Below are 72089 nucleotides of genomic sequence, written 5' to 3' on the forward strand. Positions count from 1 at the left end.
AATAGAATAGTGTCTTCTCTTGATAGGCAAAAGCAGATAGTTCATCCTGGGTGAGAAATAAAAGTTAAAAGAGTAAATAGCAAGACAATTTTGGAAAAGAATAAAGTTGCTTTGTGCTGGCCCCCTGTGTTGTCAGTATATTCAATACACTGATCTGTATACATGGGCCAGGAAGGCCACACAGAGTGTCACAGTCTGTGTTCCAAGCAGAAGGTTACCAGCATGCTTAATGGAGTTCTTTTAACTCTCCCAGGATGGAATTTCCATTGGGAATCAACCAGTTATTTGAAAATCCTTTGTTTCCTGCTACTTAAAACATTTGTTTTAAAATAGACTTTCAAAACATTTATATTCCTCATAATTGAACTTAGCATGAAATACGTGAAAAATGAGCTTTTCACATGAACTATAATTATATTTGATGTTCTCTGGTCAGTTAGTTCTGGGTGTAATGAGTAAAATAATTAGTTATTGAGAGAATTTTGTTGATACTTTCTATTGAAAACATATAAAGTATATTACTAGTCCTTCTAGGTTTTACTCTACTGAATTATTTTAAAATAGAACAGCAATCTTGTATCACTTTTTCCCTGAGTGTCCACACGTATCTTGGATCATTAAGGATGTAATTGTCTACTTTGCAGATGCCGCTGCCCTGGAGACACCTGTGACCAGCCAGGGTGAACCCCACCATGTTCTTCGACATCTCCATCCACGGTGAGCCCTTGGGCCGTGTCTTCTTCGAGCTGTTTGTAGACAAAGTTCCAAAGACAGCAAAAAAACTTACGTGTTCTGAGCACTGGGGAGAAAGGATTTGGTTATAAAGAAGGTTCCTGCTTTCACAGAATTATTCTGGATTTATGTACCAGGGTGGTGACTTCTGGAGCCATAATGGCACAGGAGGCAAGTTCATCTATGGGGAGAAATTTGAGGATGAGAACTTCATCCTGAAACATACAAGTCCTAGCATCTTGTCCAGGGCAAATGCTGGACCTAACACAAATGGTGCCCAGTTTTTCATCTGCACTGCCAAGCCTGAGTGGTTGGATGGCAAGCATGTGGTCTTCGCCAGGTGAAAGAAGGCATGGATATTGTGACAGCCATGGAGCGCTTTGGGCCCAGGAATGGCAAGACCAGCAAGAAGATCACCATTGCTGACTGTGAAGAACTCTAACAAATTTGACTTGGGTTTTATCTTAACCACCAGACCATTCCTGTTGTAGCTCAGGAGAGCATCCCTTCACCCCCTGCTTGGAATGTTCTATAAACTTTGTGCTCTCACCACAGTTCATTGGGTTCCATAATTTCCTTACCCCATCCCAGTCTAGCAGGATTGCGGAGTTAAGTTTATGATTATGAAATGCAAACTAAACAGTTAAAAAAAAGAATGTAGTTGATCTTCAAATGTCCTAAAATCACATTCAGAACCTGCAAAAGGTACTTCTGAGGCAAACTGCTGCATCAGCTTATTTATGAGACCCTGTATGTCACCTCACTAGTTAGTGACCATTTCTACCATTTCTGAAAAATCTCAGATACCTTGGAGAAAGCTCACATCCACAACAGAAATGCTTGTTTTTGCTAATATTATTGTTATTTCTAATATTGCTATTTTTACTTATTTCTTGGGTATTGTATTCACTACTAATGTAGCTCTGAATGTTTCCCATGATATAGACAATACAATTTTATAAATAACTGGGTAATAACAAAATGTTAGAATTTCATAGCAACTTCTGCTGTGGTTATAGCCACCACGTAAAAGAGCTGGCCATGTTCTCCTTAGATGGACTTTTCACATGATGTACAGATATTGTGAATGTGACACATTGGCCATCAGGGTTAGACACTGAGTCCAAATGTTACAAAACAATATATGATTTTTTCTACTGACTGATTTTCTAATCCTCACCTGAGGATATGTTTCTTCTTATTATTATTATTACTGATTTTAGAGAGAGAAGGGAGAGGGAGAGAGAAAGAAACTTCCACCAATTGCCTCCCATACATGCCTGGACCAGGGATGGGGATCAAACCTGCAATCTGAAATCATGCTTTTAGAAATATTGCTTTATTACCTGTCTGATGCTGTATATAATAAACTTGCATTAGTATTTAAAATACAGAGGTGTAGTATATGTAGACTGACAGATTAAAGAAAAATAATAAACACTACTAAGAATAGATGTGGAAAACATGCAGAATACAAAATAAAACTGAATTATAGTACCTGTAAGAGAAAAAAATACAAAAACTATAAGAAATCTTACATTAAAAGATTTGAGTTTTTCTTGTTAACAATGTTGCACAGTGACTTAGACTAACAAGGAAAAACAAAGCAGCTCTACAACAAAGTGGATGTCATTTCTGAATCCCATGTGTAAAGGGGAAATTTTACAACATGTATACATAGATAGTGGTATCTACAAAATAAAGATTATCATTCTCACATAGAATTACATCTTTAAAATGTAAAAATTAGAACTTAATGTCACAACATTTTTGTTTTTATTTCCAAATAATTACTAACAGAGAAATTTTGCAATAATTGTACAAATAATGTTTTTTCCTCAACAATCTATATATATATATATATATATATATATATATATATATATATATATATATAAAGCCAGGGTTCGTAACGTCCACAACAACCAAAAGCTAGACCAAACACCTGCAGTCCTGCAGTTAGTGCTGGGTTACCATGGTGACCCAGCACTGACTGCCACTGGTGCGGCACAGCAACCCAGAACTGACTGCCAAGGGGGCTGTGGATCAGGCCCAGAGAGAGGCCCAGAGAGAGAGACAGGGTCTGATCTGCAGTCTCCATGGCAGCTGTTGATCAGCTGTTACCTCTCTCTTTCTCTTGGGGCCTGGCCAGCAGCTGCACCTCACTTTCTCTAGGGCCTCCACTGGGGCTGCTCATCAGCCCTGCCTCTCTGATCAGGCCCAGAGATAGGCCCGGAAATGCTGCCTGGCATAGAAACCTACCAATCAGAACCAAATCTGGGTGAAGTATGAGGAGCCACTAGCCATAGGAGGCAGAGATTTGATGCTGCCTGGCATAGAAACCAACAAATCAGAACCTACTCTGGGTGAACTGCGAATGTAGAACCTAAGGTGGGGGCTGAGGAGGGGTTTTAAGGGCAACAGCTCTTTGGTGTAAGGTGTAAGAAAGTTGTTCAATTTTTTTAGTGAGCGGTTTGGCAGTATAGTGCATATCGCTGACTATCAGTCCAGATATAGGGATTATGTATTTTTGTCTGCCAAGAGCATCTCCTCTGATGAAAAAGCCCCTCCCCCCCCATTTAAGCAATCCTATCCTATATAATCTATCTATACTACTAAAAGGGTAATATGCTAATTAGACTGGGTCAACTGGCCATCTTCCAGACATCCAACTTCCTTCCAGACAAAGCCATGGTGGTGGGGGCCAAGGCAGAGACAGTTAGAGGTGATCAGGCCAGCAGGGGAGGGCAGTTGGGGGCAATTAGGCAGGCAGATAGGTGAAGGGTTAGAAGCCAGTAGTCCCAGATTGCGAGAGGGATGTCTGACCACTGGTTTAGGCCTGTACCCTGTGAGATCAGCCCTAAACCGGTGGTCAGACATCCCCCAACGGGTTTCTGATTGGAGAGGGTGCAGGCTGGGTGCATCCCCGGCCCGCCCCCCCCTGCCCGCCCCAGTTCCGTGCATGAATTTTATGTACTGGACCACTAGTTTAAAAATAAGCCACTGACATTAAGCCTTATAACCTCCTATCTCTTTAGTGCTTATTTTCTACAAACAAAAGGGACTTTATAACATTACAATATATTAAAATGAGGAATTTAGATTTATCCATTCTGCATTCTTATCATGGACCTCATTGAAGTTTTGGCAATTGTTTCACTGATCTCTTTTATAGAAAGAGGATTGAAAGGGAATAAGGCAGGAAAAGAGGAACAAAGGGACAAAGTCAGGGATGGAATGTAATAATGTTAAATTCCTTTGATATAAAAACATATATGATAAAAATATATATATTCAGCCAAGGTATTATTTACCTTCCAAAGCAGAGATAAGGCATTTCCATTGATGCAAGTAGTATCAAATAGCTGCATTTACCTGCTAATTATAACCAAATAAAGATCACGTAAAAGTAAAAAATAATAATAAGTAAGTTAATGATAAAATACATAAAACAGAGCTTACATTTCTATTATTAGCTAGATTAAATTTATAAAATAAAAAATATAACTATGAGAGTATACATTGCAATATAAATGTTAAGGGAAAATGGTGTCATAAGGGAAATCATAATAGCATTAAAAATTCTTTCTATGGGATAAGAAAATAGATGAGAGTTGGGTTGTCCAGGAAGAAACACATTCTAACTATTTCATCTTAAGAACAAGGGATATACTGTAATATCATACTAGAATTTTGAAACATTTCAATTGGGATACATACTTATTATTTAATATTAGATTTTCCATATAGAAATATCAATTGAACTATGTCTGTTCAAGAAGGAAGATAGCAATACAGGATTGAATAGGCATGGGTAATGGTAAAATGTGGAAAATAGAGAAATACAAATACATTACTCTAGAATGACATAGATGATGATTGGAAAAAAAACCAGCAGAATAAAATGCCAATACACCAAATGAGGAGAAAAAAGAAAACACTGAAAATTAAGAGCTATGAAATAACTAATATTTATTCATTGGCATCACTATGTGTACTCTGTGGTTCTCATGAAACCCTCAAAATACTCTGTTTTATGAGTGAATAGGGTCTTTCAGCCACAACCACTCCCATTTTTTGAAACCTTCCATTCATTCCATTTTCCCATGGCATTCATCAGGTACAACATCAAAGAGTTGTCACTTTAGTTAACAAATACTTGCCCCAAATTTTCTAATACATCCTCTCTCCTCACGTTTGAATTTGAAAATAAGGAAGGTTCTATGGTTTATCGCTCTGGGTGCTCAAACAGTAATAGAAAAACACTGGCTGATTTTGGGTGCCTGACATCCACTGTGAAGCGTTCTTACAATGTTTCAAGTATCTGATTCCAGTTCTTCCTTTGGTCCACGGACATTACTATGAGTTCAATGCTTTCTCCACAGCCTGTTAATAACCAATGTCTCCCACTGACTAGAATGCCTATACATTTTGACATGCAAAGAAAAAATCTTAGAAATCATTATATTTTTTGTAATGCATGTCTTATTATTTTTAATATATTTTTAAATATATATTCTTTATTATTGAAAATATTACATATGTTCCTTTGAACAAAAATAGACCCAGAGATATAGAAACATTGAACAGACTGTCAAATCTCAGAGGGAAGACAGGGGAGGGTGGAGATGGGAAAGAGATCAACCAATAGAAATCATTCTTCATGCTGTTTTTGGTTCACCCCAATGCTCTTCAAAAATTAATACTTGAGGGTGTATGCATTCTTTCTGATTGGTGTTTTGGGTTTCTTAGGATATATTCCTAGAAATGGGATCACTGGGTGGAGGCCTGGGGCAGGGCAGGGTTAGGCTAGAAGAGGTCAATGGGAGAAAAAAGAGGATATATATGATACTTTCAACAATAAAATTTTTTTAAAAATTTAATACTTAACAAAATCCCATTGATTTTATCTCCTCAATAGTAATGACTTCATAAATTATCTCCCTTTCTTCATCATCCTCTATGCATTGTCTATTGTAGAGAATGGTAAAATGTAGATTCTTAAATACTGACTGAAAAACTGTATGAGTAAATTCAGAAATTTACAATAGCAACTTTCAATTTTCCTTTTTAATTAAGTTATTTCAAGTTCATTTTGCATGATTTGAAAATAAAATCAACCTAATAGAGTACTCAAATTATTTTATGAAATTTTTAATAATATTTTTTTTATTCTGGCTAGTATGGTTCTTGAAGTTAGAAATTTTTTAGTGCCACTTTACATGTATGATAGTCAGCTGATTTTTCAAAGAGAGTTGCTTGAGTTAGTGAGTGAATGCTTATATGACTACAGAGTAAGTTTATATACAGAGATTCATGATTACATAAGGATAAGATGGATGTAGAAATATGGCAGTCTACTTTTTCAATTTCATTTGTCATTAAAATCTTAATGGAGAATAAATGTTGAAGTGGTCTACTGAGCAGCATAATTTTAAATCTTAGAACATTTTACTTTTAATTGTTTTGTTGTCTTATTTGATAAATGTTTATATATTATTACTCATGAAAGTTTTTTGAAACCCAAATATAGTGCATATTGAGTGTGCATAAATAAATATAAATGTGAACAAGTTACTTTCTTCTGCTTTTAAAGAACTAAGAGTAAAAGCACTTTACATTTAAATGGGTCTTTCATCTAATGTATTTAGAAATGTCAGCCCATGACTTGTTCAATCAACTGAAACAAAAATGTCCTAAATGGCATCAAATTATCTTACATGTTTCTTAATATATAAGAAGAAATTTCTTGAATATGTTCTTATGTTTAATATTGCTAATTAATTTTGAATATATAAAATATTTAATTTTATAAGAAGAAAAAATATACAATAAGACAGAAATTTTAATAAATGATACTAATTAAATTACATATATAAAACATAATTCCTTCTATTAGAAATACAAATCTTTAACTAAAATTATTGACTATATTGTAAAGTTTCTACCATGCTGCCCTTTAATTATACAAGAAAACTATATGTACCACCTCCAATCAAATTACACACACATTCACCCTCTCCCCTATCTGTACAACATTCCCTCCTAATTCAAATCTACAAAACAAGGTGTGTTGACTGAGTTAGGTCCTAGGATTTCACTCTGTAGGTAGTGTAACAACGGGGCTATTATACGCATTTGTAAATAGTTTTGTGATATGTAGTTATATGTACTGGATAAAGCAATGACTCTCCAAAACAAACAATCCACCAGGAGAATAAAAGAAAGAATGAGACTTGTAATCCAGGAAGACATCCATAGGAGAAAATGTAATGACCTTATTGCTGTCATCTGGGCAGGAGAATGATTAATATTGATGGGTGTTATTTTACACTACCCACTATAATTGCCTATTAGATACTTAACATTTTATTTATGAATTAACACAACTTTCCATTAACATATAGAAATATATCACTTTCTGATTAGAGACCATGTCCTACATTTTGGAACTTGGAACATTCTACAGTAAAATTGTGTTGATTTTTCTGTTATTTATAAAGACATTTTATATATAATCTTATATAATTCCTATAACAAATTAATGAGGTAAGTTTTCACAAAAGAGAAACTTCTAGTTTATTAGGAGATTTTTCCCCCCCAAATCACAGAGAATTTTTATTGTAACTGAGTTTAATCCCTTAGGCAGGGAGACTTAGTACACAGTTATAGCAGCATGAGTACATACATTGTTTAGCGGTAGAAACACCATATTCAGACATGGTACATACAGATTGTAAAGGAGAAAACAATACCGAGCGTGGGTTTCAATTTCCCCCGTCTCTGTTCATGACTCACCCTGGGCTTCTATTCAATTCTGGGCGTCAAGATGCAGAACTGTCTGAATTTTCCTGTGCGGAGCTACTCAGAGGGGTTCTTTTCTGCTCTTCATGAATAAATATGAGCAAACCAGTTCTATTTACTTATGGAACAGTTCAACCTAAGCATCAACATGTAAAACAAACATGATGAAACAGAGCACACATTTTAAAAACTATTTCATTTTTCTGTCACTTTTTGTTTTATTTATTTTAAATACATCTGGAGTCATTTGCTCTCTGTTAATACAAAGACTCTCTAAAGAACACAATTACTTTTCATGTCTGGATGATGGCTGTTAATACAACAGCAGTGCTTCACCAGTGAATCAAATGACTCAAAGAGAATTCCAGGCCACCTGCTGAAATGGCACCTTGTAATGAATAAACTTGATTTCTGAGTTTTGATCCTCAGAATCTTCCCATAAATTGAAAGTATTAAGTCTACTGCTTTCTCAAAAATAGTTTGACATTTCTAAATTATATTGAATTATCAGCCATGTCTAGAAAAAAATTCAACTAAGGTTTTATTTGACTGAAATTTGACAGAAATTTGACTGTTGTTGTTTTTTTGCTTGAAAAGAGCTCAATTTGGAAGAAAAAAAAATCACCCCATTTCCTTAAAAAGACACACCAGATTTGAAATAGTTTAAAGCATACATTTTTTACTTTTCTTTATTTCATGCAAATGTAGAGAGATTATATTTCTATGGATAATGTATATAATGATAATGATGAGATGAAGAATTATGAGATTGATTGTTTCAGGGAGTAAATGAAAATTTACAATACTGAATTTGGGGCACATTTCAGGTTTTGCTAATTTATTTAGCTCAACTGAAAGTAATATTTTCCTTGATGTTAGTATACTAACCTCATAATAGATTTTACATAGTTGTTATTAATATGGTCTCTGGATGTACCTAGTTGAGTACAAATTCCAACTTCCCAATGACATGAATGTTGTGACATTGATTAAGACAAAAATGATGAAGATACATTTTTCTCATCTGAAAATAGGCATGAATGGAAACTAAAGTGAAGACTAAAAGAGCAATGCACATAAGCAACACAGAAGTCTATTTGCTATATTTCATTTATTATCGTGCTGAAGTGATTGTTACATAGGTAGTGAGATATAATTCACATATCAAAGAATCCAACCATTTAAAGTATACTATTTCAGTGTTTGTTTGTTTTTTATATTCAGAGCTGTGCAAATATCACAACAATCAGAATACTTATATCAGCTCCCACAGAGGTAGGCGAACACTAACCTGCGTTCTGTCTCTATATATTTGCCTCATCTGGACATGTCCTATAAGTAGAGTCATATACTATGTTGTTTATAGTAAATGGCTTCTTTCAGTTACCATAATGTCCTCAAGTTTTATCCATAGTATAGCATTTGCCAATATATCATTCCTTTTTGTAATTTGAGGGACCTTTGGTCCTACTAGTAAGCATGGAAAACTAGAGGATAGCAGCTGAATGGAGAGGGCTCTCTAATTCATGGGTAGAGGACAGAAGAAGCAGTATATATGTCATAATAAGGAAAACTACATTCAATCAAAACTGACTTAGAACTGACATAAGTGGCAAAATTAGTAGATAAGGGGAATTAAAAGCTATAACGACAGTCCAAGTGTCCCAGTAGAAATAGGAAATCATAAGTAGATATGGAAAATATTAAAAAGCCCACTGCCTTGACTCCCCATAAAAAAAAAAAAAAAAAAAAAAAAAAAAAAAAAAAAAAAAACGCCTCTGGAAGTAAAACTACAATGTTTGAGATAAAGACATTCACCATATGCTAAAAGCATATGAAAAGTGATAAAACGAAAAAAAAATGAAATGAAACCTTAAGCAAACATAATCATTTGAGAGGGCATATGGGAAGAGCTAGGGCTTATGGAAGTTCTCACACTTTACAAAATCCCAAGAACCCTACAAGAAGAACTCTGTGTTAATAATAAATGCTATGGTTCCAACTTCGTTTTCCCTTCTATTAATGCCTCTTCATCTTGGCATGGAGGCTAGAGTGTGCACATACGATCATGTGATTTTTGTCCTTGATTTTGTTTATGTGATGTATCACATTTATTGATTTGCCAGACTTGCATCTCCAGTGAGGAAGAAGGGAAGGAATGAGAGACATTTGTAATACTATCAACAATAAAAAGAAATATTTTTTAAGAAGAAAAATAAAAGACATTCACTATATAGAATTAACAGCAGATTATATTACAGCAGAGAAGATAAGAGAGCTTGAAGATCTATCAAAGGAAATTCTATGATGAAATAATAGTGAAAAAAACAAACTGAAAAAGATACATAGAGCATCCATGAGCTGTGATATAATTTCAAGCAATCAAATATGTGTTTAATTGAGATCCCTAAGTAAGAATAGGTGGAATATAAAAAGAGTGAAACCATAAATTCCAAGGAAAGAAAAATGAAAACAAGTAAACAAGCTATGGTAAAAGACAGCATCACCATCATAATGCTTAAAACCACTGATATAAAGTCTTGAAATTAGTCAAAGGATAAAGAGAAGATACAGTATAAATATAAAAATAAAACTAAGAAACTTTTACGGAAAACAATGCAATCTTGGAAACAGTGAATCAACATATTCAAAATAAAATAAATTGTAATATAGTCTCAATACCTAGCAAATAGAATCCAACGCAAACAAAATAAAAAAAACAATTAAAATAAGAACACAAAAAGTAGAATAGAATATTTTTAATCTAATAGAGAAAAATCATTAAATTAAAAGGCTGGTTCTTGAAATTTGATAAACTTCATATATTCTAGCCACATTATGAAGAAAAAAGAGAGAAGACACACCTTATCCATACCAACATCTTTACTGTTTAAAGTATAACAGATGACCCCTTTTTTCCCTCATTGACCCCCTCCACCCTATACCCACCCATTCCCCACAAAAAGAGAGAGAATGTAAAACATCTCCTTATAACCTTTATATTGACTGTAAGTTAAAATAACATTTTGGATATATTGGGTTAAATAATGTTATTAAAAGTAAAAAAAGAAAGACTGAGTGCGGGAACACCACTATAAATCCTGCAGTCATTAAAGTATTATTAATATAACATTAGCAAGTGTATTCAAAAAAAATTCAACAACTGAGGTAAAATGAACAAATCTCTTGAAGGACACAAGAAACCCCAGTTCCACCAAAAAGTCACAGGTCATCTGAATAGCCCTAACGTTTTTAAGAAATTGAATTTACTGAAAGTTTTATCAGTAAACCATCAAGGCCAGATGACTTTACTGATGAATTCCAGCAAATATTTAAAATGGGAATAATGTCAGTGGTCTAGTTTCATTTTTTTGCATGTATCTGTCCAATTTTCCCAACACCAATTATTGAAGAGACTGTCTTGACTCCATTGTATGTTCTTGCCTCCTTTGTCAAATATTAATTGAGCATAGTGGTTTGGGTCGATTTCTGGGTTCTCTATTCTATTCCATTGGTCTATATGTCTGTTCTTATGCCAGTACCAGGCAGTTTTGAGAACAGTGGCTTTGTAATACATCTTAATATCTGGAATTGAGATCCCTTCTACTTTGTTCTTCTTTCTCAGGATTGCTGCAGCTGTTTGCAGTCTTTTTGTATTCCAGAATAATTTTGGGAGAGTTCATTCTAGGTCTGTGAAATATGCCATTGGTATTTTAATGGGAAGTGCATTGAATCTATAGATTGTTTTGGGTAGTATGGACATTAACTTACACCATACACAAAAATAAACTCAAAGTGGATAAAGGACTTAAACATAAGATTGGAAACCATAAAAATATTAGAGGAATCCACATGCAGGAAAATCTCAGACATAAGCTGAAGCAATATCTTCACCAATACAGCTCGTAGGGCAACAGAAACTAAGGAGAAAATAAACAAATGGGACTACATCAAAATAAAAAGCTTTTGCACAGCAAAATAAACCATCAACAAAACAAGAAGAAAGCCCACTGCATGGGAGAACATATTTGCCAATATTATCTCCAATAAGGGTTTAATCGCCAACATTTACAGGGAACTCATACAATTTAACAAAAGGAAAATAAACAACCCAAAAAATGGGCAATTGACCTAAATAGATACTTTTCGAAAGAGGACATTGGAAGGCCAAGAGACATATGAAAACATGCTCAAAGTCACTAATCATCCTAGAGATGAAAATCAAAACGACAATGCGGTACCTTCTCACACCTGTCAGAATGGCTTTCATCAACAAATCAACAAATGACAAGTGCTGGTGAGGATGCAGGGGAGGGGGGGGGGAAGGAACCCTCATGCACTGCTGGTGGGAATGCAGACTGGTGCAGCCACTGTGGAAAACAGTATGGAGTTTCCTCAGAAAACTAAAAATGAAACTCCCATTTGACCCAGTGATCCCACTTCTAGGAATATATCCCTAGAAATCAGAAACACCAATCAGAAAGGACATATGCACCCCTATGTTCATAGCAGCACAATTTACAATAGCTAAGATTTGGAAATAGCCTAAGTGCCCATCAGCAGATGAATGGATTAGAAAACTGTGGTACATCTACACAGTGGAATACTATGCTGTGGTAAAAAAGAAGGAATTCTTACCATTTGCAACAGCATGGATGGAAATGGAGAGCATTAGGTTAAGTGAGATAAGCCAGTCAGAGAAAGATAAATATCACATGATCTCACTCATTTGTGGAATATAATGACCAACATAAACTGATGAACAAAAACAGATCCAGAGACAGAGACGCTTTGATCAGGCTGTCAAACCTCAGAGGGAAGGTAGGGAGGGTGGGGGTAAGTGGAAGACATCAACCAAAGGACTTGTATGCATGTGAAGCAGGAATTTTGTGGGAAAATAGGCAGGCTTAGGGATTTTTTAGAATTGGGGTCCATGGAAAACCGCAGGGCTGCAGACTGGGAGAAGGTACATTTCCATAACACAAGGAAGTCAGGTGCAGTTACATCTCCATAAGACTAGGGAGCAGCAACAGTTGCATTTACATAAGACAAGGGGACTGGAAGTAGCCAAGAAAGGTTTATATTTACAAAATAAAGAGAAGGAAGCCCTTAAAAGAAATCCCAAAGGGAATAGGAAAACAATAAGGAAGGAGTGGGAGAGAACCTCACATGTTCCATATGAGGTTCTACCTTTGAGCCCAGGAATTACTATAGTAACCAACTCGAAGGGGAATATTGGCCAATCAGAGGAGATATCAGGACACAGGAGCTGCAGCCTTTATAAGCCATGGGGAAAAAGAACTCAGTGGGACCCTTTCCTCCTCCCTACCTTTGAGTTCATTCTGTGGGACTCTTCCCTCTCCCCACGTGGGAGTCCGTATCTATTCTTCAATAAATGTCCACCTTTGCTATACCATTTTCTGTCCATGGATTCATTCTTCAATTCCAGTGAACAAAGAATCCAGGTTCCAGTCCAAAAATTCAGTATCACATGCATATAAGCCTAATCAATGGACACAGACACCAGGGGGGGGTGATGGCATGAGTGGGGGTATGTGGGGCAATGGGGGGGATAAGGACACATATGTAATACCTTAATCAATAAAGAAAAAACTAAAAATAATAATAAAATAAATAAATGAATGAAAACTAAAAGGAAAAAGAAAGGGATGATTCTGCTCTCAGAAGAATTGAAAATTGTTAGCCAGAGTCAACAGAGAAATTCCACAAAGAATAAAAGCTGGGGAAATATAATCAACATATGTTTCTTCCAAAATAAAATGCTTTAGATCTAGGAAAATTGCTCTCCTAATGCAATATATTACCAAGCATTTTGGTATTTTGCACATGCACATATTTAGAGCACTGATTCCATTATTGTCTCTAAGTGCCTTGGCAGCACAAAGGATTTTATACTTGATGTGGAAGGTGGATGCAATGAACTTGGATGTAATTCATAAATACACTAGAAAAAGTGTCATATTACAAAAAGATTGACAATAAAACACTTTATCTTACAGAAGCATATTTGTCCTTTGCTGTACCAGTATTGTAATAATACATTCAGAGAGGAAATGTTTTGTTCCAAAATCTTCCTCTGACATATATATGTCAAGAAGAGGTTTTGCATTTTCTCTTCGTGGAATTGAGACTTGGTGAAAAACTATCCCACTTATCTATAATTGTACTTTATGAAAACTTTCAAAATTTCAAGAGAGAATCTTTTTTATAACGCCACCATTAGTAAGATTGAATGACCCCAGTGAATTATGTTTTGATCAGGTTTATTTTGTAAACTGCTCTGTTTGCAACAAAATGCTCAGTAAAGATCATTATCTCTTTTCATTAAAATACCTATCTTTAAAAAACTAATTTTCTCCACTCACTGTTCCTTAATTTTTCCTTTAGGCTGCTGGTAACAGCTTACATGTGGGATAAACTGTGACACCAAAAATATGCCGAAGTGTTGCTCTGTTTATTTTTATAAAATAGAAAATTATGCTCTTTTTATAATCACTGAGTTCCCATGCACTGTGGCTTTTACAAAGTCAAGTATCAATCGCGTATATAGAATATTAAATAAATTTCATACAAAATTCAATTTCTAAGTAGCTTATAGAGAGTTGATTATACAGTGGGGCCTTGACTTACGAGTTTAATTTGTTCTGTGACGGAGCTCGTAACTCAAATTACTCGTATGTCAAATCAGTTGTGAACAAGTGAGACACGTGATGTTGGGCTGATGTTGTGGCATTCACTGTGACGTTCACTGCGCCAACTAGCAGTGGGGTATCTGAAGCTGGCTCATAACCCAAATTTTAGCTCTCAACTCAAAGCAAAAAATCGGCCGAGAGACGGCTCATATCTCGAAAAACTTGTTAGTTGGGACACTCATAAGTCAAAGCCCCACTGTACTTTACAGAAATGTTGTGTTAAATAACATTAAATACTGTGTGTGTGTGTATAAAGCATCTAAAAAAGCATCTAAAAAGGTATTCAAGATAGCCTTAAAATAAAACTGCACTAATAAAAGAGAAAGATACAAATTAACTATACCATCATGACACCTACCAGCCAATCAGGAGTGAGTATGCAAATTAACCCAACAAAGATGGTGGGTTAATTTGCATATGCAGGCACCGAGCGGCCAGGGGCAGGATGCTGGAGCCAGGGTGATGACGCCAGCGTCCCGCGCCCAGGCCTTGGGGGAAGGCCTGGCTGCAGGCACAACTGGGGGCTGCTGAGCTGGGGGCGTGCTCCTGTGCCCCAAGCCCAGTGGACACAATGCAGGGCTGCTGGGCTGGGGCGTGCCCCCGTGGTGTCTTCCTTCACGTGGCAGTGGTGACGAAGCCCCCTTGCCCAGCAGACAGAGAGCGGACAGCTGGGCGTGGTGGCTCCGTTCGTGGGGTGGTGGCGGCAAAGCCCCCAGGCCTGGCAGAAAGAGACAGAGAGCAGACAGCAGGACATGGGGGCTTCATCGCCACGACAGCGGTGAAGCCCCCATGCCTGGCAGACAGTGAGCGAACAACTGCGCATGGCGGCTTCATTCTCGCGGTGGTGGCAGCAAAGCCCCCAGGCCCCACAGACAGAGGACAGCAGGGCGAAGCAGCTAGGCCCCACAGAGAGCAAAGAACCATGGAGAGTGGGCCTAAAGCGTCAGTAGGACGTCCCCTGATGGCTCCTGGATTCGAGATGACACAGGTTGGGCTGAGAGACTGCCCCCCCCATGCACGAATTTTATGCACCAGGCTTCTAGTAAATATATAACTGTAGAAAGGAAATACAGCTGATTACACCTTTACATTTACCATAAATTTACTACTTCAGAAAAATAATTTTCAACATATGATAATTAGATTAACATAAATACACATATGTTGTAAGATACTACCAGATATGCAAAAATTTCAGTGTGATTTTTGGTTCTTTTACATGACATTATAACTTTTGTCACATGTATTTATATCATTTTTGACAATGATAGTGAGTTGAATTGTGAATCATTGACAAACCAAAGAACACTAAAGATTGTTAGCAACAAATAAAAGCCTAAAAGGGGCAAAAACACATTTGTACCATAGAGCCTTCAGAGGATGCATGACCCCGCTAACAATTTGATTTCTGAATTCTTGCCTCCAGAAATGTGAGACAATAAATTTCTGCTATTTTAAGGCACCATGTTGGTTATAATTTGTATGGCAGTCCCTGTAAACTAATAGCCATCACTATGAAGCTTGAAAATAAACATAAATAAATAATTACTTTCTGGAGAAAAATATCACATGTCATGTTAACCAATGATAATTTTACTTTGATAATAATTGAAATACAGAGGAAATTGTATAAATGTTGTCACTAAAAGAGTATGTTCATATATATGCTGTGGACACATAAGTTTGTACATTACAAAAAAGAGCTGATGAGTGAAATAATTCATGAACTTCAGCTTTTTTGGATAATTTTGTTTGACTTGCAAAATAAATTAAAAAAGAAGTATCTAGGCATACACATTAAAACATTTAACTATAACTTGCTATTTAAATATATTGATATGTTCAGGCCAGTTCTTAAAATTTTCGGCTTTGACTTCTCAATCCATAGCCATAAAGAACTTATGCCTTCCCTAACCGGTTTGGCTCAGTGGATAGAGCGTCGACCTGCGGACTAAAGGGTCCCAGGTTCGATTCTGGCTGGGGGCGTGTACCTTGGTTGTGGGCACATCCCCAGTGGGAGGTGTGCAGGAGGCAGCTGATTGATGTTTCTCTCTCATCAATGTTCCCAACTCTCTATCCCTCTCCCTTCCTCTCTGTGAAAAAATCAATAAAATATATTAAAAAAAAAAAAAGAACTTATGCCTGTTGCAAGACTAGGTCCTAATAAATATCTTTGGGTAATAAGTAAATGTTTTGAGTATTCAAATGAAATCTATATATAAAAGCCTAAGCAACTGAACAACTGGTCCACCAGTCGCTATGATGCGCACTGATCACCAGGGGGCAGATGCTCAATGCAGGAGCTGCCCCCTGGTGGTCAGTGTGCTCCCACAGCCAACCTCTCAAGGCCTGCCAACCTCCCACGGTCCCTCCTCCCAGCCAGGCAGCTGGCCCCTGTTGGCCCTGATCACCAGCCAGGCCAAGGGACCCCACCCATGCACGAATTCATGCACTGGGCCTTAGTAATATAATAAAGGCAGTTATATAAAATCCCTCTGGTACAAATTTTATTATTTTTTAAAATCCTAACCTAATTATATGTTTTACTGATTTTAGAAAGAGGTGTAGGAAGAAAAGAAGAGAAAGAGACACAGAGAGAAAGAGAGATGTGTGAGAGAAACATCAGTTGCCTCCATATGATATCAAACTCGAAACCTAGGTATATGCCCTGACCAGGAATTAAACCAGCAATCATTTGGTGCATGGGACAATGCTCCAACCAACCGAGCCACATGGGCCAGAGCTTTTTTGCACATTTTTTAAAAACAAAGCTACTTCACCAAAGCTCAAGTAAATCTAAGTTCATTAAGCTGTCTCTTCATTTTCTCCATCTAGGAATATAATTTCTCTTTCCTCTACCTTGCAATATCACAATTACACTTATATAAATGGGAATTATTCTTGTTCATTGTTATTTACACATAACATATTCAACAACTTAGACTATATCTGCCACTGGAATTTAACATTGTAAAAACAATTCATATTTTCACCGTATTAAATTCACACAAGCATCCTATATAATAAAGAGGTAATATGCAAATTGACCATCACACCCTCAGACAAGATGGCTGCCCTCATGTGGTCAAAGATGGCCACCCCATGTGGTCACATGATGGCCACCACAAGATGGCCAGCAGGGGAGAGCAGTTGGGGGTGATCAGGCTGGCAGAGGAGGGCAATTTGGGGTGACCAGGCCTGCAGGGGAGGGCAGTTGGGGACAATCGGGCCAGCAGGGGTGCAGTTAGGAGTCGATCAGGTTGGCAGGGGAGTGGTTAGGGGGTGATCAGGCTGGTAGGCAGAAGTGGTTAGGGGCAATCAGACAGGCAGACAGGTGAGTGGTTGGGAGCCAGCAGTCCCAGATTGTGAGAGGGATGTCTGCCTAAACCGGCAGTCAGACATCCCCCGAGGGGTCCAAGATTGGAGAGGGTGCAGGCTGGGCTGAAGGACACCACACCTCAGTGCACAAATTTCATGCACCAGACCTCTAGCATTCTATATAGTTTGTGCTAATTGTATGTTGTAAATTGAGTAAATAATATTTATCCCTGGCCTCTAGAATCAGTACATATTCTGGATATTTCTTGTGACCAATGCCCTATATACTTCATAACTGAACAAAATAATGATTAATAATGTGCAATGGGCATTATAGAGATTGTTTTAGCATTATTTCTAAGTTTAGTTAAAACAAACATGTGAATGACTGTATCACAATATTCATTTAGACTTTCATATTGTGTTACTGATTAGAATTGGGGCATGTTTAAAAAGTTACATTTTCTTTCAATCCCTATGTTTCCTTTTTCAAATTAATAATTATGAAGACTACTTGATTATGTAGCATCATACATAATGTTATATACAATATATTTTGTTATTTATAAAAAAAATCCCCTGTGTAATCATTACTTGCTATTTGCTACCTCATAAACTAGCTGACTCTTTCTAATCTCATGTATTTCAGAGGGCTGCAATTTGAGTATTTTTAGTCTTTTAAGCAGTATTCAAACAATATAGTTAACATAAATATCAGCCAGCAACATGGCTTTGTGTTTAAAAAACAAACTAAACCCCACAATGCCAAAAACACAGTAGAATTTAAAAAATAAAAATAAAGGACGCTGATTTCACTTTTTATAGGATCCCTGGAACTGATGTGAAATAACATTTATATTTATATTTCAGAATTCTGAACCTACAGATGCCAAACATGAATTATAAGTACATTTAATATTCCAAATAATGTTAATGAACTTGGAATTGCAAGAATTATTTGTCAAGAGAAACCAAGATGGCGGCATAGGTAAACACCGGAGTTTGCTGCCTCGAACAACCACTTAAAAAATACAACTAAAAGATGGAACGGACATCATCCTGAACCACAGGAAGGCTGGCTGAGTGGAAATTCTACAACTAGAAGGAAAGAGAAAAGCATACCGAGACTCAGAGGAGGCACAGTGCGGAAGTAAAATACTAAGGTACAGAGGTGCACGCGGAGCGGGCTGACGGCTGAGGGCGCGGTTGTCGTTTTAAATTGGGAGGGAGTCTCAGGCTCTGAGCTCCAGTTCCAGGAGAGTCTCTGGGGACCCAGACTCATACAGGAGAAGCGAGATTGTCTGGCATCGGTCAGAACTCGAGGGCAGCTTTCTCTCAGAGGGGCTAGCAGCGATTGCCAAGACAATGAGAAGTGGAGCCTCTGAGAGCAGCCATAACTGCTAGCCTTGCCCTGTTGATCTTGTGGGACCCGCCCCGCCCAAGCCCTGCAGGGAGGCTTTTGCTGGATAGCCTAAGGCAGAGGCTAGATTAGCACCTCCCTAGAGATCCAGGAGACAGTGTACCCAGAGGTCAGAGTGGGACCATCCAGTTTACAGCTCTATGGAACCATAAAGGACACACTGAGGGAGCAGACTCAGTGAGCACCAAATCCCCATTGAAGCAAGTCTTGCCCCAGAGGGGTGTATCCAGCACAGAAGTTCTCCCACTGCAGACACACCTGATTCTCACAGCCATTGGCCTGGAGGTCAATTCCTCCCAGTGATACCTACAACAATCAAGGCTTAACAACAACAAGACTGTGCACAAAGCCCACAAGGGGGTGCACCAAGAGTGTCCTCCTCAGGTAATTGGGGAGGCAAAACCACTGGGCCCTAGAGGACACTTATCACAGAAAACTACTTTATCAACACAGGGAAGCATAAAAAATGCGGAGACAAAGAAAAAGGACACAAATGACAGAAATGGTGGAAAGCAAACTACTGGATATAGAGTTGAAAACCACACTTTTAAGGTTTTTCAAGAATTTGCTAGAAACTGCCGATAAACTTAATGAGACCTACAAGAAATCTAATGAGACCCTCGAGGTTGTGATAAAGGACCAACTAGAAATTAAACATACACTGACTGAAATAAAGAATATTATACAGAATCCTAACAGCAGATTAGAGGATCACAAGAATCAAGTCAACGATTTGAAATATGAAGAAGCAAAAAACACCCAACCAGAAAAGCAAAATGGAAAAAGAATCCAAAAATACAAAGATAGTGTAAGGAGCCTCTGGGACAGCTTCAAGCATACCAACATCTGAATTATAGGGGTGTCAGAAGAAGAGAGAGAGAAAGATATTGAAAACCTATTTGAAGAAATAATGACAGAAAACTTCCCCTATCTGGTCAAAGAAATAGACTCACAAGTCCAGGAAGTGCAGAGAACCCCAAACAAAAGGAATCCAAAGAGGACCACACCAAGACACTGTTGTGCCCAGATTTCAAGATTCCCAAGAACCCACAGGGAGCCAGCGAGTCCGATGCAAAAGCAAAGAGTCCTTCATTTCGAACTAGTTCGGCTCCCCAACCACACTCACCGATGCAACGGGAGGCCCAGTGGCCGAGAGAGAAAACTCTGTGTGGAGAGAGGATTTATAGGGGGTTGGGGTAAGGGGAGGAGAAAGGACTGTGGGCCCTGCCGATTGGCCAGGCGCAAGTCGGTGTCTTGTTACACAGGATGTGGTCATATCTATGGCAACTTCCCTTGATTGTCATTGGTTAGTTTAAAGAAGTCCTGGGTGTGGCTAGCAGAGGCTTGGCTTCCGGGAAGAAGCCTTGCCGAGCACATGGCCAAAGTAAGATGGAGGGCATAGCCCTTACCCTGGGGCAAGGTGGAGGGCATAGCCCTTACCCTAGGGCAAGGTGGAGGGCATAGTCCTTGCCCTTTCAGACACATCATAATTAAAATGCCAAGAGCAAAAGACAAAGAGAGAATCTTAAAAGCAGCAAGAGAAAGAAAGTCAGTTCCCTACAAGGGAGTACCCATACGACTGTCAGCTGATTTCTCAACAGAAACTTTTCAAGCCAGAAGGGAGTGGTAAGAAATATTCAAAGTGATGAATGCCAAGAACCTACAACCAAGATTACTTTATCCAGCAAAGCTATCATTCAGAATTGAAGGTCAGATAAAGAGCTTCACAGATAAGGAAAAGCTAAAGGAGTTCATCACCACCAAACCAGTATTATATGAAATGCTGAAAGGTATCCTTTAAGAAGAGGAAGAAGAAAAAGGTAAAGATACAAATTATGAACAACAAATACACATCTATCAACAAGTGAATCTGAAAATCAAGTGAATAATCTGATGAACAGGATGAACTGGTGACTATAATAGAATCAGGGACATAGAAAGGAAGTGGACTGACTATTCTTGTGGGGGGAAGGGGTGAGGGGGATGAGGGAAGAGACTGGATAAAAATCATGAACCTGTGGATGAGGACAGTGGGTGGGGAGTGAGGGAGGAGGGTGGGGTGGGAACTGGGTGGAGGTTAGCTATGGGGGAAAAAAAGAGGAACAACTGTAATAATCTGAACAATAAAGATTTAATTAATCAAAAAATAATAATTATTTGTCTCTACTTCGTCTTGCCTTTTGCTATGTGCATTGTAATGTTAATGGGAATTTCGTAGAATGGGAACATAATGGAAGATATTATAATAGAAAGATATAAGTGTCTTTTTATAAGTTTTTGTTTTTCCATCTAGTTTGGACCAGAACATTCCTTCACTCTAATAGCATTGTGAAAGAAGTTTGGCTAACAAATGCCACCAAAAAAAAGTTCAATATTTGTACATTTTATCTTGAGAAAATATGAGCAAAAATGAGGAAGGAAAGATATGGTGGGATGATTCTAATACCAGTAACACATAATAAATTTATTGAATTGATTAAATAAGGATAAATTATATGTTAAATAAATGTTAAAGAAAATTATATTAATAAGCATCATACAGATCAAGACATTTATCTTCACAAGAATTTAGAAATTTGATGGAAAAGCAACCAAGATTATTTATTCTAATTCATAATTCATGCCTTCCTTTATAACATTGTAATATTTTACTATTATTAAATGTAATTGGCATACAAAGCTTTAGAATGAGCTATTTATTGGAAAGTAAAATGAGATGGGCTTTCTCCTATTGGTTTGGATATACTTTCATTAATCAAAATTGGTACTGTTGTATGTAATCATCTTTATATTAATGTAATCCAATTACTGTGAATAGAAAATTTGAATCAAGTAGTTTTTCAAGTCAATATGCACAAACATATTGAAACATATTTTGCATATATGATTGTTAAACTCCTACCCAAGGAATTATTAATACATCCTGAGCAGCTGCTATTTCTTTTTTGAGGGAAGTGTGAGAATATAATTTGACATGTTGCAAGGCACATGATCCAATTCAATAAGGTTGATTAATGAAAATGAGTCACTAATACCCAAATTAGTATATTATTAAAAGATATATGAATATGTATGTTGAATGCTAAATATATTTTCAAGATTCAAAGACTTAAAATATCCTGAAAGCTGTCAATAACAAAATCTTACAGTATTAAAAAATCACTTAAGAAAATATTTTGTAATTTTGACAATTTTATTTCCGCTAAGCTTTTCACTGTGATTTCAAAAATATGATGTTACAACATTATTCAAACACTATAAAAAAAGCACTAAAACAGTTGACTTTTATTATTTTAAATTGAATTTTTAAAACTTAAGAATACATAAAAATTTACCTGTTTTATTTCTAATGTTTATATATTTGATTTGAGGTTATGTTATTCTTTAATTATTAGTGAAATATTTTGTTATTTACAATTTTCTTTTCAAATTGAGTATTAGAAATATATAAGGCATGCATTATTTGTGATTTTAGGCATAACATGTGTACATCACCTGAATTTTTAAAAATGTGGAGCAATTCATTTAACTTAAAAATATCAAAGCATTTGCATTGTATAATTTTAAAAATATCTAGCTTTATTTTCAACTCATAATTATTTTATATACTTCAAATATTTTGATTCATGTACTCTTCAGTTGCCTATTACACTGAGTAACAAAATTACGACTTTCACTGAAAAATGTTAGTATATTAGCCATTTTAAATTTTTCTTTTGAAACCTTTTTTCTTAGTATTTTTCCTTTCACATGAAGAGTATATCTTAACTTCTGTTTTCTTTTGTCCCTGGTTACTGATTATTACTAAAGAAAATCACATATATTTGCTGACAGATTTCACTCTTAATTAGTTTCCTAATCTCAGGCACCCTTCACAGATTGTTCTGGTATCTAATGTCATGTAACAAACTGCCAAAGAACATGTTGTTGCTCCTAATATTAGCAGTCATCAGTCTAAATTTTGTACTTAGGATCTCAGACTTTTCTATCTCTGTATAGTTTGTTTTGTGTTTTATTTTCCTTTGCTTTTTGTGTTTGGGGTCTCTCCATGACAAATCTATGTATAGATATTTTTAATTATTATTTCTTAAAATTCTTTGTGAAATTTGATATTGTGATATTTATATATAAATTCTGCCTAACATATTTACTAATATCTCTTATAATTTGATTTTAACATTCATTTAGAGCTTTTTTATATCACACACTAGAGCAGTGATGGCGAACCTTTTGAGCTCGGCATGTCAGCATTTTGAAAAATCCTAACTTAACTCTGGTGCCATGTCACATATAGAAATTTTTTTGATATTTGCAACCAGTGTAAAACAAAGACTTATAATTTTGATATTTATTTTATATATTTAAATGACATTTAACAAAGATAAATCAACCAAAAAAATGAGTTCGCATGTCACCTCTGATACGTGTGTCATAGGTTCGCCATCACTGCACTAGAGGCTCCGTGCATAAAATTAGTGCACAGGTAGGGTCCCTAGGCCAGGCCGGTGATCAGGGCTAATCTGTGGGGTGACTGGCAGGGCAATCAGAGGGCCCCCCCTGGCACCCACCTTGGCTGGCCTGGCACTGCCTGCTTGTCAGCCCAACCTCCACTGCTGATGCCGGTCGCCTGCCTCTGCAGGGCAACCAGTGGGATGATTGGGGGTCCCCACTGGAACCCACCTTGGCTGGCCTGGGGTCTGCCAGCTGGGGGCAGCTCCTGCGTCAGCGGTTGCCAACAGGTGGTCCACTGACCACTGGTGGTTCGAGAGGTCCGAAAGGTTGACAACCGCTATCCTGCATTGAGTGTCTCCCCCTGGTGATTAGCACACGTCATAGTGACCTGTTGTTCTGCTGTTTGGTCAATTTGTATATTAGGCTTTTATTATATAGGATTATATCACACAATTCAAAAACTTTTATCTTCAATTATTTCAACTTCCATTTAGCCATGTTTGTCCAATATTTATTCATCATGCATTATTAATATTGAATATAACTTTTAATTGAACAAAATAATTCATTTTATTTACTTTTTTTAAAATATATTTTATTGATTTTTTACAGAGAGAAGGGAGAGAGATAGAGAGTTAGAAACATTGATGAGAGAGAAACATCGATCAGCTGCCTCCTGCACATGCCCCACTGGGGAAGTGCCCGCAACCCAGGTACATGCCCTTGACCAGAATCAAACCCGGGACCCCTCAGTCTGCAGGCCGACGCTCTATCCACTGAGCCAAACCGGTTTCGGCCATTTTATTTACTTTTACTAAAGTAGACTTTTTACATATTCGGAAACACCTTTTAAAAATCTGAGTCAATAGTTTTACTACTAAATTCTTTTATGCTAAATTTAAAATTAAATACACGCGGTAAGAAAATTGAAGAAGATACCATAGGCCAATGTTAAGGAGCTTTTTCTCTATAATTTATTCTAATATTTTAATGGTTTTAAATTTTACATTTAAGTTTTTAATCTATTTTGAGTTGTTTCTTGTGTGTGGTGAGAGAACAGAGTCTAATGTTATTCCTTTGCCTCTGGCCACTCAATTTTCCCAGTACCACTTACTAAAGAGTCTGTCCTTTCCCAATTGTGTATTCTAGGCACCCTTGTTGAAGATCAGTTGATATGCATGGGTTTATTTCTGGGATTTTAATTTTGTTTAATTGTTTAATATGTCTGTTGATTATGAAAGTTATTGAATTTAGTCAAATGTTTTTGCTGTATCTATTGAGATTCTTAATTCTATTAATGTAGTGTATAACATTATTTGATTTGCATATATTGAACCATTATTGTACCCCACGGATGACATGGTATATGATCCTTTTTATGTGCTTTGAATTAATTTTTCTAATATTTTGTTAACAATTTTCAATCTATGTTCATCAGGCATATAGCCTTGTAGTTTCATTTTCTTCTGGTATCTTAGTTTGGTTTTTATATCAGGGTGATGCTGCTTTCATAAAGTAAGTTCTGACATGTTCCTTTTTGTATTTTATAGAAGAGTATAAGAAGGATTGTTATTATATATATACTAGAGGCCCGGTGCACAAAAATTTGTGCACTTGGGGGCGAAGGGGGGGTCCCTCAGCCTGGCCTGTGCCCTCTCGCAATCTGGGACCCCTCAGGAGATAACGCCCTTCTGGCTTAGGCCTGCTCCTGGGTGGCAGAGGGCAGGCCCAATCCCTAGGTGCAGCCCCTGGTCGGGCTCAGAGCAGGGCCGATTGGGGAGTTGGGGTACCGCCCCTGTCATGCACAGAGCAGGGTGGATCAGGAGGTTGTGATGCCACCCTCAGTCACGCTCAGGGTAGGGCCGATTGGGGGGTTGGGGCACCGCCCCCTGTCACACTCAAGGCAGGGTCGATGAGGAGGTTGCGGCGCCACCCCCTGTCACGCACCGAGCAGGGCCAATCAGGGGGGTTGGGGATCTGTACCCTGTCATGCACAGAGCAGGGCCAATCAGGGGGTTGGGGAGCTCCCCCCTGTCACACACAGAGCAGGGCCCATCAGGGGGGTTGAGGCTCCATACCCTGTCACACACAGAGCAGGGCCGATCAGTGGGTTGAGGAGCTCCCCCCTGTCATGCACAGAGCAGGGCCAATAGGGGAGTTGGGGCACCGCCCCCTGTCACACTCAGGGCAGGGCCGATCAGGGGGTGGGGGCATCGCCCTCTATCACCCACAGAGCAGGGCTGATCAGGGGGTAGGGGCGCCGCCACTCACACTCAGGGCAGGGCCAATGGAGAGGTTATGGCTCTACCCCATCACACACAGAGCAGGGCCCGTGGGGGGGTTGGGGGGGTTGGGGTGCCGCACCCTGTCACACACAGAGCCGCAGGGTGATCAGGGGGTTTGGGTGCTGCCCTCTGTCACGGTGATCCCGGTGCCGGGAGTCCTCTCGGCTCTGCTGATCCCTGTGCTGGGAGGCATATTACCCTTTTACTATATAGGGTAGAGGCCTGGTGTATGGGTGGGGGCTGGCTGGTTTGCCCTGAAGGGTGTCCTGGATCAGGGTGGGGGTCCCCACTGGGGTGCCTGGCCAGCTTGGGCGAGGGGATGATGGCTGTTTGCAGCTGGTCACACACCCTTCAGGGTGGGGGTCCCCACTGGGGTGCCTGGCCAGCCTGGGTGAGGGGATGATGGCTGTTTGCAGCTGGTCACACACCCTTCAGGGTGGGGGTCCCCACTGGGGTGCCTGGGCAGTCTGGGTGAGGGGCTGAAGGCTGTTTTCAGGCTGGCGGGTGGCTGAAGCTCCCAACTGCTCCTTTTTTTCTTTTTCTTTTTTATTCTGGGCCAGCTTTAGCTCTGAGGCTTGGCTCCAGCTCTTAGGCCTCACTGCTGAATGCAGGTATCTGGTTTGTTTGGATTCTACAATCGAAACACAGTATCAACTCCAACTCTGAGATCCCAGCTGAAAGCTGGTTTCTAGGGTTTTGTTTAGCTTCTATATTTGTTACAATGTTTCAAACTGCAAGCTCAGAGGCTAGCAAGGCTGGCGGGGAACACTGGAGTCCTCCGTCACTGAAGCAAGCAAGCCTCATGCTAGTTTCCAGCTGCCTGGCTGCCGGCCGCCATCTTGTCTGGCAGTTAATTTGCATATCGCCCTGATTAACCAATGGGAAGGGTAGCGGTCGTATGCTAATTACCATGTTTCTCTTTTATTAGATAGGACTAGAGGCATGAAAATTTATGCCCTTGGGGGGCGGGGGGACGGGGCGGAGGTGTGAGTCCCTCAGCCTGGCCTGCACCCTTTCACAATCTAGAATCCCTTGGGTAGGGTCCCTAGGCCTGGCCTGAGATCAGGGCCTATCAGGGCTTTCCTTCCCCCAGCTGCTGGCAGCTGGCCCTTCCCCTGCCTCTGTCACTGCTTGCCATCTGTGCAGAGCTGCTCCCCTCCTCCCCTGCCACCAGTTGCCTCCCTCTGCAGGCAACAGGTGTGGCCTGTGATCACTTGGCTGGCCTGGGCCTTCCTCTGCGGGGCGGTCGCTGGCCGGCCCCACACACCCACCACAGCATTGCTGGCCAGTGACCTGTGCCTCCCTCTGTGGGGTGATCAATGGCAGGGCCCTCAGATCGATCACCCCGCAGAGGGAGGCCCTGCCCACTCGCTGCAGCCCCATCAGCCGGGTAGCCTGGGCCTCCCTCTTTATTTTTTTCTTTTCTTTTTAAGTAAGAGTAATGTTTACTGAGTGATACAGAACTGGGTACTATGAAGGGTTTACCAGGGTGGACATGCACCGCACCCCTGCCCCTGCCACCCCCAATACCCAAAGACTACAGTATTTAGAATTTACATGCAACGACCATAACTGCTGAATATCTGTTCATAACAAACAAACTATAGCATATTTATACTGTATCATATCGAGTGATTATAGAAATCCATTTATATATTGCTTTGTATAAAATCTTTTTTTTGTAAAAAATATTTTTAAAAAAGAAAGTATAAAAAACATGTGCAGTTGAAAGCCCTGCCAGGACAGCCAGTCTGTAAACATTCAGTGACTATGTGCTTTGGAAGGGCGCCGTACCTCGTGCCCACAGCAACTCCAGCAGGGCCGGTGCGGGTGCGCCCCGGCTGCCACTCCGGGCAGGACTGAGCTGGACCATGGTGGGTGGGTACAGCAGGGCCTGGCACTGTGCCCTTCTCCAGCCTTGCATCAGGGTCAGGGTCAGGGTCAGGGTCAGGGTCAGGGCTGGGGACAGGCAGATTGCAGTTTCACTCTGAGTTCAACCTCAGCCTAATTTTGGTTGCAACTCATGGCTTTTCCTGGCTGCTTGGAGGTCCTTTGGGTGGGTGCCCTGGCGGAGAGGCTGAGGAAGTGCCCACAGCTGCCTGGTTGGACATCTCTCCGGCCCAGAGCCTCTGTCCTGCTTCCTGCAAGCCTGGCCTCAGGCAGAACAGCCCCCCTCAGGACTAGTTTGGTCTCAGCACTTGGTCCTGGGTTTCACCAACCTGGGTTTCTTCCCCTGGTGTGGCTGATCTGTGTTCCGCAAAAAAGCCCGGCCGATGCTGGCTGTGCTGAGCCTCACTGAAGAGTTTTTCATGCAGCAAAGAAGAGCCCTCTGCGACCCTCCTCCTCCCACTTCTCCTCATCTCCTCTGCCTCATCTTCCTCCTCCCAGCCCATGGTCACTTCTTCTCCAGCTGCTCCAACAGTGGGTTGGCTTCCGAGTCGGGGTCTTAACACTGTCAGTCCTGACGATGCAGGTGGGGCGATGCCGGTTGAGCATCAGGATGAGCTGCTGCCACTCCTGCTTCAGCTCCTCCACCTGGATCTTCAGCTCCGCATTCATGAGCTCCAGCCACTCAGATTCCCGCTGCAGACACTCCGTCCCGTCTGCTCCTTCTTCTTGTTCTGGCAGCGGGCTGCCACCACTTTGTTCTTTTCCCAGAGCCGTTTCCTCCGCTCCTCTTCCTCGTCTAGCTCACTTTTCACAGGTTGAGGCCTTTTGCCCAGTTTCACCTCCAGGAAGTGCAAAGGGGCGATCATGGTCCCAACTTTGTGGATGTCAGTGTATTTCAGCTCCTCTGCAGTCAGGACCCAGCTGAAGAGTCCAATCAGGGGGCCGAGCGCTGGCAGAGAGCCCACAGTCATGGAAGGGCCCGGGATCTGTCCAGGCATCATAGCAGGAGGAATGGCAACCCAGCCCTGCAGAAGCCACTGCAGAGGCTGGGACCCCAGGGTCTGGGCCAGGCTGCAGGCACCATGCCTGCTCAGGAGCCGCAGTGGCAGCAGCCCCACCCTGCAGCCTCCACTACTGCCAGCGCCTCCAGTTGCAGCCACCCGGGCATCCCTCTGGCAGGCTGTGGCAGGCAACCTAGGTCTCCCTCTTTGAGACGATGGATCCCGGGGCTCTGCCTGCCTGCCTCATCGCTCCTAACCACTCGCCTGCCTACCTGATCACCCCTAACTGCTGTCCTGCCTGCCTGATCACCCCTAACTGCTTGCTGGGGGGACCGTGTTGGTTCTGGCCACTGGTCATTCAGGTTGTCTGCCATTTTGGTGGCTGGGCTTTTATTATATAGGATATTTTTTAATGTTTAGTAGAATTGACTTGTAAAGCCATCTGATCCAGGCCTTTTCTTTTTTGGGAGGTGTTCGATTACCAATTCAATTTCCTTACCTGTTATTGGTCTGTCCTGGCCTTCTATTTCTTCTTGAATCAGTATTGGTAGATTGACTGTTTCTAGGAATTTAGCTATGTATTCTAGATTGTCCAATTTGTGTATAATTTTTATAATAGCTTTTTTATATATTTTTTAAATTTTCCATGGAATTATTTGTAATATCTTTCTTTTTATTTATGATTTATTTTTATTTTTTTAGTTTTCTCTTTGTTTATCTTAAGTAGTTAAGGGTTTATCAATTTTGTTTATATGTTTAAATGACCAATTTTTTTATAATGCACCTTGGTCTAGGTTTCATTTGATTTATTGATTTATCATTAATCTGGTCTATTTCCTTCTCCTGAGTTATGAAGTAATTGGTCATTTTTTAAAATAAGTTTTCCACCTCTTTTTCTTTCTCGTTTTATTTGACACTCCCATTATGAATATATTGGTGCATTTGATGGTTACCCATAATTTCTGTAGACTTTCTTCACCCTTTTTCATTTTTTTATCTTTTTCTTCCTCAGACTAGATAATTTCAGATAACCTGTCTTTGAATTTGCTGATTTTTCTTCTTTATCAAGTCTGCTTTTGAAGCTCTCTATTGATTTTTTCAGATCAGTTATTGCATTAAGCTGTAGAATTTCTATTCGTTCTTTTTGTTGAATTCCTCATTTTATCCATGTATTGTTTTTCTGGTTATGTTTACATGTCTAAATTTGTTCTCTTGTACCTCACTGAGTTCCTTTAATATGATAATTTTGAATTATTTCCAAGGAAGTCCACTTATCTCCATTTCTTTAGGATCAGTTACTAGATGTTAGTTTTGTTCCTTTGCTGGTTTATTTCCCTGATTCTTCATGATCCTTTTAATCTTGCATCAATGTCTGCTCATTTAAGAAGGAGTTAGCTCTTTTGATTTTTAAATTGGCTTCAGCAGGCTAAGTCTTTCATCAGCTTGGCTAGAGAGTCTGGGCAGGCTTGTTTCTTGAGCCTGCTGGCAGGGAAGCTAATGCTAAGGTCTGGAGGCAAGAGGGCTTTGTGTTGAGTTTCATGGCCCACTGCTGAAGTTGTTATTAGAGTTTCTAATTATAGTTCTTACTTAGAGTAATGGGTTATCTAAAATTTTCCTTTGGAAATTTATTAAAGGTTATATTTAAATACAGCCTAATAAAGATTTAGATACAAAGATTGCAGGGACTTTAATTGTATAGATATTTTGTTTTCCATAAATCAGTATATATTTTCTATGATTCTATAAAATTTTCAAATTTACTTACAAAATATCTCTTGATTTAAAAAGAAAAGCATGGATATAAACATTACATCTATTTAAAGATATATTCCAATGAATCTAAGAAAAAAATATGTCAATTTATTAAAAAAAAATCTGCCCTTTAAGTTTGCTGGCTTACATACTAAGTTTAAACAAAATGCAATTCTACATGTTGCATTGCTATGATAATTTAATTATAATTAAATAATTAAATATAATAAGAAATGTATATTTTTAAAATTCATACAACTTTAAATGGTTCTTAAAGAAAAAAATTAAAAACAAATTTCAAGCTAAGTGATTTATTTTCACATGAATTATTACATTTCAGATATTCAGAGGTGATAATTATCTCTTATTATTGTGTTATAGCATACTAGAGGCCCAGTGCATGAATTCATACACAGGTGGGGTCCAGCCACCCCACCCCAATGGGGGCCAGTCAGGTCGAGCCTGTGGGGAGGAGGGGACTTGGGAGATTTGCCAGTGGGCCCAGCCCTCAATCAGGGGTGGGTGGGAGGGGGATGGTGGGCAATCGGGGGTGGGGCCGGCCAGGGGAAGGAGCCGAAAGTGGTTGTGGCTACAGTATGCTTCATAATGACCTGTCATTCCAGTTGTTCCAGTCATTCCGTTGTTCTGGTTGTTTGGCTTTTATATAGATAGATTGTTGATTGATTTCATGGGTTTTTATGTACTAATTATTTGCTTTAATATTTGGTTGGAAACACTAAGTAATAATAAAGTGATCCTAATGAAATAAATAAAATAAAGTGATCTTATATGAAATGTAGTTATTTTATAATTGAAAGAAAATTTTAGTATGACAATGTGATTAAAAACAGATAGAAATTAAAAATTGTAGCAGTTAGTTCTTTTAACAGTGAAGAGGTCATTCTTGGAGAGCAAATAAAAAGGCACGGCAGGAGATAACTACAAAGACATAATATCTTGAAATCAGATTGATGTAAGTAACTCTTGATCACCCACAGGCACCCCAATTATCTAGAATTATTATATCAATTAAGCACCTGTCTGTACAGTTGAGTGTTATTATGCTTGATTTGATAAGATGGGAAAGTCCCAATTAAGAGAATGCCCTAATTAAACATGGTTTGTGTAGAAGTCTGATTACTCCAAAAATATCATTTTTGTGTACTACTTCTATATAATTTTGATCCATTACTTATCATATTTTCAGTTATGTGATATTTTATTATAGATATTTTGTAACAGTAAAGAAAAAATAACACTTGCAGAAATAGTCCATGTATAGCTAATCCATTTCTATTACTACTGAACTACAGCAGTTTTTATAAGATTACATTTTCTGATCATTTTTGTTTTATTCGTTTTTTTTTACTTTTCATACACTTTAATACATTTATATTTTAAATTTCTTAAAAATCATAGATAGCCATTATATCTGTGTAACTTCTGTGAAGTTGATGCAAGTTTGTTCACTTAGTACAGATTGCAGTCCTGTCATATTTTACAAGTTAATTAAAACTGGTTAGATAAATTGGTTAAAATTGAGATTTTCAAATGGAAATCAAAAGGGTTTTAATTATTTGGAAGAAGAGCATGCATTGTTAACTGAGAGAGATGTGTCATTAGAACAGAATGAAATTGTGTAAGGACTTGTTTCCAAGCAAGCCTCTGACCCCTATCGTATCAACAGAAATTTAAACTTAAATTTATATTGCATAACACATTTCATCAAAATATGCCAGCTTAAAATACCAACAATTGACTGTTCTGCCTTGGCTGCTGCCAGGGCACCTGTGGAAAAGTTTGTGGGGAATGGAAGGAAAACAAACAAACAAAAAAACAGTCTCTGAAGTTTACCTTTGACTGCACCTACCCTGCAGATTTTGAGCAATTTCCTCAGGAGAAGATCAAAATGAATGGGAAAACTGTGACTCTCAATGAAAAGTTTCAACAATTTAAAGGAGCAAGAGCAAGATTACTGTTATTTCTGAATTGCCTTTTAGTGAAAAGTATTTAAAATACCTCACCAAAAAATACTTGAAAAAGAATAATCTACGTGATTGGTTGCATGTAGTTGCTAAGAGCAAAGATTTGAATTGTGTTACATCTAGATTAACCAAAATAAAGAAGAGGAGAGAGATGGAAGGTTATCTGGAAAATTTTGAATGAGTTTCTGAATGAAATTTAGGAATCCCCAAAAACAACCCACCCCCCCGAAAAACCCACCAGTTATTACTTATTGTCTTATATAGTTTCTGTGGGTTGGAAATTTTAGTATTGGTTACTGGGAGGTTCTAGATGGAGTTTTCCATGAGACTACAGTAGATATCAGCCGGGCTGCAGTTTTCTTAAGGCATATATGCATCTGGGGAATTAATTTCCACAGAAGTCGCACAAGAGTAACATGACCTACTTGGGAAGCTGGTGTTGTCAGTTTGCTGGAAGCCTTGTTTCTTCTTTATGAGGCTAATTGGGTGTCATCTCATCATGAAAGCTAGCAATCACTAGAGCAAGAGATTCAAACAAACTGGAAGTTTCTATGTTTTAATGACCTCGCCTCCTATTACATTGATCACATAGAGACAGCCATCCTAGACAGTAGACAAGACTGCACTGTGGCGTCCCTAGGTAAGGAGATCATTATTTTAACCACATTGGAGGCTGGCTATCTCAATAGCTTAATGATACCAGCCCAAGTTCTTCTGCTGAATTTTCAAGGTTCAATTTCCAATTCTGTCATTGATTGTGTGACTTTCAACAACATACCCTGATTTTTAAATCTTTTAAATAACTATTATGAAGTAAATGATATTGTATTTTTATGAGGTTTAATGAGCTGATATTTGAAAAGTGTTTTAAAAAGAGCCTGGAATACAGTAAGTTTTCTATATATGTTTGTTATTTTTGAGTTTACAGTAATATAAAAAGTAAATAATTTTATGTCATTTTCTAGAGGTAAAAGCATAAAGCTTGCCTGAACATCTCACTGCCGTAGACCAATTCCAGCATGTCATAATTTTAAGAGTTTCATCAAAAGGTTGATGAAACTTGGGGACTCAACAGGGTTGAGTCACAGATGTAGTCATCTGTTGGGAATGGCTAAAGGCGTTTCCCCAAACCTGAATAGGAAACAGATTGTGGCTACCAGACAGTTAAAGGGCATCTTAATTTACATGTTATTGCCTCCTACTGGCCAAACACCTGAACAGCCGTGGGCTATTCCCCAAACTGACAATGCCTCTGTACCCTTTGAAACCTTACCCTTTGAAGTGTATTATCTCCACCTTGCCTTAGGACAAATTGTGTTAATAAAAGCAAGGGTCCTAGACCAGGAGGGACTCTTCAGTTCCTTTAGCTGAAGGTCCTCTGACCCCCAATGCCTTTCAAAATTATATCTCTTCTCCGGACTCTTAATTAGTTTCTGGATTTCTATGTCATCTATGCACAGCCTTTTCCAGATTCCTGAACCCTTCCTGATGCTGGAACATAAACCCCGGCATCAATGGAGGCCCAAAGTGGGACTTTCTGAACCCTAGAGCGACAACAATGTCTCACATTCATATACTATTGTTCATTACATAATTTTTGCTTGACTATTTTAAAAAAAGCTATGAAATAGATTGTCTGCCATAAATAAGAGAAAAATGATGTAATAAATAGATACATTTTTATAGATGGAGAAACAAAACATAAAATATTATCCCTCACTTACCAACCTTGTATATTTAGCAAAACAAAAACAAGAAATCTTAAAAACTATATTTAGAAAAGCAAATATGTTAGAATAGTATAGTTTTCACTACCATTTGCATTGTCAATCTTGGAGTTTCAACATACATTATATATCATGAAAGATATTTATTAATCAAAATATTCAAAGAGGTCTGAGCATGATCAAAAATATAAAAGCAACAATTAACGAAACAAACCAAAATCAACACAAAAGTGTGTGGTTAAGACTAACACTCAGTTTTGAATTTCAAGTGAGGAGAGAGGGAATGGCAGAGTTTGAAATAATTTCTTGTTCATGCCTGAGATCATTTCCTGACAAAATGAAAATATGCTATAAACTGAAAATACTCTCTATAGTTTATGCTAAATGTAGATGCCTGCCAAGAATGACAATGTTAAATAAAATACGTCTTGAAATAGAACCCACTGCCACCGCTTTCCTTTGCTATTAATCTTAATTCACTGGTGAATTGGCTTAGCAAGAATCATATATTTTCATAACTATCCTTAGTAATTGGAAGAAATTAGAAAAAATACAAGCCAATATAAAAGTATAACTCATAAAAATGTATGGGAGTATTTAAAACAGAAACACTGAATGAGAGTAAAATTTACATCCATTTGCATTCATAAGTTAGTACCACCAATGACTCCAGTAAAATTGAATTCCTTGTTCCAACCATAATCAGCTATATTTTACATCAACAAATTTTGTATCTCAACATCTATCACAGAATGAGGGAACACATTTTTCTGAATTATACTCATCCTCTGTAAATCATACAATTTATAGGTAAAATCACTGCAAATGTTTTTTTAATGATTGAGAACAAAAGTGACAACAATAATAACACTTGTGTGAACACATACAATCAACCAACATGTGCTTTCTCTTGGTGTATAGAATGGTCTATGCTTAAGACTTAACAACGCAACATAAGAAGTGTTTTAATTAAGTACCATATTTTCCCAAAGACACATTATAGCCACTCACATCAATTTGCCTTTTTTCTACTTCGTCCAACTCTACCCCTGAACCACCATTCTTAAATATGCATCTATGCTTTGAGTTATTGAAAGCTTGTGTTTTGTAATATGTAAAACTTTATCAGCATAGGTCTTCATTCATAGAGGTGAGTCAACAAGAACTTATAGAATGAATCAATGTTGGGCTCCATAAAAGAATGACTCCATTAACACTGCCATCTTAAATCATTAAAAAGTATAGTGCATGCCATAACCGGTTTGGCTCAGTGGACAGAGCATCGGCCTGCGAACTGAAAAGTCCCAGGTTCGATTCTGGTCAAGGGTATGTATCTTGGTTGCCGGCACATCCCCAGTAGGGGGTGTGCAGGAGGCAGCTGATTGATGTTTCTCTCTCATTGATGTTTCTAACTCTCTCTCTCTCTCTCCCTTCCTCTCTGTAAAAAAATCAATAAAAATATATTTAAAAAAAAGTATAGTGCAGTACCTGCACTTGATGAGTAAACTGGTGCATATGAAGTTTAATGTATTCATTTAACAGTGCTTTATCTTATAAAAATATTTTATTTTAATAGAAAAAATGCCATGCACTACTGGCTATAAAAATTTATTTATTTTTCCTGTCAGTCATCTAACTGATTTTCATTTAAATAAATCACAAAATATTAAAATAAAAATAATATGGAATAAAAGTAATTAAAAATAGAAATAATTACTTAATATAGAATGCTCTTTTTTTCAAAAAGTATTTACAGTCCTGGCCATTATGGCTCAGTTAGTTGAGTGTCGTCCCATGCACCAGGAGGTCACTGGTTCGATATACGGTCAGGGCACATGCCCAGGTGCGGGCTCAATCCCCAGTATGGGGTGTGCTGGAGGTAGCTGCTCAATGCTTCTTTCTCATACAAGTCTCTCTCTCTCTCTCTCTCTCTCTATCTATCTATCTATCTCTATCTTTATCTCTCTTTCTCTCTCTCCTTTCTGTCTCTAAAATCAATAAAAACATATTTTAATATATTTTTATTGATTTCAGAGAGGAAGGGAAAGGGTGAGAGAGAGAAAAACATCAATGATGAGGATGGAGCCTGCAACCCTGGCATGTGCCCTGACCAGGAATCGAACTGTGAACTTCTGGTCAATGCTCAACCACTGAGCCATGCCAGCCAGGCAAAAACATATTAAAAAAAAAAAAAAGTATTCGCAAAAATACTAGTATGTTGATAAGAGGCAACAGTTAACATTATATTAAACTAGTGGGCAAGTACACGAAATATGTTCACGGGGGTGAGGGTGTCCCTCAGCCCAGCCTGCACCCTCTCCAATCTGGGACCCCTTGGAGGATGTCCGACCGCTGATACCTAAGGGGGGTGTGCTGAGGGGGTTGTCCCTTAACTCGGCCTGCACCCTGTCCAATCTGGGACCCCTAAAAGAATGTCCCTGTGGGATTGGGCCTAAACTGGCAGTCAGACATCCCTCTCACAATCCAGGACTGCTGGCTCCTAACCACTCGCATGCCTGCCTGCCTGATTGCCCCTAACCACTTCCCTGCCAGCCTGATAGACGCCTAACTGCTTCCCTGCTGTTCCAATTGCCCCCAACTGCCCTCCACTGCTCGCCTGGGCACCCCTAACTGCCCTTCTTTGCCAGCCTGATCGCCCCCAACTGCCCTCCCCTGCAGGCCTGATAGCCCCCAACTTCCATCCCTTTCAGGCCTGGTCCCTCCCAACTGCCCTCTCCTGCTGGCCTGATAGCCCACAACTGCCCTCCCCTGCAGGCCATCTTGTGTGGCCATCTTTGACCACATGGGGGTGGCCATCTTGTGTGTTGGAGTGATGGTCAATTTGCATATTACTATTTTATTAGCTAGGATGTGCTCAATGATAACTGAAATAAAGTATTAGAATATATAGCTGCCTTCTGTATTATAAGAAATGTCATAGAGCATCAATTTGCCGGGAGCCGGTCCATCTTGCTGTTTCAAGGGACCTGGCATATATGGCATACTGTTCTTAATATGTTTGCTCACCTTCTTGGCACTATGTGTTTTAACCAAGGTCACCTCTCTGAGAAAGGTTGTTTCCCCAGGTAGGGATTTTCCCTTGAAGTTAGGGAGGGAATAAAACCCCTTAACTAAGTACCAGGTGGGTAATTAATCACTTTAACTACGAACAATCATGCTTAAGCTACATAATCTTTACTCCCTGGAATGGAGATAAGAAACACCCTAACCTTTGGAATAGAGATTGGAATCAACTGGTATAAATACAGATGTAACAAGACAACAGGACACATAACCTAGACACAGAACCTATACAGAACCTAGAGACAGAAGAACTTCACTGGAGAGAACATGGCAAAAGATCCTGGACAGAAACTGGCCACAGAACCTAGAGACAGAACCTAGCGAGAGAACATGGCAAAAGATCCTGGACAGAAACTGGCCACAGAACCTAGATACAGAACCTAGACACAGAACCTAGACACAGAACCTACACAGAACCTAGAGACAGAAGAACTTCACTGGAGAAAACATGGCAAAAGATCCTGGACAGAAACTTGCCACAGAACCTAGAGACAGAACTTAGCGAGAGAACATGGCAAAAGATCCTAGACAGAACCTGGCTACAGAACTTGGCTGGAGAAACTAGACAGAACCTGGCTGAAGAACCTAGAGACAGAACCTGGCTACAGAACCTGGATAGAACATGGCAAGAGAACCTGACTAGAACCTGGAAACTGAACCTGGCTGGAGAACCTGGACACAGAACCTGGCTGGAGAACCTAGCGAGGGAACATGGCTACAGAACCTGGCTGGAGAACCTAGCAAGAGAATATGGACACAGAACCTGGCTGGAGATCCTAAACAGAACTTGGCTGGAGATCCAGACCAGAAGAGGAAGGAAAGGCATTCCTTCCTCGCCGACTCTGTCCACACCTTTGGGGACCCCTGGACCTGCTGGGGTTGGACCCCAGCATTAATTGATATTTATTGCTTTAACTGCTAGCTTATTAGCATGCAACATGTAGTCTCAAATCTAATCAAGTCATTTGAAAATATATTACTATATTCTTATTTTGGCTAACAATTAACATTTTATAAAACCTCATGAAACAAATAATTAGAATGTACCTCAAAACAATCTTACACTGTGTTGATTGTTCATCAAAGAAGTAAGAGCGGTCCTGGATCTGTCAACAGTGTTTGGATGGAACAGACTCAGGGACACCGCTTCTTTCAGCCTCTGGCTACTCTCCTGCATCTTATCCAGTCACCACCTTCAGAACTACCTCCAGGACCAACTAACACACTGGTGGTTTTTTCTCCCTTAACTCCTTATTGCTGAATTCCACCGAGGTGGAGGCTGCAAGTCAACCGCCTGGCCAACCTGCACCTTCAGGCCTCCCACACCTACTTCTCTCTGGGCTTCTATTTCCACTATGATGATGTGGCTCTGGAGAGTGTTGGCCACTTCTTCCCTGAGTTGGCAGAGAAGAAGCACAAGGGCCCTGAGCATCTCTTAAAGTTGCAAAACCAGCACGGTGGCTGCATTCTCTTCCAGGATGTGCTGAAGCCTGCCCAAGATGAGTGGGCAAAACTCAGGTCTCCCTAGAAGCCACCCTGGCCTTGAAGAGGAAACTGAACCAAACCCTTTTGGAGCTGCATGCCTTGGGTTCTACCTGCCCAGACCCTCATCTCTGTGACTTCCTGGAGAACCACTTCCTGGATGAGGAGGTAAAACTCATCAAGAAGGTAGTCAACCACCTGACTAACATCTGCACGCTGGCCAGCCCTCAGGCTTGGCTGGGTATCTTCCAAAGGCTCACCCTCAATCACCACTAGGAACCTTTGGAGCCCAGAGGCCTTTGAGAGGCCCCTCTGTACTCCCCCAGTGTCTGGCTTTTACCTGAGCCTCTCCACGAAACTACTAGTCATTCTTTTAACCACCCTGAAGCCCTCTCCCATGCATTGGACCAAATGAAACAATAAAGCTTTTTGCAGCAAAAAATACATACATACATACATACATACATACATACATAAATAAATAAGAGAATATTTTGTTTTATGCAATATTTATGTATATAGATGATATATATACACATATGCACATATATATATATACATATATATATATAATATAAACTATTTTAAGTGACATAGATTCCTTTATATTTCTCATGTTCTTGGTACTGATAAAAGGTAAGTGTATCAAACATGTAAAAATGCACAAGAAGCAATAATCCTTGCAATAATATATTCCACAGTAAAAACTTCAATAAGAAAAAAGCAATACATTTGAAGATTTTCAAAGTCAGCAGAGTATTTAGTAGTTATTTAGACATGGTGATCTCATGGCTTGATTTATAACTCAAAAATAATAAATTTTTGTAATTTATCAAATGTTAAATGCTGACTTTCTGATCAAGGTTTCCAATGTATACGTCAATATGTTGGGTATAAACAATTGATTTTATTTGAAGTTACTATACAATAACTTAAAACTAGGTCCAGTTGAAATATTATAAGGGTGGAAATTAAACTATGAAGAAACAAATTAATAATGACAGAACATCAACTTAGCACATAATGCAAAGTGTGTGAATCGTGACAACTGGATCAATTATGTGTTGATTATTTTCCTGAACACCAATAATAGCCCACAAAAAAACAAAACATATTCCAGCTTTCAAGAATGTGACGGTATCAATGGAAACATAACTAACCTGGGATTATGTTTCTTTCTTTTACAGTGTAAGCTAGAAAATAGAAGGCTATTTTTAGAATATTGTATCAAATGTTTTTTTTATCTAATAACTAGAGGCCCGGTGCACGAAATTCATGCACTGGAGGTGGTATCCCTTAGCTCAGTCTGCACCCTCTCCAATTTGGGACATCCCTCTCACAATCCGGTACTGCTAGTTCCTAACCACTCACCTGCCTGCCTGCCTGATTGCCCCTAACCACTTCTGCCTGACAGCCTGATAGCCCCCTAACAATTCCTCTGCCGGCCTGATTGATGCTTAACTGCTCCCCTGCCAGCCCAATCACTCCCAACTGCCCTCCCCTGCAGGCCTGGTCACCCCCAACTGCCCTCCACTGCTGACCATCTTGTGACAATGTGGGAGTGGCCATCTTGTGAAGATGTGGAGGGCTGCCATCTTATGACCACATGGGTGAGTCCATCTTGTGGTGCCCATCTTGTGATGATGTGGGAGTGGCCATCTTGTGACATGAGGGTGTGAGGGTCAATTTGCATATTATCTCTTTATTATCCTATATAATAAAAGGGTAATATGCAAATTGCAGAACGACCAGTCACTATGACACACACTGACCACCAGGGAGCAGACACTCAAAGCAGTAGTTGACCCCTGGTGGTCAGTGCACTCCCACAGGGGGAGCTCTGCTCAGCCACAAGCCGGGCTGATGGCTTAAGTGCAGCAGGCAGTGGCAGGAGCCTCTCCTGCCTCCTTGGCAGTGCTAGGGATGTCCACTGTGGCTTAGGCCCTAAGCTGTCAGTCAACATACCCCAAGGGTTCCTGGGCTGCCAGAGGGATGTCAGACTGCCAGCTTAGGCCTGATCCTCCAGGGAGCGGACCTAAGCTGGCAGGTGGACATCCCCGAGGGGTCCCGGGCTGAGAGAGGGCACAGGCCAGGCTGAGGGACACCCCCAAGTGCACAAATTTTTGTGCACCAGGCCTCTAGTATAGGATAAGCTATCTGTAGTAGAAAAACTTCCCATATACCAGCCATCATTCTTGAGTCAGCAAAACTAAAACTTGCTGGGTGATAAAAATTTCAAAGATATAAAAGAGATTTAAGGAAAATACTTACATAATTGATAAATCCAATGGAAATCATATCAGAACTATATTATAATATAGTCAAGATTTATTATGTATATTTTTCCAGTCACTGCTCTATGTCTTTAATATATAATATGTATTACATTTGTTACAATAATTATATGAACAAAATGTTATTGCTAGTTTTCTAATGAAGATAACTTCAGAAATGAAATATTTTCCTGTGATGCAGGACACATAGCTCATAAGAAAGGTAATCTAGTTACTAAACCATTCACTTTGCCTTAACGGACTGAGATATTACCACTGTTCACTAAGGCCCACCAATATTTAAATCTATGTGCCATTATAAAACACACTGAGAAAACACAGGAGTGGTCAACGAATTAAGGGATATTTTATTATTAATCTAATCTAATAAAATATAATATTTTAACCGATAAGAGAATAATTATTTCCTTATATTTTAAAAAATGAATAATAAGGGAAAAGAAGAAAAAAGAAACTAATTATAGCCTGACAGCAGAATTATTAAACAGAACTATTGAATTTTCTTTGCAAATTAAGCATCAGTGTTATATGAATAAAACCACAAGGAAGATTGAATCTTAGTAGAGAAAGGTGCACATTGCTAAATAAATACAGGTAACATATATACATAAAAGGTAGACGTTAGTTAAATAACTATAATGGGTGCCCAAAGCAAATAATTGCCATTCAAATAAAGCAATCAGTTATGCAATTAAGACAAATAAATGAATCATTTTAGTAATAAAAATAGCATTGTTATGCCATTCATTGTTCTAAGAATTTTGCATTAAACCACTAGAGATCCACAATAAATTTATAAGTTGATATTTTTTGCTACACTGGCTTTGCAAGTTATAAAACTGGGGCCAAAAAAAGGTATATAATGTGCTCCTTTTGAGAAAAAAGAATCATAAATCTATCTGCTTCTTCAGTAAGCATTCCTAATGCCTACTTCTTCTCTATTAGGAGACAGAATTTAGCAATATTTTAAGCAACTTCACTCAAATAAATATCTTCATGACTTCACATGGGGAACGGTTTATTGCATAAACCAAAAACACTAACTGTAAAAATTATTCGTAAGTAGATTAAAGCAAAATTGAAATATTTCAGTTATTAAAAAATATGTCTCACCTTGTAAAATAACATAAAAAAGGAGAAGTTGTATACTAAGTAGAAGTCTGAAGCTAAGAATACTCATTCTAAACTCCAGCTTAAGGACAGGAACCTGAAGTTAAATCCAAAGGAAGAAAGAAAGCTGCATAGCAACTGGGAACTTATTCTAAACAAAGAAACCCACTGGTGCAATCTAGTGTATAGTCTAGAAAGGCTACTTATTTTTCTTCTTTGTTTTTAAGCTAACTTTTTAATTTTTTTATTGATGACAGTATTACAGAAGTCCTCTATTTTTGTTCCCCTTTTTTCCTCTTCCACCCAGCCCTCACCCCACCTTAGGCCTTTACCATATTATTGTCATTATAGAGGGACTATGCATATATAGGGTGTCCCCCCAATAAATGTATATACACACTATGAATAATTATAATGGCAGTGTTTATTAAAATATGTTTCATTTTCAAAATTGAGCTATCAGCCGAAACCAGTTTGGCTCAGTGGTTAGAGCATCGGCCTGCGGACTGAAAGGTCCTAGGTTCGATTCCGGTCAAGGGCATGTACCTGGGTTGCGGGCACATCCCCAGTAGGAGATGTGCAGGAGGCAGCTGATTGATGTTTCTCTCTCATCGATGTTTCTAACTATCTCTCTCCCTTCCTCTCTGTAAAAAATCAATAAAATATATTTAAAAAAAAAATTGAGCTATCAGTTATTGCAGTGTTTATACATTTTTCGGGAGACCCTGTATGTTCTTTGGTTGATCTTTTCCTGTCCCCCTCACCAACCTCCCATCTAGATCTATCAATCTGTTCCATGCCTCCATGCCTCTGGGCCTATTTTATTCATCAGTTTTTTTTATTCATTAGATTCCCCTTATAAGTGAGATCATGTGATATTTGTCTTTCTCTGGCTTACTTTACTTAGCATAATTATCTCCAGGTCCAACCATGCTGTAAAATAGGGTAAGAGCTCCATCTTTTTCACAGCTGCATAGTATTCCATTAAGCAAATGTATCCATTCATCTATTGGTGGGCACATAGGCTGTTTCCAGGTCTTAGCTATTGTAAATCATGCTGCTATAAATGCAGGGTGCATCTATTCTTTCTGATTGGCAAGTGCTGGTGAGGCTGTGGGTAAAAAGGTACACTGCTGGTGGGAATGCAGACTGGTGCAGCCACTGTGGAAAATAGTATGGCGTTCCCCCCAAAAAATTAAAAATGGAACTGCCATTTGACCCAGAGATCCCACTTCTGGGAGTATACTCTAGGAGAGCTATTTCTAAGTGAAATAATACATAGCAGCTAAATCCAAGGTTGCTTTTTTATTTTCTTGGCACTTGCACAAACGTGGCAATAAAAAAGGTGTCTATTACCCTCCTATTATATACTAGAGGCCCAGTGCACAACATTCATGGGGGGTGTTGGGATCCCTTAACCCGACCTGCACCCTCTCCAATCTGGGAGCCCTCTCCAATCCAGGAGTTTCTGTCTGTCTTTGCAATCATATGAGCGAATTTTCTGAGACCCCAACTCAGTTTTGTTTGTTGCTCACAGAATAATAGAGGCATTTTTTTTTCTTTGCTTTATTGGTGAAGATTTCCTGGAAGTTTTAGGATATCTTTCCTTTAATTTTTCCTAGACACTCTGATTTTACTTATGTCTCTCACCTTTGCTTTCCTTCCATCCCCCACCAAAATAGTAACTTGCTCCAGGCTCACTTTGCTCTAGTGTCTAGGAGATCCATCTGCCACCAGAACTATGATTCCCAGCATTCCTGGTGCTCCCTGCGCTCTTGGTTTTCCCTTCCTGCTCTGTCTCCATCCCATGGCCTCCTACTCTGCCAAGTCCTCCAAGCCTCCAGCTCTTCCCCTCTGCTCTCCCTCTGGTGGCTTGGGGAGCCAATTTCCCCAAGCCGCTCCACTCTCCACCAGCCCTCCTGCTGCTCTCCGCCAGGTACCTGTGTATGCAAATTAACCCACCATCTTTGTCAGGTTAATTTGCATAACCACTCCTGATTGTCTGGTGAGCATAGCGGAGGGATAGTCAATTTACATGATTCTCTTTTATTATATAGGATACCTCTGTATCTCAACCTAGTTTTTCTAAATAGGACTATCACAATTTGAAATTCCTTCTCAATCCAAATAGAGTTTATGGTATGAAAATTCCAAAAACTTTAAGGATGTGTAATTCAAGGGTGAAAAAATTGCTGCATATGAACATCAAAGGGGCAATTTTTCTGCACAGAGAAAGAAGCAACACAGATAGATGAGAAATTCATAGATTCACCATTGTCAAAAGTCAAAGCTTTTCCTTAGCTTCAGGAATATCTCTATTCTATATTCTGGAACAAAAAATAGAGTCCATCCTGACTAACGGATGTTCTCCATTTCTTACAAATGACAATGCTGATTAAAATATCCAAAAGAGATAGCTGTTTCAGTTTATGATGTAGAAAGTCACATTGAAGATTACTTACTAATCCTGGATGTTCTTCTGGAGTGATGAGAATGTCTTGAAGTTACAGAGACATGATGATCACATAACACTATGAATGTCCTACATGCCACTGAATTGTCCACTTTAAATGGTTCATTGTATGTTATGTGACTCTCACCTCAGTTAAAAACATCCAAGGTGGTTAAGAAAATAAGTAAGAAACCATTTCTTCCTCTTAAAAATTCACAGAAAAATATGAATATCTATGCTTTCCTTTATGGTGTATAAAATATATCATTTTTATCAGAGAGATACACAATTATTATTTGAGTCTAGGTGGTAATCCAGTCATTTTGTCCTACCCAGTATATTTAATAAGAGTTATAATTATTTCAAAAATCTAATCTAGCCCTAACCGGTTTGGCTCAATGAATAGAGCATCGGCCTGCGGAATGAAGAGTCCCGGGTTCGATTCCAGTCAAGGGCATGTACCTTGGTTGCGGGCACATCCCCAGTAGGAGGTGTGCAGGAGGCAGCTGATCGATGTTTCTCTCTCATCGGTGTTTCTTACTCTCTATCCCTCTCCCTTCCTCTCTGTAAAAAATCAATAAAATATATTTAAAAAAAAAACAACTAGTCTATACAGTCAAAGCTGAAAAGGAAATATCCTCTAATGAAAATTGCATTTTTACTTCTGCTTCTCATTCACTTTAGTCATTCAGTGTGTATTGTTGCTGGACTTAAAAATTGTTTGTGGGCAAAATAGCTGACAGGCAAATATTCTCAAAAGTGTTCTAAATTAGCACTAAATTTAAATCACCTCTATTATAAAAGGCTTTCTTCAGCAGATCTGGAAAGTTTATATAAGATTTTCTACTGGACTATTTAAATGACAATCTCATCTGGAAAGAGTATTATATGACTAGCAGGCAGGAACAAATAGCAAATTGAGAATTTGCAGAAGCATATTTATATATGATTTTTTATACTTACACACACACACACACACACACACACACACACACTCACTTGAACAAAACCAATGATAATTTAAAGCTATCAAAATCATATGGAGCCCAGCCAGTGTAACTCAGTGGTTGAGCACCAACCCATGAACCAAGAGGTCACTGGTTCAATTCCAGGTCAGGGCACATGCCCGGGGTTGTGGGCTTGGTCCCCAGTAGGGGGCATGCAAGAGGCAGTGATCGATGATGTTGCTCTCTCCCAGATGTTTCTCTCTCCCTCTCCCTTCTTCTACCTGTAAAAATCAATAAAAATGTATTTTTAAAAATCGCATGGAGATTCCAAGTACGATGCAAAAAGAAGTAAATAAACATGTACCTTTTAGTGTGTTTCATAGGAACTAGAAATATTTTCAATAGCTCTCTGACTATAATCCAAGTATCTGAAACAGCTTTCTATCATACAGTAAACACACCTATATAGAAAAAAATAACTACTTAATTACCATGAACTTTAAACTAATTTTGTATCAATGGCATTAATAACTTTAAAAAGATTTCTTCGAAGAAGCTGAAAAATAACTTAGGCATGCAGACATCTTTGACGTTACACAAAGACAGCTGTTTTGTATCAATGAACTCACATTACTAGAGTTCAAAAGCATTAACCTCTAATTTAAAATGACATTTAATAAGTCAACAGTAAAAATAAGTGCATCTGGACATGTAATTTATAAGGTTCCTATTACACACAAACTAAAAAAATTAGATTGTGCCATTTATACCATTCCAGCTTTTGATTTCCGGGATGTAAACAAAGAAAGTGTATATAAATTATGGTTATACTGATAATGATTTTTATAAAAATTTAGGGAAATAAAAACATAACCAAATTATTTATATATCATTCCTCTTAAAATGTTGTTGATGATATGTAATAATATAGAAACTAAGAAGAGTAGTTGAAAAATATCTTAACATATCTAAATACTACCTGTTACCTTCAATACTACAATTCTGCACCAACACAAAATCATTTTTATCCTGTAAATTTTGTGATAATCCTCTTAGAGTAACTCTTCTTCTGGGTTTCTCCCATTTTATTTCTTCTTAATGCAGCTATTATAATCCTCTTAAAATTTAAAGCAGATCATATCTCTCCTGTGCTTGCAATTACATACTGTCTTCACATCACATTTCATGATATAGTTATTAGACTGACCTATAAACTACACAACAAACCTGGTTCCATGCTATTTCCTATTTCAGTCACTTCATCTTTTATTTGATTTCGCCTTGTTCGCTTTATTCCTAGCAAAGTGTAGTGAAATTTAACAGCGAGATATTCGCTGGAACAATAGAAAGGCTTGATTTATCAATAGTTTAGAGTGGAAGACGACAATGATGCCATTTTCATGAAATATAAGGTGGTCAGTTTTTCATGTGTAAAATTTAAAAAAACTAAATATTTAAATGGAAATCCTGAGTTGGCATATAAACACCAAATAATAAATGGTTTTTCACTGAGCTTATCACATAGGAGACTACCTAAGGTGTCCTTGGACACTCTATGTTTATTTTCTAGTCCATACATATACTTAGCATGTGGAGGAAGCTTTACATTGGTTTCTATATTGAACCTTTGTGTTAGGAAGTCCTAGAAGAAAGCCTCTCAAACTTCTGATCCTCTGGCCAAGACAGCATATCCAAAGCAAAAGTGCATTCTAGAAAGATTTACATAGAAAACATCAAAATCAAGAATCTTAAAGATGCAGAGACTTGTACTCATCATTGCTTCTTTTAATCCACTCTACAGAAAACAGAAGAGTACAACAACATTAATCATCGAAGAGACAAAAATGCTGTTGTACCAGATGTTATATTTTATCTGCAGCAGATCAATACATCCTCTGACATTTTGTATGTAGCTTTTAGTTGGGAAAATGTTTTCTTTTTCCTTGATACCCTTTAACAAGAAGGATTTTTAAAAATCATCTTTACAAGACAAAGTTAGTAGTGCATCTTCAATGTCCTGTTGTAATATTCTGCCTCCTCTTCTGTTCTTGGATATAATGTATTCTGTAGGGTTCTTAATCATTCTGATATTCTGTGTTAATGACATTATGCTATATTTTAACTGATGAGTAGGAAGTGGCAAGAACCTTGAATTCTCTAGTAAAACATCACGCTTGCCAGAGTGTCAAGATGATTTCTCAGATGTTTAAAAGGATTAAATATTGGTGAAGATTTTAAAGGATTAAATATTGAATAATGTTGAATATTCTAACGTAAAGCTCCTTCCACTCCCTAAAAACTGACTTATACCACTGAGAAATAGACATTTGATTCACCTCATTGGATTTTGGAGGCAGTATATATCATACGTGGGGTTATTATCCTCATCTGTTTAATAAGTGACTAGAAATTCTGTTAGTTCAGAATGTGCCTCAAAGCAAGAAAGATCTCTTCGGTAAGAACAGGATGCAGAACAGGCTGTTTTGCTTTAGCACCACAGACCCTGAAGAACCAAGGTGAGACAGATGTGCGTTGTTGAGGTGCAAGTTGTGTGACAGCCCATTAAGAGAGTAGTGTCTCAGGTTCCTAGTGTGCTGAGACAAAACCATGCCCTCAATGGCACAAAACAAACTTCCTCTGTAGGAACAGTTAATAGGATAAAAACGGTAGAGAATGTGTGTTTGATCATAGGACACATATTGACTATGTAAGCATAGCTTTCCACTATGGTACTGGGTGTTATTGCATCCACTGATTCATAATTTTAGGAAAGCATGTGAAAATCCACTATACTATGGAAGTGGGACACATTTGAAACTAGCCTTAAGCAGATGTAGAAAAATGGGGCTCAGACTCTCAGGTCATTAATTTCCTCTCTAGTGAGAAATCAATATTAAAGCATGCATTAGGCCCCTTTTCTATCCAATTTGAATGGAACAGTAAGTAGATTGCTCTGCCCATCAGTATGTCTACGTAAGTCTTTGATCCATTTTGAATTAATTTTTGTACATGGGGACAAACTGCAGTACAGTTTCATTAGCTTGCATGTGGCTTTCCAGTGTTCCCAGCACCATTTATTGAAGAGGCTATCTTTACTCCAATGTGCATTTCTGGTTCCTTTGTCGAAAATTATCTGTTCATATAGGTGTGGTTTTATAGCTGGGCTCTCTATTCTGTTCCATTGATCTGTGTATCTGTTTCTCTGCCAATACCATGCTGTTTTGATTATCGTAGCTCTGTAGTATATTTTGAAGACAGGTAGTGCAATACCTCCAGCCTTGTTCTTTTCTTTTCAGGTTTTGGCTATTCTGGGTCTTTTGTGGTTCCATACAAATCTGACAATTTCTCGTTCTATTTCTTTAAAAAATGACATTGGGATTTTGATGGGGATTGCATTAAATTTGTATATTGCTTTGGGTAAAATGGCCATTTTAACTATGTTGGTTCTCCCAATCCATGAGCATGGGATATTTTTCCATTTTTTTGTGTCTTTTTCAATCTCTTTAATAATGTTTTGTAATTTTCAGTATATAGTTCTTTCACATTCTTTATTAAGTTTATTCCTAGGTATCAGAAAGCCTTCTCAAGCAACACAATCTGAGAATTTACAGAATGCCTTATTCAGATCAAAAGGCTAATCTATGCTAATAAAAGGGTGATATGCTAATTAGAGCGAATGTCTTCTGGACGTCCTTCCAGACAAAGCCGCAGCAGCTGCCTGAGGCTCAGGCAAGCCACGGTGGTTGCAAGGGCCGAGGCTCAGGCAGCGCGGCGGCCGGCAGTGGCTGCAGCAGAGGTGTGATGGGGGCGTTGCCTTCCTATGATTGGCTGGGTTGCCTCCCACAGAGGGAGGCCAGAGGCAGCAGCAGGAAGGGGGTGATGAGGGCAGTGCCTTCCCCTGATCAGCAGGTCGCCTCCCACAGAGGGAGGCCAGAAGGTCAGTAGAACATCCCCTGAGGGCTCCGGGACTGTGAGAAGGGGCAGGCTGGTCTGAGGGACCCCCTCCAGTGCACAAATTTTCATGGACTGGGCCTCTAGTCCTATATAATAAAAGCCTAATATGCTAAGTGTCCGATTGTCCAGTGACTGGTCAATTGTTCAACCAATAAAGTGTAATATGCTAAGGATATGCTAAGTCTGCTCAACCGCTCGCTATGACATGCATTGACCACCAGGGGGCAAATGCTCTGACCAGTAGGTTAGCTTGCTGCTTGGGTCCGGCCAATCGGGACTGAGCTAGATGGGCCATACATGCCCTGAAGCCCTCCCACAGTCCCTCCCTGGCCCTGATCGTGCACCGGTGGGGTTCCTCAGCCTGACCTGTGCCCTCTCGCAATCCAGAACCCCTTGGGAGATGTGGGAGAGCTGGTTTTGTCTTGCTCCTGCAGGCCACTCCCCTCGAGAGGGCACCAGACACAGGGCTCATGGCTGGTGAGCACTGCTATGGTGGCACAAGCCTCTCTTGATTGGGCCTGATTGGGTGGGAGCCTATGGCAGATACAGTGGGGCCAGGATGAGCGGGAGTGGCAGGTAAGAGCTGCAGGAGCTGTAGGCGGCATTGGACTGCGGGTTTTGGCCCAATCTCCACAGGCCACCCAGAGGGGCCCCACCCATTCACGAATTCATGCACCAGGCCTCTAGTTTTATCATTAAGAATAAACAATAGTGGGATAACAATGATGTGGTTCACTGATCTTACCACATATCGCATTACTGAAGGGCAGCAAGACTATTAAACCTGGGCCTGTATGATGGCTCATTAAAGAGAATGCACCTTAAAAATTCAGGTGCTGTCCTACAAATTCCAATGTATGTCCTGAATTATCAGTGAATGTATAGTGTTGTGTTTCACATGCCACAATATACACATGAGGTCAAGAAATTAAGGGAATAAGGGAAGTTTTGTTCCTTATACTATTATGCCCAGGGACCTACTTCTGAATATTTTGTTCCCCATCCTAGAAACCTAAGACCTTGGCAGATTAAATTTCTTGATCCCTTGAGGAGTGCAGGGCATTTCTGTCCATGGGAAAGGACTTCACTCATGTGGAAGTTAAGCTGTGATGCTAAACTGAAAACTTTGGATTCTGCATGCCATCAGGTATGTCAGTGTGTGGACACAAAAATTTATTCTGGTTTCCATGAAAAACTAGATTAGTTACTAAATAATGGACAGGGCAAGATTTTATATGAAACTGAGGGGATTCGATGGGGTGTGTCTTGGTGCTTTCATGTTGTTCTAATTATGAATAATGAATTTCAGCATTCATTGCCTGAGAACAGTATAGCTTCAAAGGCTCAGTGCCCACAGGCAAGCAAATGATACCATTTGAAATGACATCTAAGCATAAGGAAAATCTAAATTTTTGGTTCAGTAGAGAAATGATGAATATCAACTACAAATTTAGAATTACCTTCAGCTGCTGGCCATAGTTTGGGTTGCCATCTCACCGTAATTATTTTAAGATATTGCAACTGGCCACTTCTTTGGAGGATTGAATTTTCACTTATTCTATCATGAAATATGTGTGGACATGTTACTCTCATATTCTTAGAAGAGAGCTAAAACCTATAGGAGAGTGCTAATTAATCTGAGTGTTGCCAGGGAAAGACTGTATCCCAATCATAATACTCCCCTGATTAATTTGGTGCCTCCAGTCTCTTCATCCTGCTCATCGAAAAGCATCCCCTATTGCCATCATGATGTAATTTCTGATCCTTAGTAGCATTCAGAATACTCTGGGCTGAGGGAAGGCATCTCTGTTCTCCTTGTAGAACTTATCCAGAGCTGACAGAGTCATGATTTTCCAGTCCAGCGAGACTCAAGAATCTACTTCTAGTATCAGAATATAGGTCATATGTCAGGTGAGCTATAAAGTTACTCAAGGGAATGGTCAATAATACCACAAATTTTTCCTAGAAGTACAGGGCAATTAGTACTTCTCAGAAAAACATTGACCAAATAATTTTTTTAATAACAAAAAAAGCAAAAGAAGCCAGGGTTATAAAGCCCTCTCTCTTTCTCTCTCACTCTTGCCATCAGATTGTTCAGAATGGGTAAAGAAGTAGCTGTCACTCATGGCAACTGAAAGGGTAGTCATCTGATAATCTGTGTGGCTTACATAGTGGCTTTGTTGTTGTCTCCATTCAGAAAAGATTATAGAGTCATGCTGTTTTAGTATTACTTCATCATAGTCAAAGAGTGACCTGGTCTGATTGGTGACTTAGGAAAGTGTTTATGTTCAATAGGTGACTGTCATTGCTTAGTTATGGGTGCCAAGATAGCTCCTTGCAACAACAAAGGTCTATTAGCACCAGTCCAGCTTCTAACTATCTCTTTCTTATAGCAGTAGCAGCTAGTTATCATTACTATCCATGAGTCTATGGGTTAGCGCGAAATTCTTCACACACAGCATGATTCACACCTGTGTCTATAGTTAGGTGTGAATAGAGAGGTATGATAACATTACAAAAGTTTGTGGTCATTAATATGTGATCTGAATATCTACAGCCCGGTTATAGCATGATTCACACCTGTGTCTATAGTTAGGTGTGAATAGAGAGGCATGATAACATTACAAAAGTTTGTGGTCATTAATATGTGATCTGAATATCTACAGCCCGGTTATAAGTCCATGATCACATTGCAATTGCCTTGGTAAACATTTACTGCTTGCATTCCTTGGGGAATTCACTTGACTTCTATAAATAATCAGTTTCTCACAAGGGAAATTAGAGACCAAAGTGGTAATCACTCCATAATAGGCCTATTGTGAGGAGGAAACAAGTTCAGAAACGTAAAAACTCTTAACACAGTATCTGGCATAATATTAAGTATTATTACCTTTTACACAAGTAAAATCTTTAGGTCTACTTACCCAAGATTCAATTTGATTAGGGTTACCAGATTTCTACGTAAAATATGACATCCACTTAATGTAAATTCCAGGTGAATAAGTAATAAATTTTTAGTATCTGTATGAAATATCCAATATTTGGGACATGCTTATGCAAAAAATCATAGTTTATCAAACTTAAGTACATGTTTTGTCTTTTATTTGGCAACCCTATATTGGAAGAAACTCTTACATCATTCTTGCTACATATTTATTTGTTAGAATAATTATGGGATAAAATGATGCTGGGGAAAAGCTTGAATAAATTATTATGAAAACATATCCAAATTATATTTTGTAAATATACCTATGTTTTATTTGCACATAATTAATAAATTTTACCGTAAAATTTAAATAGCACAGTTCATAATTTAGAATACTTTAAATTTTCAATTTAATATCTAGAATGTATATGATTATGGGACATTTACTTAGCCATATCTAGTTCATTGTTAAAATGGTAATAAAAATTATTTTTCTTTTGTAGAGTCAGTAAGAATTAAAATATTTGTTACATGTAAATTTCCTTATTTGGTTTTTGTTTGTTTTTAGGTAATACATGTACCAGAATGAGCCCTCAATTAGTGTTAGTTACCATATTAGAGATTTTAAAACATTCATCTTATTCATAATTGCAGACATGCAATTTTATCTGTTAGTCCTCTTACTGATCTCTATTAGCTCATAAGAACTAATTTCAATCCATATCTGGTAAAGCATTTTGGGTGAGGAGCAGTTTAACCTTTCCCTGTCAAGTCAACATTTTTCAGTATAAAAAATAGTCTATTTTATGTAGTTTATCAGTTATATCAGGATTTAAACTCAGTCAATTCCCAGTTAATCTCCTTTAAAAGGCAATTATCTTTGTATACTATTTTCCTTCCCAGTGGGACTTATAAGTAGAGGGAAAATTATGTATCACCAGGAGGCAAAATAGGGGTGTTGTCTTCATTGATTCCAGGGAGAGGTTTTACCCAAATTGATCTTTGGGTGCTGTCCTTTGTACATCAGCATCACGTATTGGTTTGACCACTCTCACATATACTGTGGGTGTGAGCTGACATTTACTGTTTTTCTTTATAGTCCTACAAAAAATAATCTATAAAACATCTTTGTTCCCTTCTTAGAGCTGTTCACATCTGTCAGCTATCTTTGTCTTTCCATAGCAAGAACAAACTAAACAGTATAGAAGCAATGATGTAGGGCTTACTTTTGCCTAAGTACACCATACCTTTTTTTATCTTCTAAAGTGAAATCCGGATATTAATTCATGACAACCTGACAGGTGCTTTGTCCCTGGAGTTCCAGATTCCTGTTAACTTGTCCTCAAATCTACTAGAAGGGTTCCTTTTCTATTTAATTAATCTTCCAAACCTTTTAGGTTTCAATACATAAAGAATAAGGACCAAAATTTCATTAACTATACTCATTCCAGAAAAGAGATCAATGCACTTCATATTGAAAATATATGGTTAGATTGCCAAATCCTGTTTTTCTTATTTAATATAATATTTTAAGCCAGAAAAATCTAAATATTTCCCAAGCTATTTCTCTACATTCATCCATCTAATCCACCAATTATTTTAAATTTTTGTAGTATGTCAAGATCTTGGCTAGTGACTAGAAATACAAAAATAATAACATAATATTATTCCATCAAAGACCTCAAAATTTCGTGACGTAAATGCAATTTGCCTTTCTTTGTAATCAATGATACTTAGAAATAAAATAAACTATGCTTTTCTGTATGCAGATGATGATATTGCTTTAAATTACCTTAAGTGAACTTTAATACTAGTACACTTCAAATTGTTACCCTTAAAATAAAATGGTACATAAATATATCAGAAGCAAATCTCAGCTTTATGTTTATTCAAAACAAAATCACAACCTGTTTTGGCAAGAATATTAGACAAATTTTCCAAGAAGAAATGTTAATGCATTCAAATATATTCAGTTATTTCCTAATAGCAGTGTATTTATCTATATCAATATGCAGATTATTTCAAATAATAGAATTTCTCTTTCAGCTAATTTGTTAAATTTGATTTGCCACTATATAAATGAATCATTTTATATTGTATATTCTATGTTCAACATATTGCAGTCCAAATTTTTTATCACACAGAACATGAATAGAGCTTATAGGTTTATGCCCTAAAGTTGATATATTTAATAAGTTGGAGAAAATGTCGGCGTATCAAGTAAGAGAAGGAAATAAACATTCTTTTCATCGTAAGTCTTGTTTGACCTCTTCTTTTCTGTGCTGTCATGATCATCTTATGGTTTGTCATATTTTATAAGCCTCAAACATGCAATTATACTTTCTCTTCTTTATCATCATTAGCATTTGTAGCTTTACTTATTGCTTTGTGAATCTCACCAGCTTGCTATATTTGTGAGCATTAATTTAGAGTAACTTATTTCTGTTTTTCAAAAAATTATTTTTAAACTAAGAAGAGCACACCAATTTAACAGATAAATAACTAATGCTAATTTTTGTAGTCCAGCTTATTTTTAAGTTTTTACTCTAAAATCCAAAAGAAAAACCCCAGGCATATGTTAGTAGATAATATTAATATTGACATATTAATTTTAATCTGCCTGTAATTTGGAGCTCAACACAAAATCATAATTTTCCTTTTCCCTTATAAAATTGCATCAAGTTAGATATGCTATAATATTTTATGAGTTTTCAATCACCTGACTGTTCCCAACTGGCCACAAACATTTTAAATATTAATTTGCCATCCTTAATTTTTGTATTTTACACATTTTTAAAGTTCAGTACAATTTATTTCTTAAAACATGATGAAATATATTTAATTTCTTTTAGGATACTGTGAACAACTTCTGAATTATATTTATTTGGTCACTGGCTGGGTAGTTCAGTTGGTTAGAAAATTGTCCCTATGTGGCAAGGTTACAGGTTTGATCCCCCATCAGGGCATATACAGGAATCAACCAATGAATGCATGAATAAGTGGAGCAATAAATCTCTCTCTCTTTCTCAAATCAATAAATAATTTAAAAATATATATACAGGAATTTGGAATGTTCCAAAACTTGGAATATTAATACCATTTCAATAGCATTCAGTAGAAGTAACTTATTCTACTTATAATTTTTTTTATTGATCACTTACAATTTATGTGTGTACTCTACTAGCAATAAAGTTATTTTCAGGTTATTTTGGCACCAGTTCTTACTCTAAATTATCTGAGATATTTCAAATGTGTCCATACTAATCTTTCCTATTAAATCAAATTATATAAGTAAAGTTACAGGAAATTGAGGAAAATAATAAGATATAACTCTTCATGTCAGCAAATGTAGTGATTCTATTCACATCAATGCAAACATCATTACAAAAATAAATGGATTCCCCAATATTTAGTCCATCATTTAGAACTCGAATTTAGCATATTAGAAAAAAAATACATGCAGGATGAGTAGAGGGGGTAAAGAGTGGGAAAATGGGGGACATCGGTAATAGTGTCAACAATAAATAAAAATTAAAAATGGCTGTTACAACCTAACTGGTTTGGCTCAGTGGGTAGAGCGTCGGCCTGTGGACTGAAGGGTCCCAGGTTCGATCCCAGTCAAGGGCATGTACTTTGGTTGCAGGCACATCCCAGCAAAGGGTGTGCAGGAGGCAGCCGATCAATGTTTCTCATCAATGTTTCTAACTCTCTATCCCTCTCCTTCCTCTCTGTAAAAAATCAATAAAATATATATTTTAAAAAATGGCTGTTACAAGTACTTCTCTGTAGCATACTTTTTAAATTCCATCATTAATCTAGGTCCTAGATTCTAGGATGTCAAGTTGCATTTTGTCATCATATCTCCTGAGTTTTCTCAAATTTGCAACAGGTATTCAGTATTTCTTTTTCTTTGCTGACCTTAACAGTTTTGGAAGAGTAACGGACATAAATTTTGTTGAGTTTGTTTGTTTAATAATTTTATTTAATTCAGAGATGAAGCGAAGGGAGAGATAGAAACATCTATGATGAGAGAGAATCACTGATTGGCTGCCTCCTGCACGCCCCCCTACTGGGGTTTGAGCCTGCAAGCTGGCGTATGCCTTTGACCAGAATGGAACGGGGACCCTTCAGTCTGCAGGCTGATGCTTTATCTACTGAGCCAAACCGGTTAGGGCCCGGAAATGAATTTTGTAGGATGACCCTGGCTTGAGATTCTTCAGATGATTTCTCATAATTATACTCAGCTAATTATAATGATATCATAATCATATGGGTTGCGAACATTAAAGGTTTTAGGTTTTTATATTATAACAAAGCACTTGATGATTTACTATAATCATATAACAGTTCCCACTTAATCCATTAATCTAATAAGTATTAAGCTACACAAAAAGAGAACAAAACACATGTAACTTTTATGTTCTAAAGCTGAGTTTAGTTTAGATGATAAGTGCTGTGTAGGCTACTAAGTGCGTTTGTGAAGTTATTGGAAGACATTTATAACTAATGTTCAGTTATGTCATCACACCAAGAAGAAAATTGTATTTTAACTGTTAGCAGTTAATCATTTCAGAAATTGGCTCATTACATTACTGTTTTGTTACTGAAATGAATTTAAAATGATGACACTTTTGAGAATCTGTACTAAGAAAGCTTTGGGACTCTAAGTAACTTGTTAGAGTGGCTTAAATAGAAAAATCTTTCTCACTCCTTCCTTCTGCCACTCCTCCCCTTTCCTATACTTGCTTAAACTAGCAAAGAATAATTAACTATAACAATGTTTCCTTTTAGATTTGAATTCCAGCTAAGGTTATTTAAATGAATTGGTTACTAAGTTATATACCAGGTGTATTTTTATATTGCTTTTCACTCCTTTACTTTCAGATAAATTCATTATTTAATATCCTTTAAAATTGACATTTTTTTACCACTCCTAATGCTTTTTTTATTTATTTAAATTTTTAATATTTTTTATTGTTGATAATATTACAGATATCTCCCATTCTCCCCCCTACCACCACTTACCCACCCCAGGTCTCCACTATCCTATTGCCCATGTCATGGGCTATGCATATCCTATATAACTAGAGGCCCAGTGCACAAAATTTGTGCACTCAGAGGAGGGTGCCTCAGCCCAGCCTGCGTCCTCCCACAGTTTCAGGAGCCCTTGGGAGATGTCCGACTCACAGGGAGAGGGACTAAGCCAGCAGTCAGACATCCTTAGCACTGCCACAGAGGCAAGACAGGCTCTCACCACCACTGCTGCACTCACCAGCCATGAGCCCGGCGTCTGGCTGACCGGCGCTTCCCCTGTGAGAGAGCACTGACCACCAGGGGCCAGCTCCTGCATTGAGCTGGATCGGGCTGAAACAGGCTCTCTGTTGTGAGAGGGCACAGGCCAGGCTGAGGGACCCCACAGGTGCACGAGAGGTTGGCTGGCCAGGGAAGGAATGCGGGAGGGCTCCAGGGTGTGTCCAGCCTGTCTCCCTCAGTCCCGATCAGCCAGACCCCAACAGCAAGCTAACCTACCAGTTGGAGCGTCTGCCCCCTGGTGGTCAGTGCACATCATAGCAAGCAGTTGAGCGTCCTTAGCATATCATTAGCATATTATGCTTTGATTGGTTGAAATTACAAGTGTACTACCAGACACTTAGCATATTAGGTTTTTATTATATAGGACTAGAGGCCCAGTGCACAAAAATTTGTGCACTCGGGGGGGTCCCTCAGCTCGGCCTGTGCCCTCTTGCAGTCTGGGACCCCTCAGAAGATGTCCACCTGCTGGCTTAGGCCCGCTCCCTGGGGGATCGGGCCCAAGCTGGCAGTCAGACATCCCTCTGGCAGCCCGGCAGCCCTTGGGGAATGTCCAGTTGCCAGTGGGGAGCAGGCCTAAGCTGCAGTCGGACATTCTTAGCACTGCTGAGGAGGCAGGAGAGGCTCCCACCACCACCGCTGTACTGGCAGCCATCAGCCTGGCTTGTGGCTGAGCAGAGCTCCCAATGTGGGAGCACAGTGACCATCAGGGGGCAGCTCCTGCATTGAGCGTCTGCCCCCTGCTGGTCAGTGTGTGTCATAGTGACCAGTCATTCCCAGTCTTTTCTGCTGTTAGGGTCAGTTTGCATATTTTATTATATAAGATAAGAGAGGAATATGCTAATTAGCCATTACGCCCTGAGGAGTGCCTCATGACTATCACAGATCAGCATGAGGTTGGGCCAGTGAGGTACAAGCGGGCTGCAGAGACCTACAGGAGTGGGCAATCAGCAAGTTATGGGGGGAGGCAGGGGGGAGACGGCTGGGGGGAGCTACAGGAGGGCGGCAATGACCTACTGGCTACAAGCGGGCAGCAGAGAGCTACAGGATGGGGCAGCGCAGCAAGCAAGCAGGAGGCGGAGAGCTATAGGAGAAGGCAGGGCAACAAGCTATGAGGGGAATGTGGTGGGGGAGCTACAGGAGGGCAGGGCAGTGGGCGGAGAGCTACAGGAGGGTGGCAATGACCTACTGGCGCACGGATTTGTGCACAGGGCTACTAGTTAGTATATAAGTTCTTTGGTTTATCTTTTCTCATCCCCCAACCCCATAGCGAAGTATGTCAGTCTGTTCCATGCCTCCATGCTTTGGGTCTTATTTTGTTGGTCAATTCATTTTGTTCATTAGATCCTACAGATAAGTGAGATCATGTGATATTTAAAATGACTTTAAATTGCATAAGTTACATAGGATTGTATTTTCTTTCATAATAAAAGTATTGCATATAAAGCTCCTATTCCACCCCTGTTTCTAGGCATTGTTAAGAATTGTTGGGTTTTACTTTAGAACTTTAACAATCCTGTGTGATACGTGTGTATTTGTGGATGTGACTTCAAAGGATTGTATACCCCTTTCTATGTTTAAAGTTTAATTCTGTTCTCTGATAATTTTGCAGAACAATATTTTACCATGGTAATTAGCTCTTCAGTTTTGTTTAGTCTTGCATTAACTTCATTTTCTGAACTTTTGTTTTTACTTTCATTTTTAATTTGAACAGTTTTAGGTTTTTTTTTTAATATATTTTTTATTGATTAAGATATTACATATGTGTCCTTGTCCCCACGTTACCCTCTACCCCCCCACCCCCACCCCCGCTCATGCCCTCACCCCCCAGTTGTCCATGTCCATTGATTAGGCCTATATGCTTGCATATAAGTCCTTTGGTTGATCTTTCCCCCTTACCCCCACCCTCCCCTACCTTCCCTCCAAGTCCCGACAGTCCAATCAATGCCTCTCCGTCTCTGGATCAGTCCTTGTTCATCAGCTTATGTTGTTCATTATATTCCACAAATGAGTGAGATCATGTGGTATTTATCCGCTCTCCAGTTCCATCCATGCTGTGGCAAATGGTAAGAGTTCCTTTTTCTTCTTCCTCTTCTTAAAGAATACCTTTCAGCATTTCATATAATGCTGGTTTGGTGGTGATGAACTCCTTTAGCTTTTTCTTATCCGTAAAGCTCTTTATCTGACCTTCTATTCTGAATGATAGCTTTGCTGGATAAAGTAATCTTGGTTGCAGGTTCTTGCTATTCATCACTTTGAATATTTCTTGCCACTCTCTTCTGGCCTGCATGGTTTCTGTTGAGAAATCAGCTGACAGTCGTATGGGTACACCCTTGTAGGTAACTGACTGTCTTTCTCTTGCTGCTTTTAAGATTCTCTCTTTATCTTTTGCTCTTGGCATTTTAATTATGATGTGTCTTGGTGTGGTCCTCTTTGGATTCCTTTTGTTTGGGGTTCTCCGCGCTTCCTGGACTTGTAAGTTCATTTCTTTCACCAGGTAGGGGAAGTTTTCTGTCATTATTTCTTCAAAAAGGTTTTCAATATCTTGCCCTCTCTCTCCTTCTGGTACCCCTATAATTCTGATGTTGGTACGCTTGAAGTTGTCCCAGAGGTTCCTTACACTATCTTCATATTTTTGGAATCTCTTTTCTTTTTTCTTTTTCGGTTGGGTATTTTTTGTTTCTTTGTATTTCAAATCTTTGACTTGATTCTTGGGATCCTCTTGTCTGCTGCTGGATCTCTGTAAATTATTCTTTATTTCAGTCAGTGTATGCTTAATTTCTAGTTGGTCCTTTTTCATGTCCTCCATGGTCTCACTATACTTATTGAGGGATTCATTAAATTTATCGGCGGTTTCCATAAAATTCTTGAAAAACCTTATAAACGTGGCCTTGAACTCTATATCCAGTCGTTTGCTTTCCTCCATTTCTGCCATTTGTGACCTGTTTCTTTGTCTCCGCATTTTGGCAGCTTCCCTGTGTTGATAGAGTGGCCCTGCGCGCCAGGTGTCCTGTAGGGCCCAGTGGCTCAGCCTCCCCAGTTACCTGGGGTGGACACCCTTGGTGCACCCCCTCGTGGGCTTTGTGCACAGTCTTGTTGTAGCTATGCCTTGGTTGTTGTAGAATCACTGGGAGGAATTGACCTCCAGGCCAATTGGCTGTGAGAATCAGCTGTGTCTAAAGTGGGAGAACTTCTGTGCTGAAGACACCCTTCTGGGGCAAGACTTGCTTCAGTGGGGCTTTGGTGCTCACTGAGTCTGCTCCCTGAGTGTGTCCCTTATGGATCTGAGGAGTTGCAGTCTGGATGGTCCCCCTCTGACCACTGGGTACAGTGGCTCCTGGATCTAAGGAGGTGCTAATTCAGCCTCTGCCTGAGGCCACACAGCAGGAGCCACGAAGAGGCTCAGCTGTGAAGCAATGCAAGCCGCTGCGGGGCCTTGGGCCTTCTCTTGGAAGTTCCAGGTCTGCCTGGCTGGGCTGCAGTTAGGTACATTCACATGCAAAAGCCTCTGCCGCAGCCTGGGTGGGGCGGGGTCTCAGGGAATCAAAGGGCGGATCAGGGAGCTATGGCTGATTCTCCGCCCGGAGTCGCGGGTCTCAGTGACCCGCTAATTGCTGCAAGCACCTCTGACGGAAAGCCGCCTTCAAGTTCGCCCGCTGCCGGACAGACCAGCTTCTCCCCGTATGAGACCTGGGTCCCCAGAGACTTCCCGGAACCGGAGTTCAGAGCAGTCGGGAGTTTGTGATTCAAAAAGACAGCCGCGTCCTCAGGTGCCACCCCCTTTCCTCGCTCGCGCGCGAGCCACCGTACCTCTGCACTTCACCTCCGCAGCGCCTCTGGCTCTCAGCGTGCTTTTCTTTCCTTCTAGTTGTAGAATTTACACTCAGCCAGCCTTTCTGTTGTTCTGGATGATGTTTGCTCAGTCCTTTGCGGTAATTTTCAATTGTTGTGGGAGGCGACAATTTCCCGGTGTTTACCTATGCCACCATCTTAGTTTCCAACAGTTTTAGTTTTAATTTCCAAAATCTCCAATAGTTTCTTATTGTATGATAATCTCTAATTAATGGACTCACGTTCTTCATTTATATCTTTGAGAAACAAATGAAATACAATAATTTTAAAGTTATTTCTAAATATACTCTCATTCTTCATTTGCTTTTCTTATATCTCATTTAATACAATTACCTTATTCAAATGTTTGTTTATTATTAAAAACGCAGTAACATTCTAACTCAGTTCTTTTCTATGTTCTTCCTTTGCTGAGGCAGCTCCATGGTGGAGAGCTCTTTGTTTGTTTGTTTGCTTGTTTGAAGTCTTATGAGGTAAATTTTGTGTGAGAAATCATTTAGCAGTAAGTCAGGTCATACTCGATAATCTAACTTGTAGCAGTAAATTCCATATTCATATTGTGAGAAGCAATTTAACAATAGACGGGCACTACCCAAGGCAGTAATTGGAATTGTGTTGTTTTATGATCACTATAAAATATGCTATAAATTTCAAGAACAATAACTGTTTTATGTCTTATGACTGAGCATATTTAAAAGATATTTTAATAAAATGATTTAATTCTATTTCCAATAAATAATTTTTTCTTTGTTTTAAAAGAAGGCTACTATCACAGTTTAGGAAACATTGAACTAAAAGGATAATGTTGGTTTGGAAGATGACTAGCTACAGTGGAAGAGAGACACCTGGGAAAACACACCAGACACTGTGTTAATGGGGTTAGATATTCCCACTATTTGTCTTACATTGTGCTTTACTGTCTTTGACACAGTAATCATAAGTCATAGTAATTGCCTGCCTATTTTTCTGCCATTCTAATTAAAATAATAGAACAAGTACCCAACTGTGTTTTTTGCTACTTTATCTCTATAGATTGGCACATGGTAGTAGCTCAGAAAATATTGTTGAATTCGTGAATAAATTTAAGAATTATTTCATATTGTTTTTAACTATAAAATAACTATTAAGTATTTTTATATATGCTGAATATTAAACAATAAAAATGTATTCTTCCTACATTGAAACAATTCAGAAATATAACAAGTGCATATCAAATAACTTATTTTTTAACTTTTTAAACAGTGAATGAAGGTTTTCTATTTCCTTTTATGGCACCAAATTTCACCCCATGTAAAAACAGTCCAGTAATTCAAATGGCCAAATAAATAAACTGAAGTTTCTACAACATCGATTATATATATATATATATATATATATATATATATATATATACACACACACACTCAGGCTTAAAGACAGGCTGCCACTTGCATAATTTGTTGATTATAATTCTGTCTCTTTGCCTTATAATTCTGTCTCTTTGCCTCCTAAGACTACTTTGTTCCAACTGAGACACCCTTTCACACTTGCCGCACAGGAATATGTCTGGGCTTCACTAATATTGACAACTCTATCATATTGATCAAAGTGTGCTTCAACATGTTCTTGAAGCATTTCTTACGACCAGCTGTTGTATGACTGGTTTTCTTCAGTCATTCATACACAGGAATCTTATTATCATCAATTTTTGTCACACTAATAAGCTTGCAGATCAAGATAAAATGAAATAATTCAGATGTTCAAAATTTGTGAGTACTCGATGACTGTATTATTTGAAACTTTATCAAGGTTTATTACTTCAGGAAAAATTGTTTTTTTCCTGATAAAATGCTCACTTAAGAATGGATCATTATCATCATCAGACTACATTTGTGTCACATTTTAAAAAATTATTATTTTTTAATTGACAATAAAACTGACTCTTAGATTAGGTTATTTGCTTATTGTCAATTAGCTATGAAGGAGCTAATCTGGGACTAAGACCCAGATTTTTGAATGAAGATTTTACCACCAAATGTTACTGACTATGGACTATAAAATACCTGACATATGCACTACGATTACTAAATTATTCCAATTTGTAGTTAATTTTGAAATATTTTATACAATATTGAATTACCTTAAAAATGCTTAAAAGAAATGAGAATTTTTTCCTTTATAATTAATTAATAATTCAGTAAATCTTTGTTGAATAATAAACAAAAAAAATTGATTAATAAATAATGAATGAACTTAGTGGAGTTAATTGAGAATATACCACATTAAAAATAGGCATATAACACTCAAAGTAGATATTTAAAAATTCCATAATCTATGGAAAATATCTGTAATACTATCAAAAATAAAAAAATATATTTTAAAAAATAAAATAAAATTTCATAATCTTTAAATTAATATGTATTATTTTATAATTAAAGCAATGAAGATAAATCATGCTTGATACTATCTCAGAATTGTTTTTAAGTATTATAAGAGAGCTACTGATATAATGTTATATCCCATAGGGTAGAAAATTCTTGCAGTTTTCAGGAACTGAAGATTTATAAAATATAACATATGAACTGCTTAGGAAAGCTATTCTTAGTCGTTACTCAAATTCAGGTGAGATCCAACAGATGCAGAAATTTCAAGAGCATTTTCTAATAGAAAAGGAGAGGAAGAAGAAACATTTATAGAAACTGATGTCCCAATCAAAGGCCAATAAAGGCAAACTAGAGTCTGATGCACACTGGTAGAAGATGATAGATAGCATCAAGCATTTTTCTAGAAAGCATGTTACATATATTATTTCAATATACTAGAACTAATGGATTATCCAATGAAAGTTGTACATTACATCTTAACTTAGCTGTTTTAATTTTATTTATTTTTACCAGATTATTAAATACTTGGATTAGAATAATGAGTGCACTTTGTCCATAATATTCACATATGCATGCATCAACATAAAAATATCAAAAGAAATATCCAAAGGTATAATATTATTTCTCCTCTCTTCTTTTTGGGGAAATTTTGGGTTTTTCAGTGCCTTTCAGCATTGAAAAGGAGGAAAGTTAAACTCTCTCTAGTCGTTTATTCATGTTTAGGTATTTTCAGGAATACTGTATGTAAAAGTAGATACTGTAGATATGAACTACATTTATTTTTTCCCATAAGTTTGAGCTGTAAGATACTATGCATTATTGTTCTATCCACATGAAAATTGGCAGAAAACTCTGAATATATATTGTACTTTTCCTCTGTTTGAGGGCATCAGGTCAGGTATACATGCATTTACACATGTGATATATGGTAGGCTGTATTCTAAGAGTTATCCTCCATGTTCCTTGTCCTTGAATAACCTTATTCCCTTTAAATGTGGATAGGGTTTGTGAATATGATAACATATTACTTCATGATTTGGCTACTCTATAAGACAGAATGGAAAATATCTAGGTGTGCGTAATATAATCACACTAGTCCTTTAAAAACAGAGTTTTCTGTTTTTAAAACAGAAAACAAAGAGAAATTTAAAGGCATGGACAGGCCATGGTAGGCTTTGAAGACAGAGGGGACCACCTGCCCAAGAATGCATGTGTCTTTCATACTATGAAGAGTGAATGGGAGCAGTGTTTCACTTCCAGTTACTAGAGCTGGCAAACAAGTTGAATGTTCTCAGAAGTGGAGTCTTCCCCAGAGTGCACGGATAAGAGCCTATTCTGGATGACGTGTGTCGGTGGCCTTTTGAAACTGTGCAGAGAACTCAGTTGTGCCATCAGGACTTCTGACCTACAGGAATGTGAGCTGATAAATGGGTATTGTTTGAAGTTGCTAAATTTGTAGTAACATCTTAGACAGCATTAGGAAATTAATACCTGATGTAAGACTTTTTTTTTAAAACTGTGATGGTTATGGTGAAAATGTCAATTCACGTGTATTTGTATTTTAAAACACATCAACACATTTCTCAATGTCAATATATGTGGTTTTAGTTTTGTTTTTGTTTTTTGGACTAATACTTGTTTATAATACAAAACAACGGGACATTTTAGTGGACAGGGTGCTCATATGAGTCAGTGGTGTGAGATTGCTGCCGAAGTCGTTAAGCTTTTTACCATACAAGTCTGTTGCGTAGGTCAGTTATGCTGCATAAAGAAACATCTCTTTCTCACTCTCCACCACCTGTAAGAGCCAGGATTTAAAGAACCACTGGAACTGATAGAATGCACTGTACTCCTTTCAGTGATATTAAGATTGATCGGGCCTGGCCAGTATGGCTTTGTGGTTGAGCATCGACCTATGAACCAGGAGGTCACGGTTTAATTCCCTGCACAAGTTGTGGGCTCAATGCCCAGTAGGAGGCTTGCAGGAGGCAGCCTATCAGCGATCCTCATCATTGATGTTTCTATCTCTCTACCCTTTCCCTTCCTCTCTCTAAAATCGAAAAACATATTTTTTTAAAAGATTAATCGGCATTTTGTATTACCTGCTATTCAGGTTAGCCCAGACCTTGTATGTCACAGTTCTCAATAAGTCTGGATACTGTTCTTCCTCAGTATACATTTTACTTTATTTTAAATCAGTATAAACTCTGAGGCAAAGATTTGGATGAATGATATGTTTTGGACTTTCAGGAATATATCCAAAATAAGGTGAGAACAGAAGGAATGAGATTGGGCAGACGGTTATTTCCTTATGGTGAAATTTGATGCAGTTGTAACAGAGCCTAAGCTGATCCTAGGAGAGCTTGAACCTGGGGCTGGCCATTTGGAGTTAATTAAAATATAGGCAAGGGGCCTGCAACCCACTGGGTATGAGCTGCTCCCAGAAAAGGGACATAAGTTTAAGAAATGCAACTCCACTGAGCAAAATCAATTGAGAACAATATCCAGGGAGGTTCTTAGCTGTGAGCAATTAGAATGCAACTCTTGACATCTGGGAAATAAGGACTTAGGTTTCAAAAAGGAGATCTGGGCTGCACACCAGGATCTACCACACCCAGGAGTGTGACTGCAGGTCCATTTGGTGAAGGACTGACAAGTTCTGTATATACTTGCAGCAACAGTGTGAAGTCTTCCCTCAAGTATATATACAGTTTTAACTTTAAGTCTTTGGGTCTAGAAATGGATTTAGATCTAGAAACTGAATGTCCAGCTCTAATCCTCAGAATTTTTAAATATGATGAAATATTACTGCCATGATTATCTTGTGAGGCTCTCAAACGGAAAACCTGTTTGAGTCCACCAGGCCTTTTGACCTCCAGAGCTGTGAGATAATAAAAGGGTGATGTTTTAAGTGCTTTTATTTGTGGTGATTTGGGCTGGCAGAAATAGGAAATACATACACTGAGTGAGGAATTTAATGTCTTCATTGTGGTCAGCCTTCTGTTGGTCAACTTTTATTTCATTTTTATAAATATACAAAATTAAGCAAGAGTTAATAGCGTATCTATTTTGGGCTAAGCATACAATGAGCTTTTATCCAATCCCGGAGGTTCCTTTGATTAAGGTGTTCTGATTCCAACTCCAGCATTGCAGCACATCACGTTAACTAACTTCATGTTGCTTCTGATTGCTGAATGTTTTAAATTAAAACCATTAATATTTTGAGATTTTGTGTGTATATATAGTGTATATATGTATATATTTATAAACACACAACTTTTATTTTAAAAGCACATTCTGCCTGCTCTACAGGATCATTTTATTTGTAAGTGGATCTGATTTTCATTGAAAATATAGCAGCATGTGAGTAACATATGTTATTTTCCAATGTCTTTTTAATGTTCATTAGACTTTTTTGTGTGCTGGTTAAATTAGTGTATACTTTCCCTGGCTCAACAAATCTGCTAAGATATGTCTTTAGTCAGATGATAGATCCTAGCCCCATTTCTGATAATAAGAAACATCAACTCTATTTTCCTTATTTTTTTATCTTAGTTAATGAGAGGCTATCTCTGTAAAATCAATGAAGCAATATTCTTTGAACATATATTGAATCACTTTGTCTAGGAGACCTGCTTGAGTGTGCCAATAATCAAGAAAATAAGAAAATTGTGTGAATTATTGTACCTAAATTGAGCTTATTTCTAACAGAATCACAAACTTCCATGAGAAACAAACAAACAAACAAAACAAAACAAAACAAAACAAAACAAAAAAAACCTGAAGAAAAAAGAAAGCAAAACAAACCTTAGGCAACCTAAATTATGAGGAACATAAGAAAAATACTTGCAAAATAGCATTTTGTCTCTATTCTCTTGTACAAAGTATGACAAGAAATGCATATATATGATTGTGTGTATGATATACACTGAGTGGCCAGATTATTATGACCACCTGACGTTTGTAGGCAAATTAGCTATAATTTCGCACTGAAGTTGCTAGAGGGCCAGACCATTATAAATGTCTGAATAGCACAACATACCTAAGTATCGTTGCTGATCAAGTTCGTCCTATCATGTTGATGGTGTATCCCAATGGAGATGGCTTCTTCCAACAAGACAATGCACCATGCCACAGTGTTCGTATTGTGCAGGAGTGCTTTCAAGAACATGAGGGAGACTTTACCTCGCTTAGGTGGCCCCCACTATCACCAGATCTCAATCCAATTGAGCATTTGTGGGACGAAGTTAAAAGAGCCATCAGGCAGTTGGTTCCACAACCATCAAATCTCACAGTGCTATTCATCAGGCATGGTGTCAGATTCCTTGCATCACCTTTCAACATCTCGTGGAATCAATGCCAAGAAGAATCGCCTCAGTATTGAAGGCAAAAGGTGGTCCAACGAAGTACTGACGAGGTGGTCATAATAATCTGGCCGGTCATAATAATCTGGCCACTCAGTGTATATGCACTTACATATATATGTGTGTGTGTATGTGGTGTGTTTAGCATAGTGTCTAGCTGTATCTCCTATTTTGAGGTTTACTTTATGCCCTATTTTTGCATAAATGGAAATATTTATAGCTCCTTATATAAATAGATTAAAATGTTATGGGTTTTAAAACCTAAATGCAAAACATAGCATACAAATCTCCACACGGTCCAAAGAAAATAAATTATAATTTGCTATTTATTACAAGAAAAACATCTCACCAAATAGATAGTTACTTCAATTATTAAATAAATACAGATATAGGTAATGATAATTGCTATTAATCTGTCAGAAATACATTACTGATAAAAAAATTATGCGGAGATTTAAAAATAATTTTTCCTAAAACAGGATACCTTTTGCAATTTTTATTTTCTTCCAACCATATATTTTGTGGAAATTTTGTATTATAATATGTGTTTTGAAAACAGAAGTGTATATCATTTAACAAATAATATCAGTAGTTAATAAAAAGAAAAATATTGGGCTTTGGATTTCCATGAGTAACTTAGCATAAACATAAATATTTTTTCTCCACAAATAATGAGCCTGAATTGGTATAACATAAAAATGAGTATTTTCATTAAAAAGTCGATATATGCAGGTTAATTAGGAGTTTAGGTAAAATACATGCTGAAATTATATTTTTAAAACATGATTGGCTAATAAGCTAAAGGAAACGTTTATGTACTCCCCTGGAGAAGATAGAATCTCAGTACAGAAATCTGTTAACCAGCAGGTAGCGTCAAATGCTTCTGATTCATTGGAAACAGTAGGGAGCAAAACCTCCATGAGACAAACCACAGCTTTGCTGATAGTGCCCCGGGGTGTCCGGGCAAATACATCTGAAATATTGACTTTTATAAAATAGGCAAACTTACTTTGTTTGAAGAACACACATTTCCTTTCTCAACTATAGCAAAGAATCTCTCTGAAGGCAAAGGTAATAGAGTTTCCTCCTTGTCTTTGGTATATTGTGAAACATGACAGGGAATTGGAAAGTGATGGACACCTGAAAATATAGGGAAGAACATTATTATCTGAAACCACAGAAACTTACAGCATACCCAAATATGACTTTTAACCTAATCTTACTTTAAATCTTAATGGGAACATAGATAAGTTACTTTTCTGATGACTAGCTTAGTAACTTTTTTCTTGACTACTTGCTTCACAGATAAATCAGAATGGGAAAAGAGGTGTACACATTCCACTGAAAATCATTTGTGGGAAATGATGAGTTTGAATAAAAACTATTCTACTTCATGTTAAAATATTTGTATGAGATGCAAATAAAATATCCACATCCTCCTAATTGTAACTATTCCATTCTATCAAGAAAATACAGGTATCCTAATTCTCCTATTTCCTATCAAAACATATAATCAGGGGGCTTACTTTTTTTTCTAACACTTTTAAATTATAATATGCAACCTCTTATTTTTTTAATATATTTTTATTGATTTCGGAGAGGAGAGGAGAGGAGAGGAGAGGAGAGGAGAGGAGAGGAGAGGAGAGGAGAGGAGAGGAGAGGAGAGGGAGAGAAAGACAGAAACATCAATGATGACAGAGAATCTTTGATCACTGCCTCCTGCACACACCACATTGGGAATGGAGCCTGGGCATGTGCCCTGACTGGGAATTGAACAGTCACCTTCTGGTTCATAGGTCAAGGCTCAACCATAGAGACACACTGACCAGGCCCAAACTCATTAAAATGCAAGGTGGTTGAGCAGGATGGGGTGGGATATGAATTTCCAAATTTCTAACAAACTCCCAGTTGATTTTAAAGCTAGCCTTTAACCAGGACACTCTGAATAGTAAGACTCTAGCATAGTTTTCCAATGGATATACAAGAGTATACTAGAATGTCACCCATTGGTGACAGGTGTGCCTAGATACAGTGGTCGGCAAACTGCGGCTCGGCAAACTGCTGCTCACGAGCCACATGGCTCTTTGGCCCCTTGAGTGTGGCTCTTGCACAAAATACTGCCTTCTGCCTTCTGCGCATGGGCCACGAAGTTTCAATCGCACTGTACGTGCACTCCTGCACGTGGTATTTTGTGGAAGAGCCACACTCAAGGGGCCAAAGAGCCGCATGTGGCTCGTGAGCCGCAGTTTGCCGACCACTGGCCTAGAACTATTAAACCCATTTGATTCCAGTTTTTGGGTGATGCCTGAGGCAGCCAGAGCCAGGGTTGATTTCTTCTAGCTGCATAGAACTTTATCCATAAATTGTATTAACATTTAATTTATGTGTGTCTGGCATGAAAAAGATTTAAGCACACTGCTTTGCCTAAGTGTATGAATAAATACAGAAAATTGCATATAACAATATTGATATGATATTTTAGGGAGAGAACCCTTCTCTACTTAGTAATTATTCCATAACAACATTCTTTAATTAAAATATGTAAAAAAATATATTTGGTGTTTGATTTATTTGGCATTCTTGAAAAAATAATTCGGAATTATCACTGACACACTTAAAATGGGGGTCTTTAAACTGGCATTAATCTAATGCACAAGAAACCTTAGGCATCTTTTGACTAAATAAACAAATAACACTATTCTTTTAAAAATCCTTAACACTAAAAAAAAGAAAAAAGTTTTCTAAAAGCCCAGCTGTCTTGGATATTTTGAAGTCACTAAAAACATATGTGAACACTGTTTTCTTGATTACAAAATATATTATAAGAGATTGTTACTTTGAAATCCATATGGTATTTTAAACATTCTCTATGGTTCCACATATATTTTATAAATCCATTTGCACATATAAAATCTGTATAATTAATTTGTTGGGGAGTTTAATATTAAAATAAAGACACCTTTCTTTTATTAAATAGTTGTCTTCTAAGTCATACAATTAACATCCCTTAAATCAGAAAGTAAGAATAGAGATGAAAGACAGAACCTCCCAAAACACTAGTGCATAATTAAAGCCTTATGAAGACAGTAACAGGAATACTTTTATGGAATCTTATTTAAATAAAAGCAGAAAGAGGAAAATTATTCATCTTGTTAGACATCAGGAAGTAATTTTCCATGGGAGAGAGTGACGGAAGGGAGCACTGAGAGCTGCTGGTTACGTGTTACTGTATGATCTGGGGGTATTTTCAGGTTGTAAAAAATCAGTATAACATGCGCTTATGTGTACTTTCTGTAATAATAATATTTTCAACATATATGTAATCATACTTTCTTCAAAATTTATTTTTGGAGTTTGTCAGAGATAAAGTGTTTTTTATTTAAAATTTTTTCAGCCAAAACCGGTTTGGCTCAGTGGATAGAGCGTCGGCCTGCGGACTGAAAGGTCCCAGGTTCGATTCCGGTCAAGGGCATGTACCTGGGTTGCGGGCGTATCCCCAGTAGGAGATGTGCAGGAGGCAGCTGATCGATGTTTCTAACTCTCTATCTCTCTCCCTTCCTCTCTGTAAAAAATCAATAAAAATATATTAAAAAAAAATAAAAAATAAATAAATTTTTTTCATTACTATTTATTTGTATGGTTCTGTATCATGCATGGTTTTTGCTCTTTCATCTGTTGTCACACATGTTATTTTCGGTAATAAATTTATGGAAATTGTCTGGATAATATTTAATGAAAAGTCTCACTGAAAAGTTGGAGGAATCACTCATTGTGTACTTATGTTGGAAGATGTATGTGTGAGTGGTTGTGTGTGCTCAGTAAAAGACAGGCTCTAAGCACTTTTATTTTAAAAAGCCTAACTGTAATGAAATCTG

The 72089-nt window shown here is 38.2% G+C and overlaps 3 pseudogenes; 2 read left to right on the forward strand and 1 right to left on the reverse strand.

Moving 5' to 3' along the window:
* The first annotated feature begins 838 nt into the window (after positions 1-838).
* Positions 839-1174, forward strand: LOC118649688 (annotated as a pseudogene).
* Positions 1175-28119: 26945 nt separating this feature from the next.
* LOC118649500 lies at positions 28120-28642 on the reverse strand (annotated as a pseudogene).
* Positions 28643-38457: 9815 nt separating this feature from the next.
* LOC118649921 lies at positions 38458-39837 on the forward strand (annotated as a pseudogene).
* Positions 39838-72089: the final 32252 nt, after the last annotated feature.

The sequence above is a fragment of the Myotis myotis genome, unplaced genomic scaffold (genome assembly GCF_014108235.1).
Source record: "Myotis myotis isolate mMyoMyo1 unplaced genomic scaffold, mMyoMyo1.p scaffold_m19_p_3, whole genome shotgun sequence".
Classification (NCBI taxonomy): domain Eukaryota; kingdom Metazoa; phylum Chordata; class Mammalia; order Chiroptera; family Vespertilionidae; genus Myotis; species Myotis myotis.